Here is a 60,948-nt window from a genome sequence, read left to right as displayed (position 1 = left end):
ATGTATTAGCAGAAAGTATTAGCAGAACGTATTAGGGTTTGAGGTTTAATACCCTTCAGTAGTTAATAAACAAGAAGCAGCAAATAATTAAAAAGAAAACAGAAACTTTACCAGTGCCTTAAGCTGTCAAGTATTAGATCCATGACAACAGGGTGGTTACAGTTCATCGTGTTACCTACTCATTGTTATAAAAATAAATAGGGATAAGATAAAAGTTTGAAACTAACACAGTAGATATATTTTGTTAAACACTCAAGAATAATGTGGATGATGAAATTACCACAACCTGAGAAGTTCAACAATTGGCCATTGCCATCAACCATGTAATATGTCTATACATAAAAAGATGCACAAATAAGGACGTATTAGCAGAAATAAGAACGTATTGCAGGTAAATAAGAACGTATTAGCAGAACGTTAATAGATTTGCAGGTAAATAAGAACGTATTAGGGTTTGAGGTTTTATTTGCATGTAATGAACATTTTTAGGGTTATATAACTCAATTAGTTTGATATCGACCTGCAAATTAGTTTAATACCGATCGACGGTTGAATTATATTGATATGGATGGACGCTCGATGAATCAATTGATGAATTTTAAAGAACAGGGATTTGGGGGAATTGAAGAATAGATTTGGGGAGTATAGTTGGACGTTTTGGACGTAAATACCATTTTGATAACTGGCGTATCGGGGCGTATAATTGTACATTCTTGATACTCGCGTACGTAATGTACGATAGTGTATTAGCGTACGTTAACCGCCCTATATATATATATATATATATATATATATATATAATGTTATAATTTGATATCCGGTCCAACCCCGACCCAATTTGCATGTTCAATCGGTTTGGCCGTGTAGCCCTTACGGGGCGTATCTAAAACTGATCAAAGACTTTTTTATGATAGTTGAGGAATCATCGCAAAGTTAAGTTGAAACAATACGACACTTCATTAAAGAGCTTGTTACTTGCAGTTAAAACGGTTGACACTCATCAGTTATTAGTGGTAGTAACTTTGTTAGCAAGAAATCTATCAACATAAACACGTTCAACAATATCCGAGTTACTTGTGGTTGGTATGCCAGAAGTGACTCAAATATTGTTGATTCACTAAGTTGTTGCTCATGCCTAGTTACTTCTAACAACAATTTATGTGACAACTTAAGTTGGTGCTTACTTCATGCAGTTACTACTGACGATACACTTATTGTTAAGCATGGTTTCTGTTAATGATCAAGCACTAATTATGGTAAGATTAAACAACTTTTATAGGCTTCGACTATGCAAATCGTATATTTTATTGCGGACCTAGTTAGCAAGATCCCCACTAGGTACATAACCCTTTGGTCCTCACAAGGGCCGGCCCTTGGACCATTACATGTACGGGTTTAGTCCTTTAAATTCTACCAGGGACACCGTCTTTTGGGACCCCTATCTCAGGGGCTTCGCCCGTTGAGCCATAACCTTATTCGGTGCTAGAAATTAGAAATATTTTAACCTTCGCGCACTTCAACACCAAATAACTTGTATTCATGTTTATTCATAATCTCCTCTAGTCTTAAGTAAATACAACTAACCAAAATGCCTTGAAGATACTATAATCTCCAAAAATAAGATCACATATAAAAAATCCTAAATTCCATTGATACGGTATTGTTGGATTTTATGTTCCATGTTTTTGAAACATTAATATCACAAACGATCATTAGTATTGGTAAATTGGATTTTAATAATCCCAATTTAATGCAGTTGGTCAATAATAATCTCAACTTAGAAAGTAGTTGTCGCATGTCCTAACTTTCACACCATTTGTTTTCATTGGACTTCCATTAAAAAAACTTAACGGCATTAAGTTTTTTTTCAAATTTCAAATTGATATTTTAAGGATTTTGATCGGAATGAGAATACGAATCGATTGATGTAAAACTTAACTCGAATCGGTGCTCCAAACAGCTTGATTTTTGTGAATTAAAAGTTTAAACATCGGAATTGAAGTACCCTTTAGTCGTTTGAACCACCATTTTGAGGTAAGTTTTACATCAATCGACTCGTATCCTCATTCCGATCAAAAGCCCAAAAATTATCAATTTGAAATTTGGAAAAAACTTAGTGTCGTTAAGTTTTTTTTACGGAGGTCCAATGAAAACAAATGGTGTGGAAGTTGGGACTGGTGACAACTGCTTTATAGGTTGGGATTATTATCGGCCAACTTGTGACACTCTATAAAATAGGTCATCTTCTGTACATTCCTTAAACATGATTCGTTACGTTAATTCCCGAATGATTAAAATTTGTTAAGTTTAATCGCAACGAGTCTAACATAGGCATGCATATGCACGCTACATTACAAATGAGTAATTTATTTTTAGTCAAATTACTCAAACTTTCAGATTTATTTAACGGATACAGACGTTGGTGATAATTTTAAACAACTCGAACATATAGTTAAATGAACCAGGAAGTTTGAGTTATAAGTTATACGATTATATTTTATAAGTATTCTTATAAAATATCAATGTTGAATACAAAATGAATTGCAGACGCCTATTAATTATTTATAAATTCTATGTCGTGTTATACGACGGGTACATAAGCATACACAGATTTAAATGCATAATTAACACCTAGCTACATAAAACAAATACCTGAACAATACGTGTACATGTATGCATATTAAAGGGCTCATCATACATACACGTATACATATACTTATATATGTAAATACGTATATGAAGGCTATATGAAATAAGTTCCTATATAAATTATTATATGTATTACGTAGTTAAGTGGTGATGAAGATAAAAATAATCGTTTCGTCTTTGGTTTAGGTGTTTTCGAAACTAGTTGAAATGTGAATGTGCAACTCACGATTTCCTTTCACAAGAAAATATATCATGGCATATGTTGTCCATACAAATCAAACTAATAAAGCATTAAATCTTTATTCCATACTTCATTCATTAAAAAAAAACAATTTTTCTAGTCCTCTTATCCAAAATCCACGGTATAACCCACTCCCATAGGCCATCACCATGAATATTACTTTGATGTGAACTTGCACCAACCTCCATCTTTCTCTTGAGTATTTTAAAAGAGAAACTATGCTTGTTTCTAGTTATATATACATCATTTATGATTTTGGATCAAGCTCTTAAGTGTTAACCAAAACCATTACAATTTACAAAACAAGCATCAATCTCCAACATCCCTTATCTGCTTCTTCTGTGTCGGCATCACCAAACTCCACTCCTATTTACTACAAAATATCATGATCACCACTAGATCTCGTTCTCCCTTTCTCTTGTGCTCTTCTTTGCAACGAGCTCCACCACCAGCAGGCCACTTTCTCTTCGGCCACCATACTACCACCACAACGCCGCCAGTACACCACCCCGTTGTAGTATCAAACCCGACCCTGGACACCCCTACGGTTCACTACTCGACCCGAAACACCTTTCGGTTCCATCCCGTATATCGAACGCGCTGAGCCCGTTACCGGTGTTCAATCTAAGGAAACGACTAGGCACGTTATGTTGGCGGACCGAGCATTACTAAGTGGGGACTAGCTTGAGTTTTCTTGTTTCATCATCCTAAACAAACCATGATCTTAAAACATTGTGAGCCAACCTCTACTAAAACTATCTTTACTTTACAAGTTTATAAATTGTGTTTATGCTAAGATTTTCATCCATGAACAATCTACACACAAACATGTTTAAATAAAGTTTAAAAACTATAAATCTAAACATAATGTGCAAGAATGATAAATATGGTTTTACAAGTGAGTTTTATGACTAGAAATGGAATTTAAAAATGCTTATTATATAGGTCTAGTCATGTGGTTTCATTAAAGGTGGATTTTATATATATATATATATATGCACATTAGTTTACTTGGGAGATGGAAAGTATTTTTAAACAAGTACGCCCACTTGGAATGGAGAAAACGACCTTTTGTCTCAAAACGACGGATTCTACTTAAATATATATTTTGAAAAGCATATATATGAAATGGCCGAAATAGGATATAAAGTCGGTTTGGAGGTTATGAACGAAAATATAGTTACATTATATTTTACTAGAATATCTGTCGTGACTTGAAGAAACAATACTTAGAAATAAATATATGACTTTAATATATATATTTATTTAGCACTCGACCAAACGAATAGTTTATATTTTAATGAAACCGATACTAATAAGGAATATATTCTTAATATTCATATAAGTATATAAATATTTACTTTCAAAAAGAATACAAAACCTTATCATCAGCGGGTCATCCAGAAATCAAACGAAACGTTCGGTTGGTGAAAGCAACCTACACAGTATAATAAACGAAACGTCTGGTTGGTGAAATCAACCGACACAAATGTAATAAACGAAACGTCTGGTTGGTGAAAGCAACCGACACAAATGTAATAAACGAAACGTCTGGTTGGTGAAAGCAACCGACACAAATGTAATAAACGAAACGTCTGGTTGGTGAAAGCAACCGACACAAATGTAATAAACAAAACGTCCGGTTGGTGAAAGCAACTGACACAAATGTAATAAACAAAACGGCTAGTTGGGTGAAAGCGACTAGCATAAACCGAATTGCGAGTCGATAACTGTAACTAACTGACCTTATGCGTTTAGGACGTGTGAAGGCAGCGGACCCAGGTCCAAACTGGAATTGCTAACGAATTGAACACTGAACGTACGAGATGAGTTTCACTACCCCCTTTTACTATTGTACTGTTTTATTGTTTTATAAATCCCAGGGGGGGAAACATACACAATTGCTTTTAAATACGATACTTAGAAACAAAACACCAATCCTTATGCGAACATGAGTTGAATTATGTAGTGCTATAAGTCCCTTGCTTACATACTATAACCATTAGCTAACGGAGTTAGCCACAGGAATATACGGATAGTACTATTGACGTTGACATTTCCCCCTATTTTAGGTTAGTCGCTCTAACCTCCGATATTGCATCGAAACAGGGTGCGTATATTCCATCTGTGAGATTTGAACAGGGCAAAAGGATATAAGTCGTGGTTTGGTTATAGGCTCAGGGTTCGTCATATTAATTCATAGATTAGCTAGTCTACGGAGGATCATCGTATTTGTTTCAATATATTATCGTATACTTGTTTGCGAACTAATTAAATGATTTATGAATAATGTGATTTCGTATCGAATCTCAAAACCTGTGAACTCACCAACCATTGTGTTGGCATTTTAAAACGTATGTTTTTCATGGAATTAACAACGCACGTAAAGAATCATGAAGACGGGACCTCATTGTACAATTAGGATACCATTTTGATGTTTAACTACTTTTGCTTAAAAACAAATTATGATTTGTAAACATTTTTTAAAACCATTGGTATCCTAATACATTTATGTTGGCGATAATCATATGCTTACGGTATGCATGACGTTACGCACCCGCGTTTCCGTTTTAACGGGGTGTGACACAACTGCATTAAGTAAGTTAGGATTATTAAAATTCAATTTACCTTATTTATGAAATAGATATTGTTTAGCGTAATTGAGTAATTTCTACTCACACCATTGTTTCGAAAGCCATGATTGTTATATGTCGTGAACATCGTGCATTACTAAGCCTGTCACACATGATATTATGGTAAATTACGTGGTATAAATCAAGTTAATACGATGTTGTTATTAGTTTATATTGTGGAACATCGTTACTTTGTTGTTTTCTTTAATGACTTCATGTTAGGTGCGGAAAAGTGAAGGAACGAACAGTTATTACAGATTTACAAATTACATTAGGCGTGCAAAGAACCCAAGCCATCCTCAATCTACTCGACATCAAAGATACAAAACCATAAAACAAGCCAAGTCTAATCGAGTATGAGCCAAGCCTACGCCTTAAATAAAGCTCGTTAAGTTGTTTAGCCCGAACTTGAGCATTGTATGGAAAAATTGTTTATGCTCATTTAGCTTTAACAAGCATAGTGCATTTTCAAAATTATAACTTTGTTTGACCTTTATACATCAATTGCACACTGAACACCCGAGCTCGAGCCGGACTTTGACTCTTTCAAGTATTGCACACAAGCTCAAGCCGAACCTTGGCTCGTTTAAGGTTTTGATTGATTGATTGACTTACTTCTATTTGTTAATTTTACATTGCACGGTCAAGCTCAAGCCGGAAAAGCTCATTTAAGGTACTACACTAGCTCGAGCCTAGCTTAGGCTCGTTTAAGGTTTTACACAAAATACATAAAAATTACTAAAAACATATATAAATTAATTAATTAATAAATAATAAACGAGCTGAGCCTGAGCTTTAAAAAACAAATCACAAGCCTAGCTCAGCTCTCGTAACTTGTCAGTCAAAACAGCCGAGCTCAGGCTTGGCTCGCTTACACTCCTTCTAGGCACTAGATGGGCGGTGGGGTACTGACCGACAATTAATAGGTATTAATTGGATTGGATTGGAATCTTATATGTAAAAACATATACGCACACACACAAACTTTTATATATAAATTTTCACAATAAGTATAAATTTTAAAATTTTTCAAAAATTTTGGACCCATTATAGACTTATAGTTTGAGCAGCCTTAGATATACATGCTATAAACCATGTTGAATAGAATTATATAAGCTCAAGGATACATGGAATTATGATGAATAAGTTTTGATAATGCCACAGTTATGTGATGTATACGGTACAAATATATAGATGTATATCGCAATGCATCTTAGACTTTGATAAGTTTAATCCCATCGACTTTAAATGTTATATAAATGCAGACATTGAAATACCACTAGCCCGATAATTCAAAAAGAGCTTCCGTGTTTATAAATCGATATTACAATCGAATCAAAAACCCGATAACTACATGTTTACGTTCTTGATCAAGTCTTGTGCACAATGCACACCGTGTCATGAAACCAAAATATTTCAAACATCAACAATTAAAAATTACATATACAATATTGATATAGCGCCGTTATAGCACCGAAACTGATAGCATAGCTTGTAAGTCAAAACAAGCCAATTAAGCTCAAGCCTAGTTGAGCTTGGGCTCAGCTTCTTTACACTCTTACTAAGCGCTAGGCAGGCAATGGGGTGCCGACTGGCTATCATGTTAATCAGATTGTAATTTTATATGTAATTTCTCAAAATTACGTGCACACAAAACTTTATATATATATTTTTCAAAATAAGTATAATTTTTCAAATACCTTAAAAATTTTGACCAATTTTGACCGTTTCTGAACAAAAGTTAACAATTATGACCGATTTTTATTTAGGTGCCTATTAGGTGAAATCGACACCTAATCATGATTTTTGCAACACTGCTTAAATGGTTAATGTTTCCTTCAGCTAATTTGGCCTCAAATTTAATTACAGTTGCATATTCTGTTTATTTTATTATTAAATGTCGATTACTATTTTAGTAGGTGATTACAGTTGGATTCTTAATCATCAATTCTCTTTGTTATAGTTGAAAGAGTATGGGATAGAGCCACAACTTGAGCACTATCACACTATGGGTGTGTGGTTCAATGGTTGATTTGTACGGATTATCTGGACACTTAGACGAGGCCTTAGACTTCATCTATAGCAAGCCAGTTCGACCGCATGATGGTGCTTGGGTGCTATGCTTAAAGCTTGCAAGCTTTATAACATTGTTGAAATAGCTGAACTTGCTTCTAGTAAGATGGTTGAATTAGAGGGTAAAAAAGATGGTGTGCATGTTCAGTTGTCGAATATTTATGCTGATTTCGATAAATGGGATAGTGTGCGTCGTGTGAGGCACAAGATGCAGTCGAAAAGGGTTTCTAAGATCCCTGGTGTAAGCGTAATACAAACGTGTCAAATGATAATATACGGGTGGGTCAAGTTGGTTGGGTAACGGGTCAAACGTGTTCAGGTTGAAACAAGTTATTTTTATGACAACTTGGTCACATTTGGTACGGGTGAAGACGTGGAGAAGCGTTTATGTATTATTAAAACTTTTTTAGAAATAGTCAATCGATCGTTATACACTACTTATACGGCTTAGCTGATCTATTACAGTTCCAAAACGGTTGCCCACTGAAAATCATAAGAAACACAACTTAAGATATCAATTAATGTAAGAAATTAGTTAAATGCCAATTTTACCCTTTAATTCGTTAAGATGACATTTGACTAGTAAATGACTAATCAAAACTGTTCTGTTGTGATATTTAATAACTCCATGAAGAATTGAAGTCCCAAGTCATGGCAGGTAGACAAGAACATAGAGAAAATAACAAACATTGGGGCTATATGTGCAAAAATCAAATATTTTGTGGTCAATTGTTAATAATAATCTCTGGACCAACAAGTTGATGCCTGGCTAGGTCTTAGAACATGGCGCTATCCGCATTACTTTAGTTTCACATGCAATGTACTTGTGTGAATATGTGATGTGTTTCAAGTTGCATGCATTCTTAAGTTGTTCTTATGATTTAATGTTTACCTGGTCATTGCTTTATTTAAAACCATATAAACGCTTTTGAGTGTTTCGATGAAGAAACGGCTTATGCTTTATGATATTATTATCAATTTGGCTTTCTCCACTTTCTTTGAGGGCTTTATAATATGTTTTTCGTGAATGTTACAAAAAGTATTCAGTCATATCGTCTCTGTAAAGACTGGGTTTATTAACTCGATAGTAACGTTTGCTAATTGGATATGTAACTTTATCTTGATTGTTCATTGCTTTAACTTTTAATGCATAAATTGATGTTCCATACTAGTTTGGATTTTACTTGATGTTCAGCAGTTTGGTTACATCAAACATGGACCTAGTATAAGTGCATTATTTTATTTTGTCAACAACTAAAATCAAATGAACATGACAATTTAATGTACTTTAATACAATGCTGAAGAGGTAGGTCCCAGCAGAGCCCAGTTGGACCCGCAGGACTCACCTTGAAGAGAGACGTCTGCGCAGAAACCAACTGGATCCGCAGGACCCACCATGCTCAGAGACGTGACGTCCTTACGCGCAGTACGCAAGCTGTTCCCGCAGGAAATGCCTCCCAATGGTGAAGTACTCCGCCTGTTCCCGCAGCTGCGGATACAAGCCATCAGGGAAGGCCACCCGCGCAGCAAGGCTACACGCACAAGGCACTTAGCTCTCAATAATTCAGTTGTCACCTGAAGGAATGAGCAAAGCCGGGAACAATCCCGCACAAAGGCGGGAGGGGGAATACTCCCGCCCAAATAAGCCAGTCCGTACGATACGGGAAGATCTTTTGTACTGTACCTGACGAGGTATGGGCAAAAGATCTGACCAGAGATACGACAGCTCATTGACAACAGTATGGCGAGCAGCATGCTCTTGTACTGTGTCACTATTAGCCGCTGCCTACTCACCAACTCCTGTCATACCACGTGCATAGCCGGCAGTTGGTGGAAAAGGAATAGTACACAACAGGCCTGGTCACTGTCAGCCGCTGCCTACCCACCAACTACCAGCATGGCACGTGCGTAGGCCACAGTTGGTAGAACAGGAATACTATTCAGCCGGCAATACCTTCTTGGAAACCTACCTTCGGCTATAAATACCCCAAATGGTATGATCATCTCATCTTATCATCTTATCATATACTATCTTGTATCTTACATATTATACCTGATATCTGCTCTAGCAATCTCTTAATATACACTTATATTCAAGAGCAATCTAGTCTGATTCTCACGCCGGAGGGTGGTCACAAGGAGGAACCCCCCCTCCCTTCTCAGTGACGAGCTCACGGTGTCTGTTTTGCAGGTTATCAGAAGAACCATCTTTGCCGGGTCTAACCCCTCGTGGGAAACATCTATTTAACCCCCAGATTACCCGTAATCTGCCCGGGGTAGATTAGTGTTTCTTCATTGGCGCCATCCGTGCATAAAAGCTAGAACTTCATTTCTTTTCAGTTTTTTCAAACTTCTGGAAAGATGGTTAAAGAAACTCCGGTAACCACAACCCCAGCTACTGGGAGGAATACCGGCGACTACACAGTTTTTACGAACACTACCCCGGTTACCCAAGCCGGGGCAAGTGCAGTAAATTTTACGAACACTACCCCAGTTACCCAAGCTGGGGCAAGTGCAGTAAACAACCATCCCCTGGGATTCAATAATACCCAGGCGGAAAGACAACAGACGAGACTCCCCTGCCAAACACTTGAACAAGTTAAAGCGTGGGCGGAGGCACGTCAGAAGGAATTCCAAGCTGAGTTGGACGAACGCTTGTGTTCCGTCCAACAGGCTGACGAATTTGGAAGCACTCAACAGCTCAACGTGAGCAGTGAGTGCGAGTCCTCGGACGATGATCGGGAGGAATCCGACACCGACGCAAACCCTCGCCATAGGGCGAAAGGGAAGCGTAAAGAAACGGACTTCCAAACGAGAAGGAATTTCGGAGAAACCTTCAAACCAAAAAACGCGGGTGGAAACCCACGTGACTTCTCCAAAACATTCAGACCAACTGTGGCAAATGCGGGAACGTCCAAATTTGCAAGGGACATTGCGGAAGCAATCGCCCCGAGAAGTGCCAAACAGATGTCCAACATCGGCACTTACGATGGTATATCTGATCCAGACGATCATTTAAACAGATTCATAGCGGGGGCAACCGTCAGTAATTGGACGGAACCTACGTGGTGTTACATGTTCCAAATGACGCTTGTTGGGCCAGCTAGAGCGTGGTTCGATCGTCTACCGGTCAACCACATCTACGACTGGGCAGACTTCCAACAGAAGTTTAGCCAACACTTCAGCCAACAAAGAAAGTATACCGAAGAGCAATGGACAATCCTCAAATGCATTCGAGAGGAAGATGAATCTTTGCCAGACTTCATCACTCGCTTCAACTCAAAGAAGCTAAGTCTGGGTAATATCAGCGAAGATCTTGTTCGCGCTGCTTTCATCCAGGGCGCGAACGACCCAGAGCTCATCCGCACCTTAACGGGTAAAGATGGCATGCCATCCACATGGGATGCCATCATGACAGCAGCAAAACGCTTTGCGGAAACGGAGAAGCAACTGGGTAGAGATCTCCCCCAGAGCACAAACCTCTACACCCAGAAAACAAGGGAAAACAACGTCCTTACCGCCCGACTAAACAAAAAGCGGAAGCTAGGCATTTGGCAGTCAAGGGTAAACTTTGACACCTCATCCGGCTTGCAACATCGGTTAGGCGGAAGGGATAACGTACAGTAGAACCAGAACTCCAGATGGACGCCACTCACCAAGAGCGTCACCGAGATATTCGCCACTGAGGAGCTCCCATGGCCAAAGGCTCCAATAATCCGACATCGTCATAATGCTGATCGGAGCAAATACTGTGACTTTCACAGGACAAAAGGCCACAACACTGAGGAATGCATAGACGTAAAGGACATGGTCGAAGCATTTGTCAGAGATGGGACGCTCGCGCACCTCGTGGCGCAATGAACGCTGAGCAGGCTGATGCGTGTAGAACCCCAGCTGGGGAAAACACGAATAAAATTGCAGCTTCAATGTTGGAGACTACATACTGCGTAAACAACGAGATCCCGAACCAGGTGCATATCGGCTCGATGGCACTCCCATCCCAACATGGAAGGGAGCTCAATTACACAGTTTGCATGTAGATCAATTCCAAATTTGTAAAGAAAAGGCCCAGAGCCACTTCTAATGGAAATGATTCTCCTTAAAACATCGACGCTGATGATTTTACATTTATACTTATGAACTTTCCACACGGATATGCCGGTCTTCACCGCATACATAAGTGTGAAAGTCGTTACGTGGGGAAGGCGGCAAAACCCGCATAAACCCAAAAAACGGAAACCTTCACGCAGGTCAGTTAAGGGTAAAGTTCAGTCATCCCACTAGATGAAAGTGCCGGTCTATCCGCACGAATCATGGTAGAGGAAACTGAACACCAACCTATTAACAACCGCGTGTCGAACGGTTAATTTATTCAACACTGATGCCGGTTTTAACCGCATAATTACGTGGAAAGTCGTTGCGTGGGGAAGGCGGCAAAACCCGCATAAACCCAAAAAACGGCAAACCTTCACGCAGGTCAGTCATAGGTAAACTTTGGTCATCCAACTAAATGAAAGTGCCGGTCCTAACCGCACAAATCATGAGAGGAAACCGAACCTATTGACAACCGCGCGTCGAACGGTTAACTTATTCAAAATACTTTAGAAAATTTCTAACAGAAGGATGAGGAAAACCTCCACACAGGTCAGATATAGGTAAAGTTTAGCCATCCTACTAAGTGCAAGTGACGGTCCTACCCGCACAATCACGAAAGAGGAAGCAAAACTTCAACCTATTATCTACCACGTTCAAAGGTTAACTTATCCTAAACACTTAGAAATTTCTAAAAAGATGAGGAAAACCTCCACGCAGGTCAGATGTAGGTAAAGTTTAGCCATCCTAAGTGCAAGTGACGGTCCTACCCGCACAATCACGAAAGAGGAAGCAAAACTTCAACCTATTATTTTACACGTTCAAAGGTTAACTTATTCTAAACACTTGGAAAATTGCTAATTTAAACTAAAGTATGCATGAGCAAGTCATAACGTTTATAAAGCAAGCAATCCAGTGAAAGTAGCGGTCTTACCCGCACAAAGATTTATATTTCATAATATTCATTACAAGAATGGCCGGGTAACTACCCGCCTACAAGAATATAAATCTATACAAGCTAAACCTATCCTAACAGTGGGAAGGGATCTTCAGGATCAAGCTTCAGGGCCACTTCCACTTGGACCAGCACCATCAGTAGAGCGTGGCGGTTCAAGGAAAGCTTTAAGGATAGCTAGCCCATCATCAGCAGCGGCAACTTCGTTTACCTTCTCCACCACCGGATGCGGGAAGGCGGCATACTGATTCACTGCTTGGTCGTATACAGCTTCAGTATCCACATCAAATAAAGGGAAGTTGGAAGGCGGGATGCCTTTCTCAACGAACCCTAGACCAAGCAGGAAGCCGGCCTTTTCCCCATCCTCATGAGAAGCGTTGAGGGCTGCACTCATAGCATCGTCATAAGACGTATCCGTGAAGACCCGATGCACAACCTACAAAAAGAAAAAATACGAGTATCAAAACCTTTTCTATTTACAAAGAAAAGCGTAAAGACATTATGAAGGTAAGCTTACCTGCGACAACGCTTCTCGAAGAAGCCATTCCTTGGCAACCAGAGCCTCTTGGAGGGCAGCTTGAGCTTGGTTACGGGCGCGTTCGGCTTCACTTTTATTGAGGTTGGCAAGCAACACTTCTTTAGCCGCAGCCTATTCAACGCCCTTTAGCTTCCGCTCAGTATGGTCAAGCACCCCCCTCTGGTCCAAGATCTCTTGGAGCTTCTTGGCGTCTTCCATCGCCAAGGCAATCTGAGCCTGTTGGAGCGCCTCTAGTTTGGCTTTAAGTTCCTCATTCTCGAGGCGTAGAGGCTCAGCAACAGCTTCAGCCTTGGTGGCCCTCTCGGTTGCGTTCCGTGCAGTTTCCTTAGCCAGCCGAAGCTGTTCGTTAACAGCTTGGGCAGCCTTGGAACGGGCCTCGAGCCGGGCCTGAACTTCAACCTCGAGGGCCTTGAAGGCCTTCTCCTTTTCCGCAGCCACTGCGGTAAGTCTCTTGTTCTCCTCCCGGACAGCCCGCGCCTGAGCTACTTCTTGAATGCGAGCTGCTTTTAACTTGTCGTTTTCACGACAAAGCAGCTCGACGCGCGGCTGCATCCGGGCCAGGAGAACCCAAAGCTCATTGGTTAGCCTACCCTCCTGGTAGCTAGCCATGGCTTCCCCCAACGCACCACTGGGAGCTGCGTGACGAGCCCACTCCACGCACTCCACAGGTGTGCGAAGGGTTGTTCCTCGGCGGATGTTCCATCGTGGAACATACACTTCATTGGAATCCGACACTGCAAAAAACAAAAAGCAGTTAGGAAAAGATGATATAAAAAAAAGGCCAAAAGAACCCTACGCACCTGTAGGGTCAACAACAGGCCGATAGCCGCCAAACCCATCACCTGAACCCTAGGGAAATCCATCCAAGAGGTCAGGCAGATGGGAAGGAGACAGAGGTTGGCGATAAGCCCCAAGCATACCTGAAGGATCGGCTGTAGCTGCCGACGTCGGAGGCATGGAGGCCGCCGCAGTAGAAACCAACGGAGGTAAACTCACCGGAGGTGAACTCACAACCGTGGTCGCCGCTGCGGAATGCGCAGAAAAAGTAACCGCCGGCTCAGTGAAAGATGCGGTAAATATGGCACTGACAGCCGGCGGTGATGTCATCACAGTTGGAACAGTTGGCTCAACTGGGTGAGCAACTGAACCAACTGAGACAGGCGCAGCCGCCTGAGTCGTCGCCTCAGGTATGCTGACCAAGCCTACCGTCATGGGTCCGGAGGTACTCCTCCCCGCTCCACCCTGGAATGCGGTAGCATCCACACCTACGCAAAGAAGATAAGTATTAATGATGGAAAGCTATGAAGTCAAAAATAAAGGAAGTTTGTACTTACGGGTTTTCTTGAGCCTAAAGGTACGGAGAGGCGGGGACGAACCCGATGGAGCCGGCCTCTTTACGCCGCTCACCGTCGTCATCCTGGGCTCTCCGGATGACGAAATTTTGACCGTTTCTGAACAAAAGTTGACAATTATGACCGATTTTTATTTAGGTGCCTATTAGGTGAAATCGACACCTAATCATGACTTTTGCAACACTGCTTAAATGGTTAATGTTTCCTTCAGCTAATTTGGCCTCAAATTTAATTACAGTTGCATATTCTGTTTATTTTATTATTAAATGTCGATTACTATTTTAGTAGGTGATTACAGTTGGATTCTTAATCATCAATTCTCTTTGTTATAGTTGAAAGAGTATGGGATAGAGCCACAACTTGAGCACTATCACACTATGGGTGTGTGGTTCAATGGTTGATTTGTACGGATTATCTGGACACTTAGACGAGGCCTTAGACTTCATCTATAGCAAGCCAGTTCGACCGCATGATGGTGCTTGGGTGCTACGCTTAAAGCTTGCAAGCTTTATAACATTGTTGAAATAGCTGAACTTGCTTCTAGTAAGATGGTTGAACTAGAGGGTAAAAAAGATGGTGTGCATGTTCAGTTGTCGAATATTTATGCTGATTTCGATAAATGGGATAGTGTGCGTCGTGTGAGGCACAAGATGCAGTCGAAAAGGGTTTCTAAGATCCCTGGTGTAAGCGTAATACAAACGTGTCAAATGATAATATACGGGTGGGTCAAGTTGGTTGGGTAACGGGTCAAACGTGTTCAGGTTGAAACAAGTTATTTATATGACAACTTGGTCACATTTGGTACGGGTGAAGACGTGGAGAAGCGTTTATGTATTATTAAAACTTTTTTAGAAATAGTCAATCGATCGTTATACACTACTTATACGGCTTAGCTGATCTATTACAGTTCCAAAACGGTTGCCCACTGAAAATCATAAGAAACACAACTTAAGATATCAATTAATGTAAGAAATTAGTTAAATGCCAATTTTACCCTTTAATTCGTTAAGATGACATTTGACTAGTAAATGACTAATCAAAACTGTTCTGTTGTGATATTTAATAACTCCATGAAGAATTGAAGTCCCAAGTCATGGCAGGTAGACAAGAACATAGAGAAAATAACAAACATTGGGGCTATATGTGCAAAAATCAAATATGTTGTGGTCAATTGTTAATAATAATCTCTGGACCAACAAGTTGATGCCTGGCTAGGTCTTAGAACATGGCGCTATCCGCATTACTTTAGTTTCACATGCAATGTACTTGTGTGAATATGTGATGTGTTTCAAGTTGCATGCATTCTTAAGTTGTTCTTATGATTTAATGTTTACCTGGTCATTGCTTTATTTAAAACCATATAAACGCTTTTGAGTGTTTCGATGAAGAAACGGCTTATGCTTTATGATATTATTATCAATTTGGCTTTCTCCACTTTCTTTGAGGGCTTTATAATATGTTTTTCGTGAATGTTACAAAAAGTATTCAGTCATATCGTCTCTGTAAAGACTGGGTTTATTAACTCGATAGTAACGTTTGCTAATTGGATATGTAACTTTATCTTGATTGTTCATTGCTTTAACTTTTAATGCATAAATTGATGTTCCATACTAGTTTGGATTTTACTTGATGTTCAGCAGTTTGGTTACATCAAACATGGACCTAGTATAAGTGCATTATTTTATTTTGTCAACAACTAAAATCAAATGAACATGACAATTTAATGTACTTTAATACAATGCTGAAGAGGTAGGTCCCAGCAGAGCCCAGTTGGACCCGCAGGACTCACCTTGAAGAGAGACGTCTGCGCAGAAACCAACTGGATCCGCAGGACCCACCATGCTCAGAGACGTGACGTCCTTACGCGCAGTACGCAAGCTGTTCCCGCAGGAAATGCCTCCCAATGGTGAAGTACTCCGCCTGTTCCCGCAGCTGCGGATACAAGCCATCAGGGAAGGCCACCCGCGCAGCAAGGCTACACGCACAAGGCACTTAGCTCTCAATAATTCAGTTGTCACCTGAAGGAATGAGCAAAGCCGGGAACAATCCCGCACAAAGGCGGGAGGGGGAATACTCCCGCCCAAATAAGCCAGTCCGTACGATACGGGAAGATCTTTTGTACTGTACCTGACGAGGTATGGGCAAAAGATCTGACCAGAGATACGACAGCTCATTGACAACAGTATGGCGAGCAGCATGCTCTTGTACTGTGTCACTATTAGCCGCTGCCTACTCACCAACTCCTGTCATACCACGTGCATAGCCGGAAGTTGGTGGAAAAGGAATAGTACACAGCAGGCCTGGTCACTGTCAGCCGCTGCCTACCCACCAACTACCAGCATGGCACGTGCGTAGGCCACAGTTGGTAGAACAGGAATACTATTCAGCCGGCAATACCTTCTTGGAAACCTACCTTCGGCTATAAATACCCCAAATGGTATGATCATCTCATCTTATCATCTTATCATATACTATCTTGTATCTTACATATTATACCTGATATCTGCTCTAGCAATCTCTTAATATACACTTATATTCAAGAGCAATCTAGTCTGATTCTCACGCCGGAGGGTGGTCACAAGGAGGAACCCCCCCTTCTCAGTGACGAGCTCACGGTGTCTGTTTTGCAGGTTATCAGAAGAACCATCTTTGCCGGGTCTAACCCCTCGTGGGAAACATCTATTTAACCCCCAGATTACCCGTAATCTGCCCGGGGTAGATTTGTGTTTCTTCAAATACCAATAGTGCTATGAATATGACTCATATGAGAATATATAGACCGGTATACTTTAATGCATCATTCTTATCCTTGCTAGATGCTATTATACTCCTTATTCCTTAAGGAATTGAACAGAAAACTACGATATTGAGGTGGCAAACAGTCGGGTTGGATAGCGAGTAACTTTTTTAGGCTGAAACGAAACACTTTTCACAAAATATATAGTTTTCAATGGTTAGCGTGTCTTGAAAGTTTTTATCAGTTAAAAATACAGCCGTTCTCTTATATCTCATTTGTTTGTTGATATGCTAAACAAACAAGCATATACAACTCTTACTTTACTAATATAAATGAACGAACGTGACGTGTGTTCTTGTTTGTGTTAGCTCATTTAATTGAATGTAAAACAAAGTGGTCGTTTATGTTTGTTCGTTTATTAAATAAACAAACTTCCTGTCAAATGCTTCTAAGAATGCTCAGTTCATCTTGACCCATAACTATTTCTAACCTATTTCATTCTTTAATGTCATGTATTTTCCAGAAAGTAGACCTTTGTTTTTTTCTCCATGAAACTTATATACCATAGTACCATACTATGAAGTATGAAGTGTCAAGGCCCATGTGGCCCATCAAACCATGAGAGGTGTATACATAGAATTACAAGTTACAATTGAGTACCATCTTACTATATCTAATGACTAATATATACACTAAGCATTTATTTTATAATTATCATGTACTTCCAAGTGATAGATTGCATAGCTATAATGCAAGTGATTGGTATAGTAGCAAGTAACTATGACTCCGAGAGCATTGCGGAACTAGTAGGGATTTGGGGCCTGGGTCTGTTCTAGTCGTTTATTTATATATTTTATTTAAAGGGTATTATCGTCTTCTTTTAAAAGATGCGACTGACTTGGGACCTTGAGGTTATGTAGGCCTGATTCTATCCTTTCATCAGATAAGCGAGCTTCATGGACAAGTAGGACAAAATCGGCCAAATGTAGGGCTGGATGAGGCTCATATAAAAATTGGACCAACCTTTTGAAAAGATTATAAGTCGTTTACTTGATTAAAAAGATTTACGCGTAAAAGAGATGAGAGATTATAAATTCTTTACTTTAGTTGTCTATAAAGCTTATTAACTGTACATAGAGTAACTTTTCGCATTAAAGCTATCTTCTCCTCCCTCAGTTTTTCGAACCTAAAAATCTTAGCGCCTAGCGCTTTTTGAGTTTTTTTTTCTTTAACCTTTTTTATTTCTCTCTTTTGATTTCGTTTGGAACATTAGCTTGGTGCATTTACTCTTTTTTAGATTGGTTATTATTGGTCCCCCAGTCCCCAAATTGACATTTATTTAGCAGGCTCTTTATATAAGAGGTGGTGAGTGGACCCAAAGACCATTCACATGCTATGTGAGCTCACATATAAATTAATACAATATCATCCGACTTTGAGAGTTATTTTAAACTGGATTTTGTGAACAAAGTTGAAACCGGATTAAACCTAAACTGGTTTGGTTTAAAACAGACGTAAGATAGGAACCGGATCATATTTGCACGCTATGGGAATTGAACACTTGATCACCAAATTCACACCCAAATTATCTTGTCATCCCATCAAAATGGAAATGGCATATGACACATGTTCTAGTTGCATGAAGAGGTGAAAAGAAATAATTGAATAAATTTGGGTACGTGAAAATATAGAAAGTATTTATATATTTGATCCATGCATGATTACTTTGTTATGAATTTTTTTTTTCAGATTACATATATATTAAATAGTAAGCTTTAGAAATGATTTTTATTTATAATTTAGCTTAGGTGTTGTTACACACAACTTTCTTCCTGCACATACAAAAATACTCCCACATGAAAAATGCCTTCTATCATGCCTTTTGCTATGAATTATTTGCCACCAAAATATTTCATACATCATAAATCAAAAATTACACTCACAATATATAATACAAATATATATTATAGAACTTTCTCATTCCATCCATCATCTCCATCTCTATAATTTAACAAAAAAACACACTTTTCTCTAATATTTGATTATCTTATAAAAACCTTCCACATCCTATACTCTATATAATTTTTTTATTAATTCTTTCTCTTTCTTTCACATACAATCACAACTACTAACTATTTTGTCTTATTATATTAACAATAAACAACCCATATTGAAATATCTATTGGCGTAACACAAGATAACATAATTATAAATGTGCACCTATAAGTACTAAAATTAGCCATAAACAAGGTTCTATACCCGCGCCTTGCATCGCACGGGCATGCTTGACTCTCTAACATCGATTAGAATGGATAACAATATTACATACAACAAAGCAAGTCAATCATTTTCCGACACTGCTTTAATTTCTTTGACTCCTTTACCTTATTCATGTACCCGTTTTCTACATGCTCCTTTTTCAACCAATGCAGCCTCGAACACTTGCTTCACTTTGTGCAATTGGCTTCTTAAATATAGCTTCTAAGTCAAAGTCAAACTCTGCTTATGTAACCTGCAAAACAAACAACAAATGAAAAAATGTTAAAATGCAACAAACAGGTTGGTGCTACTTACTCATAATACATTTAAAGGTGGCATATTTGGTTAGAATGTCACATGTTCATGAGTAATGACCTGCAATCTCTTTTGTGTTCTTGCCAAATAACACAGGTCATAGTATTAAACATGTTATGTGTTCGTCTGATCCCATCCAAAGTCAATTAAAAAATGGTGCGGTAGAGGGCAAACAACAACCAAAAAAACCACATGAACACAACTTTAACTACACCATTAAAAAAACCAGTAACTACATAATTTATGCATCTGATCTCAATTTTAAAGAAACTAACATATTAAAATAACAATGCAAACACAATAACAAAACATAATCATTTTAGCTTCTAAGCAAGTACGCAACACGAACTCGCATACAATATCTACCTGTCCATCCTTGTAATATCCATTTCGTGTCTTCATCAAACACGAAATCTTTATGTTGCCCAGCCCGCTTAGAAAGCGGAGAACAAAAAATAAGAATGTTTACTCATTAGATGCAACTGAACGGATTCGTTTTTGGTTTTAGATTGAACCAAAAAGTGACACTGTATTAAAACTGTTATTGGATATTAGTAAAGAAGAAACTAGAAAAATCACATTTGTTATTAGCTTTCAACCAGATTCACATATTATGAACCGCAACCAAACTATAAATCACATAATGAATTCAGTTTTCGGTTCAGTCTTAGAACAAACTCGGTTCGATCTTTAACAAAATTCAGTTTCGGTTAAAGACTGAACCGAAACCTAGTTTATAATTACATCTATAATAGTATTATCCACAACATACACAAACATGAGCAAAACAAAGTCTGATTATGACGAAGCATAAACCAAATTAGGGCAAAACAGGGTCGAATTATGAAGCCTTGCAGGTCTAAGCAGATTACATAATTTAAAGCAACACATATACATTGTAGAAACATATAAGGCTAGAGACGGCTTCGAATAAAGCAACATTTTAACAACACTTAATTAAAACCAAAATAATACCATCAACATATATGATATCAACATGACTCAAATTAACAATAAATTTCAATACCCTATCAAAGAATTTTTAAACCCAGCATCAAAGCCTTTCAAATAAACATGCCATGTAAAGTGTTAAACAAGACGCAACTACAACACACAAGTTAAGTTAAAATGTGTTAATTTTTCATGTTTAGTTAGCCAATATTATTTGAGTGTTTTAACCCTCTGAGTTAAAGGTTTTGCATCTCCCTTTTATCTTAATTCTGCAATATAATTTGTAAAACTACTAAAGCCTAAGCCCTAAATTAGGTTCCAAAAACATGGCAATAGAACATCTACAAACCCTAATTAACTTCTATTTATCCTGCCAACATATTTGTAAGAACACCTCCAAATCATACCAAGTTTTTATCATACTGAAACAGAGAGATATATACGAGAAGTACTTGTTGCAACTTTTGTCTTTGATTTGCTTAAGAGGTAATGGAGAAGACCGATAAACCCTACTTGAGAGTTTTATAAAAGAGGCAGGAAGATGAGCGGGAGAAGAGATGAGATGGGCGGGTGAATGGCGATGTTAAGATAGGGGCGCTACATTGGCTTTTTAAATATAAAAAGTTACTGTACCATGTCTTCAATATATAGAGTTAGAGCATTCTAATCCTGTTCCCTATCCCTACTTTCATATATATCATATAATTACACTAAAAAACACTAAATTTCTCTTTCCTGTTCAATTAAATAATATTTTTATACCTTTTTTATTACAGTTTTCTCTCTCCACCCTATAATTTACACTCACAATCCCACCCTATAATTTACAAACTCTCCTCACATAATTTTAGAGGATGGGTTGGGAATGCTATTAGGGTATAGAAACAGGGGATTGGATGGAGTCTATTTTTACAAGATTTTTTTAAATTTTAAAGTTAATGAGTGTTTTGATGGAAGGAATGGGAATGCTCTAAGGTGATTCTAATAGACACAAAAATCATGGTAGAGAGGCTACATAACCGGTCGGATTGAGTCATTTCAACCATGTCTCTGTAAATGGTTAGCTACATTGACCGACAAACCAAATTAGATGATTAGGATTATTCAAAAAGCTCATGGTCTTTGAAAGAAAAGATTGATTTGTAAACGAGCCACGCTCGAGCCAGGGCTCATGCTTGTTTATTAACATTTAGCGTTGCAAATCTATTCCATGGCATGAAAAAATTCATATAACTTATAATTATTTATATATAATTATATATACACATTAATTTATGCTTCAATCCTTATATTAAAAATGGCTCCGGTTATCAACACACCCTCTAACTTATCCACACACATTTTCAAATGGGTTTCCATACAATCATATGTAAGATGTGTGAGTTTTGAAAGGGTACATAAATAACATATCCCTTTTAAAAATCTGAGTAAACAGTCCATTCGATACACAATCTTAGTTATAAAAAGAAAACATGTACTACATTAATGTCTATGTCACACGACCATCAAAAGTTTGCGCCTTGCGTAGGTTATGAAGTTAAGCGAGAGGCTTACATTCAATTGGGTCTAAAGTTGACATGTCACATTTATTGTCCCCATTCCCCAAATATCATCACCTACTCAACTTACCATATTTAACTTTTAAATTTATACTAATAAATAGTTAAATAGTACACAAACTAAAACAGAAAGCTTTCACTAGGTTTGAACTTTGAACAATTGAATCGTCAAACTAAAAACTAGACGATTAAACCTAAGATCATGCATAATGGGCGTCTTCAGCCTAAAAAACGCCCAAAGAGCTCCGGCACACCAACCCCCGAGGCGTCTTAGGCTGGTTTTGGGTTGGGAGTGTTTCATGCGTAGTGGGCATCTTCAGCCTAAAAACACCCAAAGTCCCCAGACACACTGGCCCCCCGAGGCGTCTTAGGCTTGTTTTGGGTTGAAGGCGTTTCATACAACACACATTTCCCGCTATTTATTCAACCAATTATGTTTTTTCCTCACAAACTTCAACCAATCAAATCTTTTTCTTAAAAATATAAAAAAAATACTGATTGGGTAATAACTAAGTGTGCTATATCTACATTCTACGATCTACTACTTCCTTAAAAACTCTTATGATGACGTGACGTTACATGACACAAAACGCTTCCTTATAGGCTCCATAGGACACTTGATTGAACTTTTCCTATATTATTTAACAAAATTTATATGCACCTAAACTTGGGAACAAAAGGAACAAACACCAATGCCTTCATAATACACAGAGACAAACAGTAGTAGGCATAGAGATACAATTACCCACATCGAGATGTTAATTAAAAATTAATATTCAAAAACCAAAAAAATAAACCATTAAAAATAAACATTTTCCCGGTAAAACTTTATAAAATTAATAATATCACTTTATAAAAAAGTAAACCGGATTAATGTTTATCTTTATGATTATTTCCTATTTCCCAATATTAATATCACGGACTCCAAATTCCCCATAAACGCCAATTAAACAACCCTTTCACGTCCGGCATCACCTTTCTCGCCGGAGAACCTCTAACCACCGACGTCGCATCCGTTTCCGGCGACGGCGGCGACTCCTCTGCCACGTCATCTAGCTCCCCCGCATATTCTTCAGCTAATGCGACGTCGTACGTCGGCGAAACCGAAACCTCCGGCAGCGGTGGCGGCGGAAGAGTTAAGGTTTTTCCGGCGAGCTTCCGGTGACTCGGTTTCTTAGGTTTCCGGCCGCGGCAGTTAACCTGTTCAGTACTGGTAAGGTTTTCTTCAAACGCTTCGATTACTTGATGAATTAGCTCACGGTTCGCTGACGTGTCCCACCGGAACCAGTAGTTGGTGTAGCAGTCGAAGCAATCGCAGTCGAATACCGGAGATTTGTGTACGGCCGATGACTTGTTATTATTATTCTTCTTATTGTTGTTGTTGTTATCGGATGACCTAGGGTTTGTGGATTTGATTGAACGAGTTATCATGTAGGCTAACACTTGACGGTCTTCGAGTGAGAGAGTAACGGCTAAGGTGACAATCGCCGCCGGAAGGAGGTTTAAGACGGCGAGAGAGTCGCCGGCCGGAAATGACGCCGGAGAAGGTGAGACTTTGCCTTTGTTGTTTCTCATCTTCATGTTTAGTGAGGGTTTGTGAGTGAGTGAGTGAGTTGGACATAAAAGAGATGATTTATTATTGAAGAAACACTAACCGGACCCCGGACAGGTTACTGGTAACCTGGGGGTTGGAGAGATGTTTCCCACGAGGGGTTAGACCCTTGGAAGATGGTTCTTCTGATAACCTGCAAAACAGACACCGTGAGCTCGTCACTGAGAAGGGGGGGGGTTCCTCCTTGTGACCACCCTCCGGCGTGAGAATCAGACTAGATTGCTCTTTAAATATAAAAGTATATTAAGAGATTGCTAGAGCAGATATCAGGTATATTATGATGATAATGTAGTAAGGTATGATAAGATGAGATGGTCATACCATTTGTGGTATTTATAGCCGAAGGTAGGTTTCCAAAGAGGTATGGCCGGCTGCAACAGTGTTCCTGTTCCACCAACAGTAGCCTACGCACGTGCCCTGCTGGTAGTTGGTGGGTAGGTAGCGGCTGATAGTGACCAGGCCTGCTGTATACTATTCCTGTTCCACCAACTGACGGCTATGCACGTGGTATGGCAGTAGTTGGTGAGTAGGCAGCGGCTAATAGTGATACAGCACAGGAGCATGCTGCTTGCCATACTGTATCAGTGAGCTGTCGTATCTCTGATCAGATCTTTCGCCCATACCTCGTCAGGTACAGTAAAAGATCCTTCAGTATACGGACTGGCTTATTTGGGCGGGAGTATTCCCCCTCCCGTCTCTGTGCGGGATTGCTCCCGGCTTTGCTCATTCCTTCAGGTGACACTGAATGATCGAGAGCTAAGTACCTTGTGCGTGTAGCCATGCTGCGCGGGTGGCCTTCCCTCATGGCTTGTATCCGAGGCTGCGGGAACAGGCGGAGTCCTTCACCATGGGAGGCATTTCCTGCGGGAACAGCTTGCGTACTGCGCGTAAGGACGTCACGTCTCTGAGCATGGTTGGTCCTGCGGATCCAGTTGGTCTCTGCGCAGACGTCCCTGTTTAAGGTGAGTCTTGCGGGTCCAACTGGGCTCTGCTGGGACCTACCTCTTCAAGTCCCCCCAGTCCAATGTTCTTCTCATGAGTGTTTAATAAAGTGAGGTGAACTTTTGGACTTGAGCAAAGGGTTTTGAAAAGGGTTTTGTAAGGTTTTCCATGGGGATTCTTTCCGCGGAAGTCCTTGTCACTTGCAGAAATTCCCGAGTTTCCTGCTTGGTCTTTGGGTATGATGCGGGTAGGTCTGTAACCTCCTCGCAAGTCAGGAGCATTGAGTCCCAGTTGTATGTATTTTCCATGAGGTTTTGGTAGTTTTGAACATAGTGATCAATTATGTTAAGACCACCAATTCCATCCTGGAGCTTCAAACAACGTAGTTCTCGATGTTCCCGCTATGCGGGGATGTTATTTCCGTTTCCGCAAGCATTGCCCAGAAGATCCTTCTTGGTTTCAATTCCCAGCGGAGCGTTAGGTATGTGAAGGGTTTTGCCTTAACACTGTACCTGCGCTCGTCTTACGGTTACTTTACTTCCAAGGTATTCCTGGCGTCAATTCCCTGCGGGTGCTAGGTATGTGAAGGGTTTTGCCTTTACACTGTACCCGCACCCGTCTTATAGTTACTTGGTTGCCGAGGTACTTGGCTTCAATTCCCTGCGGGTGCTAGGTATGTGAAGGGTTTTGCCTTAACACTGTACCCGCATCCGTCTTACGGTTACTTGTTCACCAAGGTTTTCTTGGCTTCAATTCCCTGCGGGTGCTAGGTATGTGAAGGGTTTTGCCTTAACACTGTACCCGCAGCCGTCTTACGGTTACTTGTTTGCCAAGGTTTATTTGGCTTCAATTCCCTGCGGGTGCTAGGTATGTGAAGGGTTTTGCCTTAACACTGTACCCGCATCCGTCTTACGGTTACTTGCTTGCCAAGGGGTAAGGGGTATTTTCCCGCTTACTTTTTAATATTTTCGAATTTTGAATTTTGAAATTCGAAGAGTTGGTGAAAAGATAAGTCCAAACCTCTGAAACGTCGTGCGACGGTTTCTTCTGACTGTGTCAGGACGTGCAGGAAGTTATGTTGACGTGACAGAACATGGTCATTCCAGACGCCTTTTCAGGCGCGTGGGCGTGATTTTTCGGGCGCGTGGCCGCGAAATTACTGGCACACGTCCTTTCTACAGCTGTTGCCAGCTTGCTTTTTGCCACGTGTCATAGTTTCATTGCACCGTCGATTTCTCTCTCCTCCGCATTAAATTCACCGCATTAATTGCGATTAGTATATAAAGGGGGAGAGGCCTCTTTGTAATCCACACTTTCACCTCTCTTCTTCTTCTTCTTCTTCTTAGTGATTTCCGGCAAATACTCCCCTTTTTCAGGCAAGCATTTTCCCGAAATCACTCTTCTTTCTGCAAAAATGTCTTCTCATGATGCTGAAGCTGTAGCCGACGATAGGAGTACTGCTGGCGAATGCCAGTGTGCTCTACCTGTCGATCAGTACCAGTACGTCGTCAGGAAGTTCATGCTCGAGTCTCTCGAGCCTGAGTTTCCTGAACCCCATCAGACTGTGTACGATGCCCCCAGAGGCAAGATCGGGGTATATGCTGCATTCTTTGTTTATGGGAATCTTAGGTTCCCATTGACAAAGTTTGTGTACCGTGTCCTGGAGAGGCACGGGGTGCACCTGACCGAGGTGCATCCGATGGCGATTGCCAAGGTCCGGCACTTCGAGTGGGTGTGTCGGATTCTGGGTATTGAGCCCTACGTGGACCGCCTGATGACCTTCTATACTTGGAGGTGCGTCCAGGGGTGGTACACCCTGACAACCCGTATCAAGGGTTTGAAGATCTGCGTGACCGAGCGCAGTCTTCGATCGTGGAAGCGAGAGTTCTTCTACATCTCTGCCCGCGCCATCCCCATTGCTATGAAGTTCAAGAAGGGTCAAGCGCTTCCGAGCCTTCACGCTTCCAGCTACCAGGAGGCGGAATGGTTCGCGAAGATATCCCGGGTCCAATCTCCGGTTTACCGGTTTGCGGAGTCCGGGATGGTGCTGCTGGGGATGAGCCGGGTATGGAAGGATGCGTCCCGGTTTCCCATCCTTCTTGAATACGGTTTGAACTCTATTCCTTATGGTATGTCTTGTCTTTCTTGCTGATATTAGTTAATTTTCTAACTGTTTCTTTTTCTTTCAGAGGGGAATAATTTGGAGTCGCTCCTGTTCCCGCGGGAAGCTGACAGTCCCGTGCGGGTGGGCACTCGTGCTCTGGACGACAATGAGTTGCCCATCTTGGAGCAAACGGCGGATAGGTTTGTGGAGGTCTATCCGCCAGGCCAAGAGATCCTGAGCCACCGGCGGCTAGGTAAGGAGATATTCTATCCTGAACCCCTCAATGCTGTACCCGTTGCTGGAAATCCTTACATCCTGTCTTCTTCTGAGGAATCCGCAGATGGTCCTCCCCTTGTGCGGAAGAAGAAGGCTGCTGCCGGCGTGAAGGGGAAGGAGAAGGCCTCCACAGCTGATCCAGTGGTTCTCTCTGACTCGGAGTCAGATAGTGAAGAGGTGGCGGGGATGCCCGGTGGTGAGGAGACCACTGCTCCGGAGGCTACGACCGTTACCTCCGGAGATCCAACGAAGACGACGGTGACCGGTACCAAGAGGCCGGCTCCATCGGGTTCCTCCCCGTCCGTACGTTTAGGGTCAAGAAAACCCGTAAGTACAATCATAATGTCTTTGCAGATTTATCACTATAAATTCATCTAACACTTTCTTCTTTGTGCAGGGGTGGGTGTTGACGCATTCCGGGGTGAAGCGCAGGGGAGTATCCCCCCGCCAATGACGGTAGGCTCGGTCAGCCTTCCTGAGGCGTCGACCCAGGCGGCTGCGCCTGCATCCGCTGGTCCAGTTGCTCATTCCTTTGAGCCAACTGTTCCGGCAGAGATGACGTCACCGCCGGCTGTGAGTGCGATTTTTACAGCATCCTTCACAGAGCCGGCGGTTACTGCTGCTGCCTACGAGGCGGCGACCGCGGCGGCGACCACAACGGCGGCCTCGGCGGCTGCCACCATGCCCGCGCCACCGGCACCGATGGCCGGACCATCAGGTACGCGCAGGGCTTCCCGCCGATCTTTGCCACCTTCCCGTCTGCCTGACCTGTTGGATGGATTTCCTTTAGGTTCAGGTGATGGGTTTGGCGGCTATCGGCCTGTCATTGACCCTACAGGTGCGTAGGGTTCCTTTCTTTTCTCTTGTTTTTTATCATCTTTTCCTTACTGCCTTTGTTTCTTTTGCAGTGTCAGATTCCAATGAAGTGTATGTTCCGCGATGGAACATACGCCGAGGAACAACCCTTCGCACACCTGTGGAGTGCGTGGACTGGGCTCGCCACGCTGCTCCTCCGGGTGCGTTGGGGGAAGCCATGGTTAGCTACCAGGAGGGTAGGCTAACTAATGAGCTTCGGGTTCTCCAGGCCCGGATGCAGCCGCGCGTCGAGCTGCTTTGTCGTGAAAACGACAAGTTGAAAGCAGCTCGCGCCAAGGACATATCTGAGGCGCGTGCTCTTCGGGAGGAGAACCAACAGCTGGCGGCAGCTGCCGCCGACAAGGAGAAGGCCTTCAAGGCCCTCGAGGTTGAAGTTCAGGCGCGACTCGAGGCCCGCTCCAAGGCTGCCCAAGCTGTGAATGAACAGCTTCGGCTGGCCAGGGACACTGCGCGAAACGCAACCGAGAGGGCTGCCAAGGCTGAAGCCGTTGCTGAGCCTTTGCGTGTGGAGAATGAGGAGCTCAAGGCCAAATTAGAGGCTCTCCAACGCGCTCATGATGCCTTGGCAATGGAAGATGCCAAGAAACTCCAGGAAATCCTGGACCAGAGGGGGGTGCTTGACCACACCGAGCGGAAACTTAAGGGCGTCGAAGAGGCTGCCTCAAAGGAAGTTTTACTTGCCAACCTTAACAAGAGCGAAGCCGAACGCGCCCATAACGAAGCTCAAGCTGCCCTCCAATGGCTTCTTCGAGAAGCGTTGCCTCAGGTATGTTTAGTTTTATCTTCACGCTTTTCTTTTGTAAGAAAAGGTTCTAATACTTGTATTTTTTCTTTGTAGGTTGTGCGTCGGGTCTTTTCAGAGACCTCTTACGATGATGCTATGACCGCAGCCCTCAACGCTTCTCATGAGGATGGGGAAAAGGCCGGCTTCTTGCTTGGTCTAGGGTTTGTTGAGAAAGGCGTCCCGCCTTCCAACTTCCCTTTGTTCAATGTGGATACCGAAGCCATTTATGACCAAGCATTGAACCAATACGCCGCCTTCCCGCATCCAGTGGTGGAGAAGGTGGACGAAGTGGCTGCTGCTGATGATGGGTTAACTGTCCTCAAAGCGTTCCTCGAACCACCCCGTTCTTCTGACGGAGCGGGTCCAAGTGGAAGCGGCCCTGAAGCTTGATCCTGAAGATCCCTTCCCATTGCTAAGATAGACTTGTATAGTTTTTTTTCTTTTAGGCGGGTAGTTACCCGGCCATTCTTGTAATATATTCTTGAAATATTAATCTTTTTGCGTATAAGATTGTAATTTCCTTCTTTGGGTTCCTTGCTTTATAAACTTATGTCTTGCATACTTAGTTTAAATTAGCAATTTTCCAAGTGTTTAGAATAAGAACCTTTGAACGTGGTTGATAGTGGGTTAAAGTTTCGCTTCCTCCTTCGTGATTGTGCGGGTAGAACCGTCACTTGCACTTGGTAGGATGGCTAAACTTTAACTTATATCTGACCTGCGTGTAGGTTTTCCTTTTCGAAATTTCTAAGGCATTAAGAATAGTTGACCTTTGAACGTGGTTGATAACAGGAAGTCTTGCTTCCTCTTTCGTGATTGTGCGGGTAGAACCGTCACTTGCACTTAGTAGGATGGCAAAACTTTACCCTTATCTGACCTGCGTGTAGGTTTTTCTTACCTTTTGAGGATAAGTTAACCTTTGAACGTGGTTGATAATAGGTGTGAAGTTTTGCTTCCTCTTTCGTGATTGTGCGGGTAGAACCGTCACTTGCACTTAGTAGGATGGCAAAACTTTACCCTTATCTGACCTGCGTGTAGGTTTTTCTTACCTTTTGAGGATAAGTTAACCTTTGAACGTGGTTAATAATAGGTGTGAAGTTTTGCTTCCTCTTTCGTGATTGTGCGGGTAGAACCGTCACTTGCACTTAGTAGGATGGCAAAACTTTACCCTTATCTGACCTGCGTGTAGGTTTTTCTTACCTTTTGAGGATAAGTTAACCTTTGAACGTGGTTGATAATAGGTGTGAAGTTTTGCTTCCTCTTTCGTGATTGTGCGGGTAGAACCGTCACTTGCACTTAGTAGGATGGCAAAACTTTACCCTTATCTGACCTGCGTGAAGGTTTGTCACGTTGCTGGGTTCGTGCGGGTAGGACCGCCTTCCCATGCAATGACGACGTAATTATGCGGTGAAAACCGGCATATTAGTTCAGAAAAGTATAAATGTAAAATCATCAGCTTCGGTGTTCTTAAAGAGAATCATTTCCATTAGAAGTGGCTCTTGGCCTTTTTCTTTACAAATTGGAATTGATTTACATGCAGACTGTGTAAATGAGCTCCCTTCCATGTTGGGATGGGAGTGCCATCGAGCCGATACGCACCTGGTTCGGGATCTCGTTCTTTACGCAGCATGTAGTCTCGATTTTGAAGCTGGAATTGATTCGTGTTTTCCCCAGCTGGGGTTCTATACGCACTCGCCTGCTCAGCCTTTATTACGCCACGAGGTGCGCGAGCGTCCCATCTCTGACAAATGCTTCGACCATATCTTTTACATCTATGCATTCTTCAGTGTTGTGGCCCTTTGTCTTGTGAAAGTCACAGTATTTACTCCGATCAGCATCGTGACGATGTCGGATTATTGGAGGCTTTGGCCATGGGAGCTCTTCAGTGGCGAATATCTCAGTGACGCTTTTGGTGAGTGGCGTCCATCTGGAGTTCCGGTGCGATTGTACATTATCCCTTCCGCCCAACCGATGTTGCAAGCCGGATGAGGTGTCAAAGTTTACCCTTGACTGCCAAATGCCTAGCTTTCGTTTTTTATTTAGTCGGGTGGTGAGGACGTTGTCTTCTCTCGTCCTCTGGGTGTAGAGGTTTGTGCTCTGTGGGAGATCTCTACCCAGTTGCTTCTCTGTTTCCGCATAGCGTTTTGCTGCTGTCATGATGCCATCCCATGTGGATGGCATGCCATCTTTACCCGTTAGGGTGCGGATGAGCTCTGGGTCATGCGCGCCCTGGATGAAGGCAGCGCGAACAAGATCTTCGCTGATATTGCCCAAACTTAGCTTCTTTGAGTTGAAGCGAGTGATGAAGTTTGGCAGAGATTCATCTTCCTCTCGTATGCATTTGAGGATTGTCCATTGCTCCTCGGTATACTTTCGTTGCTGGCTGAAGTGTTGGCTAAACTTCTGTTGGAAGTCTGCCCAGTCGTAGATGTGGTTGACCGGTAGACGATCGAACCATGCTCTAGCAGCCCCAACCAGCGTCATTTGGAACATGTAACACCACGTGGGTTCCGTCCAATTGCTGACGGTTGCCCTTGCTATGAACCTGTTCAAATGATCGTCTGGATCAGATATACCGTCATATGTGCCTATGTTGGGCATTTGTTTGGCACTCTTTGGGGCGATTGCCTCAGCAATGTCCCTTGCAAATTTGGACGTTCCTTCATTTGCAACGTTTGGTCTGAACGTTTTAGAGAAGTCTTGTGGACTTCCACCTGTGCTTTTTGGTTTGAAGGCTTGTCCAAAATGCCTTTTCGGTTGGGATTCCGTTTCTTTACGCTTCCCTTTTGCCCTATGGCGAGGGTTCGCGTCGGAGTCGGATTCCTCCGAGTCATCCTCCCAGTATTCGAATTCGTCGGCCTGTTGCACGGAACGCAAGCGTTCGTCCAACTCAGCCTGGAATTCCTTTTGTCGTGCCTCCGCCCATGCCTTAACTTCATCGAGAGTCTGGCGGGGGAGTCTTCGTTTCTCAAACTGGGTATCGGTGGATCCCAGTAGGCGATCATTTACTGCACTTGCCCCAGCTTTGGTAAGTGGGGTAGTGTTTGTAAAATTTACTTCACTTGCCCCGGCTTCGGTCGCCGGGGTAGTGTTTGTAAAAACTGTGTTGCCGGTGTTCATCCCAGTAGCTGGGGTTGTGGTTACCGGAATTTCTCTAACCATCTTTGTAGAAGTTTGAAAAAACTGGAGAAAAATAAAGTTCTAGCTTTATGCACGGATGGCGCCAATGAAGAAACACTAACCGGACCCCGGACAGGTTACTGGTAACCTGGGGGTTGGAGAGATGTTTCCCACGAGGGGTTAGACCCTTGGAAGATGGTTCTTCTGATAACCTGCAAAACAGACACCGTGAGCTCGTCACTGAGAAGGGGGGGTTCCTCCTTGTGACCACCCTCCGGCGTGAGAATCAGACTAGATTGCTCTTTAAATATAAAAGTATATTAAGAGATTGCTAGAGCAGATATCAGGTATATTATGATGATAATGTAGTAAGGTATGATAAGATGAGATGGTCATACCATTTGTGGTATTTATAGCCGAAGGTAGGTTTCCAAAGAGGTATGGCCGGCTGCAACAGTGTTCCTGTTCCACCAACAGTAGCCTACGCATGTGCCCTGCTGGTAGTTGGTGGGTAGGTAGCGGCTGATAGTGACCAGGCCTGCTGTATACTATTCATGTTCCACCAACTGACGGCTATGCACGTGGTATGGCAGTAGTTGGTGAGTAGGCAGCGGCTAATAGTGATACAGCACAGGAGCATGCTGCTCGCCATACTGTATCAGTGAGCTGTCGTATCTCTGATCAGATCTTTCGCCCATACCTCGTCAGGTACAGTAAAAGATCCTTCAGTATACGGACTGGCTTATTTGGGCGGGAGTATTCCCCCTCCCGCCTCTGTGCGGGATTGCTCCCGGCTTTGCTCATTCCTTCAGGTGACACTGAATGATCGAGAGCTAAGTACCTTGTGCGTGTAGCCATGCTGCGCGGGTGGCCTTCCCTCATGGCTTGTATCCGAGGCTGCGGGAACAGGCGGAGTCCTTCACCATGGGAGGCATTTCCTGCGGGAACAGCTTGCGTACTGCGCGTAAGGACGTCACGTCTCTGAGCATGGTTGGTCCTGCGGATCCAGTTGGTCTCTGCGCAGACGTCCCTGTTTAAGAATATTATTATTATATTAATAATATTAATATAATAATAATAATATTATTATTATTAATTTAATAAATAATAATATAATCTTAAGGTTAGGGTAACTAGGACAATTGTCGGTTTGAATCTCGAATCTAGTTGGGTTTTCGTCTCATCATGTGATGCATTAGAGAATTCTGCTATTGTAGTGGCACACAGTGACGGATCCAGAAAATTTAGCCAGTGGGTGCCAAAAAAAAGTTAAACCCAGAACTCGTCAATTTGGGTCGGGTAAACTAAAACGGGTCGAGTAAAAAAATTTACATTAAACAACTACGTATAGATATGTAAACAAGAAATTTCATTAAAGATAAACAAAATACATATTACAATTGTCCTCTACGTGATTTCATCTTTTGAAAACGGTCAATTACAGCTTAATTCGTAACACTTAAACGGTCAATTACGGCTACATTCGTAACACTTAAAGGTCCATTAAGGCAATACTTTCTTCGTATCCCGTATCTCGTCTCTTTGATTAGGGTGATAATCTAAAAGTTTTTTCTATCGATAAGACCCCACGGAAGATTATCTAGATCAACTAAACTTGGTCCAGTAGATGGTGTTTTTCGTTTCAGAGACATAAATCTTTTCATAGTTGTCATAGCTAAAAGCTCTTATTGTACAAATAAAATGGATTACAAAGTTAAATAGTGTAGAACTCTAAAAACCAATAATAATAAACGGTACACTCATAGAATGAATAAATTAGAAAGCTAGAAACCAAATAATCATTCACCACATGACAACAAAGATCACATGTCTGTTGAATTTGAAGAAAAGGGCGTTATTTTTTTAAACAGAAGATCGAAGCGGGTTACTGGACATGCGGGATTCAAATACAAAAGAAATAAATTAACCATGAACCATGAATGTTTGTTTTATGTTAGAATAAAAACAAGAATTCAAAATCACAATTTACAAATAAACCAGACGTGAGACGTCAGACGTGAACCCGCCGGCACCCTAATATGTTCGTCTCTCACTCATTCCAAATTTCCAATTAAAGTGGTTAGAACAATTAAGTAATATGGGCTTAATTGTTATTATTTATAACAAAATTAAATTTGGGCTTAAAAAGTTTGGGGCACTAAAAAATTATGAGTGGGTCATTAAAATTTTTTTGGATGGGGCACTTAGGTCTTTAGACCTAAACACTGGATCCGCCCCTGGTGGCACAACAACTATCAAGTGGCAATCGACGATATGGTTTCTCGGGAACGCCTAAGTAAAACTCTGAAGCCAGTGTGGACCCCGTTAAGACAACATAGTCCGGCCAGAGTTGGGCGACGGAGCTCTCCAATTTGGGGAGTGTGCTGACCTGAAAAACACAAGAAAGTTGCTTGTGTTTAGGATACTACACTCCTCAAATTTGGAGAGTCATGTTGCCCCGTTCTGGCTAGACTATGTTATATTAACCTGGCTTATGCTGGCTTCAGAGTTTGGCTTGGGCGTTTCCATGAGAAACTATATTGTCGGCTGCCAATTAATAGTCTTCGTGCCGCCACAAGAGCAAAACACTTTGACGTAACACATGGTGGGACGAAAACTTGGGTGAGCTCGGGATTCGAACTGACAACCTTGCAAAAGACCTAGCTCAAATTCTTCGTTGTCATAATCCACCAAAACTAACACAAGTGTGGATCGAAATTGGCTATTCATTAAAGAACCATAGTCTCCTACCAATAAGTCACAAATGGAGATCGTGTTATTTATTGTTATTTTTATTATTAGTACTATATTTTATTAATAAATAATATTATTTTCTTCAGGTTAGGGTAATTACCATCAGCGGGTCTTCGGGCGGGTGAGTTTTCTTCAGAACTGGAGATAACTTGAAGGCGCTTAAAGGCTTCGTACGGCTGGATTGGGTCAGCAGACGGTGATCTTTTATCATTTGGTCACCCCGTATAAAATACCTAGGCATTTTATGTTTGTTGAAAGTTAAAAAAAAGTAAGTAGGACCAATTGCCCTTATATCAACATCATAATGTACACAATTGTACTACACCTTCAGTCACTATAAGTCTATAATAATAGTCAAGCAATATGTCAAACATGAACAATTGTACTTAAAAGTTAATAATAATAGGGTCATAGTCATGGACTATGAATCTTCATTTTGACCTCCTATGTATATATCAAATAGTGTAAATCATATTTATGACACGTCCCGTCTCATATCAACCTTTTATGTTTCAGGCAATGCAACACTTGACATGATCGAGCTGTTCAAAGAACTTTGTTTCACATAGATGTCTATTGTGCTCATGTATGGTTTATATGTTATGTGTTGTACTTTTTATAATATAAACCGTTAAATGCAACATAACACAACAGGTAGTTAGAATTAAGCTATACCTGTTATGATACAAACCAATAAATGCAACATAAAAAGTAATAAGGTTTGTTAAGTCTAATACAATATTTGTCATTTGTGAATTAACTAATCTACAAATATAACCTCCACATGACACACGTGACATTGAGTACTTTTACGTATTACTTAAAACTCTTCTTTTTTCCCCTCTCTCTTAAGCATTTATACTTACCTACACATCGAAATCGACCCACAACACGAGCCCTATAAAAAGACTTAACAATATTCTTTGATATCGTCGCACCTTTCTCACACTATAGTCGGTCCATTCTTTTATATGGAATGAGAAACAACGCATCACGTGGTCTAAAATTCGAATACCATTTAGACTAGTAATGCTAACAATACTCATGAGCACCACATGTGCTATAGTTGTGTAAGTACTTCCCAAAATTGTGAGACACAAACTTTCTCCATTTGTTGTATTCAATGAGCGACTTTGTCTAGATGCAAAATAGTCAATGAAAGACCTAAGCTTGACAATTGACAACACACTACTCGATAAGCAAGTTAAATAGGCCAACACAAACACAGCCCATTTAAAGCATGACAACCCAAACAAAACTTGTTTAATAAATGAGTTGAGATATAACACAAAATAGTTGCTTTGGCGTTGTGCTATAAATTACCCTCCTTATGCTAAGGAACCTTGGATCTTAGCAATAACCAACATAACACTAAAGGCAGCCGGAGGCATGTTATCCTGCAAACCATTGGCGACGCCCATGTTCACAAGTTGAATATTCACTTTAAATCACCTACAAATTTCAAGACTCCCTTACATATTTAAATTTAGGATGGCTAGACCAACCTCTTCTTTTAGAGTGATTTAGGCTCAACAAAATATCATGGCAATGCCAATTTGTTTCTTGTGTTCTTTCAAATATTAACTCAAATGTCTAAGCTGTGGTTCGACAACATCTGCGGTAAGAGCATCAAGGATATGTATCTGGACATGTGTATGTGGCATGTCATACTTTAAAATGAATACATTGAGGTATATGATTTTTCTCATTTGACTTTGTATATACTGGATTTAGTTATGAATTTAAAGTAACAATCAACAGCCGTTGTGCCGCCACATAAGCTCGAAAAGCAAGCAACTCACAGTTTGAGGCCAAAATCATGAGAATGTCACAACCAATGTTGTATCGTGGGTGTTCGTCCAAGCATAACATGCTTGTTGTAAAAGCGAACGATTCATTAAGTTGTTTAAGTAAGATTTTCTTTTAGTTGGTGCTTTTACGGGGTTATTGTAATTTAACATGTTCACAAACTCAATCAGAACAAATCAACGGTCAGAACACAAGGGGCGTCACCCGTTAATGGGCGCTAGATAGAAGAGATGTGAGAGTGTGAGGCCCGCGTAACCTCAACCAATAACCAACTTTTTTTTCCTTTTATTTAACTTTTTAGTTAAACCACAATGTGATTAATAAATGGTGGGTTAGTTAAAGCTGATTGTTTGTGTGGCAGGACGTTTTTACACTTTTTAGTCAGGCCACAACATGAAGCCGCAGAAAAGATAAATAACATTACGAGTGAAACTTCGATTGTGTGTTACAAAAGTTTTCTAAGAAACAAAACTTGTCGTAGGCCAATTGTTAAGCAACATTTTGCTTTTGTAATGGCTATTATTGACGAAATTGCTGGTAGAGTAGTTATTAAATAGTTTCAACTGTCACACTTACGCTCTGTCACACTTATTAAAGCACAACCTTTTTGATTGTATGTACTCGAATTCTTGACTCTTGTTTATAGAATTTAAGGAAGGCTTAGGCTATTCATGCATCAAGGAGGTTATTCACACACCAGGAGGGCCTATACGGTCGTATAGGGCCTATACAACTCGTATAGGTGTAGTGCCAAGTCATTTTCGGTCAAGAGTGTCAGTTTTCATTTATTTGCATCGTATAGAGTCTGTTTGACTCGTATAGTATTTTTTTTTAGATTTTTTTAAATTTACAAAATATTAAAAATAACATCCGAGTTGTTTACAAAATAGAAACACGTAATTTAAAAGTAAATATTTTGCTATATACATAAAAACATACGAACAACATAAGCATTTTTGGGTAACGACCTTTTATATGTGGTCATGCAATACATTTTGGTTGACGCCCATGTGAGTTATCTAAGCTTTTGAAATATAACTGCCATAAAAATAATTACGTTTGGAGCAATAAAAACTGATATCTGGCCTGTACGAATTGTATAGACCATAAAATAATTATAAATATCTGGCCAAAGTACAGCTGACATGCTGTCTATATGAGTCGTATAGACACTAAACGGCTCGTATAGGTATATACGGCTCGTATAGGGTCTATACGTACAAGAATATCTATACGGCTCGTATAGACTGCAAAAAGCTGTCACACATGTTAATAAGTTAGGCCTATACGAGTCGTATAGCCTTATTCACACAGCATGAGGATGGTGTTTGTATATAACACCCCTTTAAGGAATGGTATATATAGAAGTGCCGTAACAGAATTTAACAAAGGCAATTGGTGGTACATGCTGATGAAAAAGACAGATCCCGCATATTATATGGATATATATTTATTGATGATATAAAATCTAAAGAGGAACAGGTTAAAACTCTTCTTAAACTTCTTTGGATGGAAGTAGAGTTACACTTATTGATAGTTCCAAACTTTCAATAATATAATCTTATCTTTACGAAGCAAACTTGTATCATATTAATGATTTGTAGAGTTCATTGTTACACATCTATTTATTTTCTTCTAGGCTTAAAAGAAATCAATAATTGGGTCTAATTGGTTTAAATAGCACACGTTAGAGCTTCAAGAACTGACCCGGACCCGTTTAGTGGTATTTGTCACTACCCGGGACCAGTCCCGATTGAAATAATAGGGTCTAACTAGTTTGAGTCTTACGGGTCTCACAGGTCTTACCCAGTTTATGTAAAGAGAAAATGGTCAATGGTCACCCGAACCCGTTAGAGTGCTCTTTTCCCTCAACTGTTACCTAGGTGGAGCCCCGTTGGAGGAGAGAAAGAGAGAGGGAGTCAGAAGTCCATCCTTGGCCTAAGTCGTCCAGCTGGTGTGAGGGAATACTAGAGGTGTACAAACCGGTTTTTTTTCCCAAATTGAATCGGTTTGGTCAAACCATGGTCTAAACCGGTTTGACTCAAACCGGTTCAGTTTAGAAACCGGTTTAGGAGCAAGAAACATCGAACAGGTCCAACTGGATTCGGTTCGGTTTAGAATTGGTTTTTCCTCAAACTGGTCCGGTTTAAAAACCAGTTTGGTAGTTCAGAAGGGGAACCGGTCCCAAAACCGACGGGCTGGGTCGGTTTGGGTGAAACCGATTTTTTTTTACATCTCTAGGGAATACTATCACAAACTAGACTACTTTATTGAATCAAACAGTCACCCAAATCATCAGCTACAAGCCCAAATCTACTGCAGCTACACAGCTTCAAGCCCAGCCCATAAACTCTTCATTCACCTTATTTCACCCACAGTGTGCACAAACCCAATTTGCATAAACACAAACAAAATATTTTCGAACTAGTGTAACTAGGGTGTTATACGTTTATATAGTTATATATTAAAAAGTGTTTTTATAAAAGTTTTAACAAAGCATATTATATGACAATATGTAAGTAGACTAATAAGATTTGTATAAACACTTTTTAATATATGCTTCCTTAAAATTCTTAGAACGTGTATTTTATGTTGACAATATAAAACAATGTATTGTCTAATAAAATTTATCTAAAAATTTTAACATAAGACTAATAAGATTTGTCTAAAACAACAATGAATTTCATCATTGTACACACATTATAAGTTCAACTTAGGGCTCTTCACGAGCCGAGCAGAGCCGAGCGAAGGCTTGCTCGTTGCTTGTATACTTATATTTTATGTGTTTTGTCTATATATTTATATATTTATTCATATATAATTATATATAAAATAAATTAAAAATATTCGAGCCGAACCGAACCGAGCAGACCTTTGCTCGTTGCTTGGCTCGTTTACAAACCGAACCAAGCAGAGCGGCTCATTTTCAATCGAGTGAAAAAACGAGCGAACATTTTCCGAGCAAATTGCGAGCGAGTTCGAGCGTCGAGCAGTTTAGATGGCCCTAATTCAACTATCTAGAATAAGATCTCACCAAGTTTGGCCCATGTATTTTAGGTTACAAGAAGTAAACTGGTTATCGGCTGAGTATACTATGTTAAGAAAGAAGTGAGCCCATGTATGTCGCAGCCCATGTTTTACACTTCATGGGATGGAGCCTGGAGGCATGGAGCGGTGCCCATTGGATCACTTATTATTTTCCTGATTCTTGTAATTGCTAGTTAAAAGGAACAATCTAATTAATATTCATTCTAACTAGTAAATGATCCCATGCGTTGCGACGGGAGCGTTGATACACATTAATCCGTGCGTCGCAATGACGGCATTGATAAAATATAAAGATGATAAAGTTTGTTCGCGCGTTACAATGACTCGTTTTTAATAATTTTTTTACACCGAAACATATGTAGAAATAATGTTGTTTAAAAAAAAACTAAGTTGTCTTGAAGAACACAAATATATATTATATTTGACACACATATTTTGGTCCTGCATTGCATGTGCTCTGTATTGAATCAAATTTATATAAAAGCATATGTAGAAGCATATATTATCGTTTGTATTCAAATTTAGAGTGACATCAACTTGCGAAGAAAAGTTAAAAATATATAATATTTCACATACGTCGGTTTTCAACGAAACTTATGTTGAGATATAAATAAAAGTAAGTGTTCGCAATGCTATATTTGGAATCGAAACTTGTTTATTTTTTTATTTTTTAATTAACCATATAATATATACATAGTATATTAAAATATACATGAGAAAAATAAAATATGTCTAATTCAAAAGTTAGTTATAGTAGTAAAAATAGAAAGTGACATGTAAAAAAATAAGTGGTTAATATATTTACTATTTTATAAAAAATAATCTAATACCGTATGCCTTTTAATATATATAATAATAGGTTTATCACATAAAAATTAGTTTTTGTTTTTGAGATACATGTTTATATTATTATATATTATATGATATGAAGTACGAACTTATCATTTTTTAGGATTTATATACATCAATAAAGTTAGATATTATATATATTGTACACATTTATGTTGGTAATGATATTATTTGTTCAATGATCTCAATCTCGTACTTGATTGTAATATTTATGTTCTTTTACCATCTTATAATTTTTATTTAAAATGATTTAATTCATTCAAAAAGGTTTGTTATTAAAGTATTAATTGATACAGTAGGCTTACCTCTTTTAGTTATCTAATTTCGGTTAGAACCAAAATTTTGGTAGTTGAAATTGGTTGTTTTGGGTTCATACTTGATAGAGCTTTGAAGAAAAATTACACCATTTATAAGAGGGGCGTTTACTATTTTGTTTCAAACAGATTAAATCAAAAACCGAAAATTAAAACCAACCGAATTGAAACTGCTTAAACCGAACCTAATTACATACTTGATACTTGGTTCCCAATTTCATATACTTAAATTCATTTGAACCTTGAATCTTAAATGTATATAAATGAAACTTTTAAAAACTCTCTGCTTGCTCCCTATATTCTCTTAAGTTACCAGATTGTTATATTTGTAAATGAAGGTTTCTCATGCATTTAATCCAAATTCACAGGTATGGGTCACACAAAACCAGATAGCAGTTAAACAGGTTATAACATCTTATTAAATTAAAAATTAGTCTTGTCAAATATTTGATATGAAAATCCTATAAATATGGATATACTAAAAATTAATACATGATTTCTTAAAAAAAATTATTTATAATTAAGAAACAATTTTATAATAAAAATAATAATAAACGGGTCATAGGTCTTACCAAACCCAGATAACTTTTAAACCAAGTTATAACATATTATTTATTTGTGAAAACCTTTCATCATCAAATCATAAGTATATTATTAACTTTTTTTATAATAAATAAAATTAAAATCCAAAAACATATATAAATATTAGAAACGAATAATGTAAAACAACTCTCATAATATGAGTGGATAAAAACAAGTAAACCATATAAATGAAGCTATTATGCTATATATGGGTTCTAATATGTATAGTCTTATTAAAAACTAATTACGATATTGATATATAGTTAAATTTAACCGAAACGATACCATACATCGATTTTCGCTATCTTTTGTCTCTTTTCTTCATTTCTTTTAGCTTTTCATCCATGTCCTCTTTTCTTTTGCATTTCCTTTTGGCTTGAGGATCCACTTTTAACGGTTTAACTTGCTCAAACAAGCAAACCTTATGATAACTTTCTATGTTTCTCTTTCTTTTAGATTTTCAATTCAGTCTTTTTAGATGTATAAACTCATCAATTAAGATAACTTTCTCGGTTTTATTTATTTATTTATTATTGTTATTTTTTTATTTTTATTTTAAGGCACATGAGATTGTTATTGTTATTGTCATTACTATTATAATAATGATGATTATTATTTTTAAACACATTAGATTATGTTTTGTAAGCTTATGTTTATGTTTATTGTCTATATATTTATATATTTGTTCATATATAAATATATAAAATAAATTAAAAATATTCGAGCTGAACCGAATCGAACAGACCTTTGGTCGTTGCTTGGCTCATTTACAAACCGAACCGAGCAGAGTGGCTCATTTACAATCGAGTGAAAAAACAAGCTAGCACTTTTCGAGTAATTTCTTAGCGAGCGGCGAGCAAGTACGAGCGAGGAGCGGTTTGGACGGCCCTGGTTAAAATGTTAACAGACTTTAAAATCCTATACACACACACAATAATTTATGAATAAATTTTTTACACTAATTAAAGAGGTGAAAAGGGGTTAAACAATTTTTTTAATTAAGCGCCCTAAAGTTGTCTCCAATTTCAGGAAAAACCACTCGCCCCAAAGCCCATCAGTGGCAAAAACCTGGACGCCCTCATGATTAAACCGGAGATCACAAATATCTCTATCTTTTTTCATTGAATCACCCGTATCCCCAAAGCGTTTTCTACGGGGTCTCTATTGACAAGCTAATGCTTTTTTACCATTACATCACATTCAAAAGGATGTAGCTGGTTTGTTTTGTAATTTACCCAAAAAATAATATTATTTATTAATAATAATAGGTGGTTAGTGGGGCAAGAGGGGATCTGGTCCCATAACGCATCTTGAGACAAACGGAGTTTTACAGCTACTCTCAAAGATACGATTTGATTCATGAAAACAACACCGGCATCATGTGAATGTGATATATGTCTTCATTTAACTCAAACCGCGTGGGATCCTTCTTCTCATACCTTCTTTTTTTAATAGCTAACGAATACAGAATTATCTAGATACTTCGTACGTAATGACTCAATGGCAAAAGACTATCGTTAGTTGGTCCAACTCAATCGTATGAAGCCCTTAAGCATCTCTAAGTTATCGCCAGTTACAGGAAAAACCCACCTGCCCGAAGACCCACCGGTGGTAAAATCCGGACGCCCTCAGGATTGAACCGGAGATCAGGGCTGGGTGGTTGACAGCCCCCGGCCCGACACCGCGCTAGGCCTGAATTTTTTTTTTAAATTATATGTATTTTTATGAAAAATGATATGTATGTTTAATGTTTAAACTTAATTACATAAGAAATAGCTCAGTTTAGTGGCAAAGGGGCATGACTCTCAACCAAAAGGTTGTATGTTCTAGTCTCATATTTGAGACATGTTTAACTATATTTTTATATAAAAGTTTTTTACACAACTCAACTCATAACCAAGAAAGCCAATTTAAAAATTAAATTGTTTAAACCCAACAAAACACTCGCCCAAAATATTTTTCGCCTTCGGCCCAATTTTTTTTTCCAATTCTCGGAGCCGGCATTGCCAAAGATCACAAAAATCTCGATATTTCTTCATTGAGCCACTCATATCCTTCCCAAAATGTTATATGTAAGAATCAAATCTGGATCTCTATTGAGAAACCCATACTTAAAAATGACAACTCATTCTCATACCTAAATAAAACAACTTTCATTAAAATCATGTATAAATTGTCACCAACTTTTAGTTAAATTTTCAAGAATCTTAGTAATTCCTTAAAAATATCTATGTTCAAAAATTTTGTTGGGTTAGTATCTAGCCTCTGAATCTTTCCTAAGTTCAATTTAGACCTGAGTTCTAATATACATATTAACATAGACGGCATATAATATATTATGCTATTAAAAAAAATAATATTGTTTGTTTATAGTATCTATTTAAGAAACAATAAATGAAACTTACACAGTTTAAGAATCTAAAATTTACTAAAAAAGATACTTATGTCTGATAATGAACAATTCTATGTTAGTTACGTATTCTTAACTTTCATCTCATGTTCATATTTAAGTATTCTTACGGTTCACGCTATATAAAGTTTATTCATATTATGTGTCTTTTTTTCCTTTCTAAGAAAAAATTTAATTGGATCTACGTAGTTAAGCATGTGTGTATAGATGGAGTATAAGGTTGTGTGTTAGTGTGTTATGCGAGATGTGAGTTCACTATGTATGCGTCTGAAGAAAAACACTTGGTTACAAAACTACATTTGTACATGGAAAGTATATTAGAAACGTAAGAATGCTTAACATTGAATCTAACCCACATAAAACAAAACATATTGAAAATATAGTATTAGTAAATCACCAATAACAAAAAAAAAATGGGGAAAAGAAGGTGAAAAAAAAGAGCATAATATCACACGTAAGAGCATGCCAAACGTAATTTCGTGAGAAATTCGTGTTCATTGTAAAGCTAATGTGGAGGAGAGAGCGAAAGAAATTCTTGTGGATGAATGCCCACAGATGGAAATCGTGAGAGGAAGAAGCAGGACACGATGTGTGTCCGTCTTCATCCTTGAGGGTCGTTGACGTGGAGGCACCCATGCTCTAACCAATTGGTGATGCTCTACGCATGCTGCCTTTGAAATTAAAGCTGTATCGTGTGATTTTAGCATAAAGTTTGTGAGCAACAAACTTATGTGACATGTGAATATGATAAGAATTTAAAAAAAATACCATACTCGTAGAAAACAATGACGTAATAGTGATGCTTCATACTACACTAAGAAACCTTAAATGATAAACACGTTATGGGTTTTATCTGTCGACAGCTGTATGTACAAACAGATGAATTCTGGAAAGTTCAATGATAAACACGTAACACGTTTTATTTGTTGACAGCTGTATGTAGTATGTACAGAGTAATGAATACTGTAAACTTCAATGACAAACATGATAAGCATGTACCTGCCGACAACTTTATGTTCATCTTAGTGAAGTACTGAAATAAGTCTTGATATTAGTTCGAAGTGACAACAATGAATATCCTCTTCAAACATACATTGAATCTTCATGTGAAACATTGCCTACGACCTTTAATGGACCAACATTGTGATAAATCAAGAATTTTCTTTTCCCTAAATGATATTCTTTAAAAAATGTTTCATGTTATGTTAAAAAGATGAAAAAAAAGGTCACATGAGTTTTCAATGAAAAATATATAATATATAAAGATAGTTTCTATTTAAATTAATGGCCACGCTATTCTATTAGGATAAACTTAAAAACCTTCAAACCTTGATGATGTTATAACTAATTTATAATTATTTTAATTTAAAACTAATTTATCTTTTCGGTAAATCTGTAACGTTAACAAGATACAAAGCATGGAATAAACAAATTTTTCAAGCTAAATTAAGAAAGGAGAATTATCAATCATCAGTTCAGCTGAAACAAATGTACTTCAGGAATTCCCAACCAAATCAATGGTTTTTCTTGTGTAGGCAGTTTACGATCCACCAAATTAGTTCAATTCTTTTATGATAACACCAATGAAAAACAAACAAACGTTTTATACTGTTCTTGAAACACAACTACAACTGAACAATTATATGATGTTTTTCCTTATCAGAGTACACATGTACCTTTGAAGTACCAAACATTGTGCAAGTGGTAAGACACAAAGAGATTCGAACAATATATGATATGATAGGGTTACCCATACCACTATGTGTTTTGGTGTTTGTGTGTGTATGTCTCACCCCTCTAAAAAACAAAAACAAAAGGTATAAAATAATAAAGGACCTTTTTATTATTATCTCTCTAACAACTAATATTCTACTCGTAAATTCTTCTAACCGTCTGACACCTATCGTAGAATTTGAATCCTCGACCTCCAAAAAAAATTGAACACCTATGACGCCACCAAATGCTATTGGGTCAAATGCCCTTAGCTACAGGTGTGTTCTTCAAGGTCTTTTTGTGTGTGTGTGTGTGTGGGTGGGGGGGGGGGGGGGGTTGGATGGTTAAAATTGACCTGATAACCGGCTCATTGAAGGTTTGTACTTAATCAAGCTCAGGTTATTCAGGTTCGGATGACTTCGTATTCAGACCGGGTTTTGATTAAAAATGATATCTCTATCTTGGTGATAACAATAACTTTTTTTTTAAAACCCTTCAAATGAGCTACTGGCTAAATTCATTACATAGAGTTACACTCCGGGAAAAACTCTCTCCTAAGACCAACGGTCTTGAACACTTGCCCGAAGGCACGATAGCTCAGTGAGATAAAATCCGTTCAATTTAAGGATACAACTATTGAACGTCAGCACGCCACTTACTCGCCCAATCCTCATCATCACTTTCATGCCATTAAAACTAAATACATACCGGTAGAAGGAATCAAACCTATCATCAGCCGCTCAATGACAAAATAATAATAATAATAATAAAGAAAAACTCTTCACCTATTTCAGGAGCCAACACATCACCTTCATCCCACCTCTTTCTCTTTCTAAGATCCCATACAAATTCACAGGCACACACACAGCCACATCACACACCCATAATAATAATATTCATCATCATCATAAAAGGTTCAAGATTCACCCAATTCAACCCCAAATCTCCACACCCACCAACCCAATTCACCAATATGCATTACTGGTCTCCTTCATTAGACGTCGATCATGAATTTGAAAAACTTGTTCACCGTATGCATCCACCCAGGTATTAAAATTAAAAAATATATAATATATAAATTATAATATGAATTGCTATAATTGACAGCCAATTGTGTATTTGGATGTTGAAATTTGATTAAATTAACCGGATTTTGGATAACTTTATTCTTGGATATGTGTTATCCAGGGTAACGGTTGATCATATCACGGATAAGAGATTCACGCTGGTTAAGGTGGATAGTGCGAATAAGCGTGGGAGTTTATTGGAAGTGGTGCAAGTTTTGACGGATATGAATTTGTTGATTAAACGGGCCTATATTTCTTCTGATGGTGGATGGTTCATGGATGGTAATTATCAGCTTTGTAGAAATCGCTAGGCGCTGGTTGGGTGGTTGGCTGTGGGATAGAGACTAACGATAACGATTAATCAGGAATTCGGGATTAATTGGTTTGGAATTTATATGTAAATTTTCGAATATACATATATACTCCATTCCAAATTTTGTATATAATTTTTTTAATTTTTACCGAATTTGACAAATGGGGATTTATCGGCAGGGCGATTTTTACAACTAGTATTAATATTAATACTATTATTATTAAATTTGTTTGATGGATTTATGTTTTTTTTAATCTGATAATTAATCATATTGGAGTTTTTATATGTGAATTTTCGAATATACATTTTGTATATAAAATTTTAATTTTGACACATTTTTGACAAATGGGGATTAATCGGCACAGTGCCTAGTCAGGATTTTTATAGCTATTATTATTATTAAATATGTGTGGTGGATTTATGTTTTTTTTCTTTTAATTATATTGATTATTTTTTGTTTTGTTTGAATTGGATTTGTTTTGTTGGAATTTGTTGTAGTGTTTCATGTTACGGATCAATATGGAAATAAGTTGTCTGGAGATGATGTTGCGGATCGAATCCAGCAGGTATTGAATTTATGCGTGTTTATAGCTTATAAATCGTTAGATCGATTGAATAAATTCGACAAGTTTAATTGGTTTGAGATTTGAATGATTTGGTTCACGGTACAAATTTTTGGGTTCTATGGTATGACGGTTCGATTGGGGATTTAAATATTTATTTTTCTTTTACTTTTGGAATTTGTATTTTAAGGATATATTATAATCATAAATTATTTTTATTATTTTAATTTTTTTAGTAGAAATAGTTGATTTATAAAATAATAATAAAAAATAGTTCAAACCATCAAATCAAACCGTTATACCGCGAACCGGGAAAACGGTACCCGATTGGTTTGTTGTTTCATAAAACCATAATTAAGAGTTTGACTTAAAATTTTCGTCAAAACCAGTTGAATTGGACATTGATGTTGAAACTAATAATCTCATTTTAAATTTAATATTTTTAAAAAAATCTACTTTTTTGACCGTGCTATGTTATGTTGTGTTGTGTTGCAGTCACTTGGACCAAGGGGTTGTAGCTTCCGGTCCCTAAGAGGCTCAGTCGGGGTCCAGTACGCATCCGAAAACACAACAATCGAGCTGACCGGTCGTGACCGACCCGGCTTACTTTCAGAGATCTTTGCAGTCCTTACCGACCTCAAATGCAACGTGGTCGCTTCCGAAATATGGACCCACAATTCACGAATGGCATCAATCGTCTACATCACCGAAGAAGCAACCAATCTTCCAATCAATGATCCAGACCGACTAGCCAAAATCAAACAACTTTTACTATACGTTCTCAAAGGTGATCTAGACCGACGTGGTGCACAAACCGCGGTCTCTGTGGGGTCCACTCACACACAACGACGGTTGCACCAGTTGATGTATGCGGATCGGGATTATGATACAGATGAATATGACATTGTACCCGACGGGTCCAGTAGCCACAAACCGGTAGTGACGGTTGAAAACTGTGTCGAAAAAGGGTACACCGTCGTTAATTTACGGTGTCCGGATCGGCCTAAGTTACTGTTTGACACGGTTTGCACATTAACGGATATGCAATATGTGGTGTTTCATGCTACCATAATTGCTGAAGGCTCTGAGGCTTTACAGGTAATGTTTTGTAACACAATGCATTAATATTGTTTTAATAATTTGATAAGAGTCCCTTGTGACTTTAAACGTGTGATATTTTTTATATTTTGTGTGCTAATCGTGTTTATTTGTTTTAATTACAGGAGTTTTACATTCGGCATACTGATGGATGCCCCATCAGTTCAGAAGCCGAGAGGCAACGAGTAATTCATTGCCTTGAGGCAGCCGTCAAGAGACGAGTCTCGAAGGTATCAAACCAAAAATTCTATGATTTGATGTTGTTTACTGATTATTGCGAGCTAAAATCGCAATAATCAGATTTTGATGTTTCGATAAACAGATTTTTACTTTTTATAATTTAAATATTTATGAGTTAAATATTTTATCAACAAAATTAATTATCAAATGTTTAAATATTATCTTTTTGCCACGTTACTATTTTTAATTCTCACCAGAATGTCTTTTTGTTAGTGTTTTCTATTGGTTTCTTAAAACAATAAATATATTAAAAAAACCATGTTCAAACTTCAAACTCAAATTCTTTTATTATTACAACTTTAACATAAAAGTTTGTTACATGTGATTTATAGGGCTTAAGACTAGAACTATGTGGTGAAGACAGGGTCGGGTTATTATCCGATGTGACTCGGATCTTTAGAGAGAACGGGCTTTCAGTAACTCGGGCCGAGGTGAAAACCAGAGGATCCAAAGCTGTAAACGCTTTCTATGTGATTGATTCATCTGGTGATGAAGTTAAAAGTGAAACAATTGAAGCAGTTAGAAACGCAATTGGGGAGATCGTACTTAAAGTGAACGAAGATGAAATGTTAACATGCTCGAAATCTCCAGGGCAACGAACGGGTGGGTTTTCGTTGGGTAATCTTTTTAGGAACCAGTCTGAAAGGTTCCTTTACAATTTGGGACTCATTAGATCTTGTTCAGAAGTGGCTTGAATTTAGGATTTAGAAAAGAATGTAGGATATATTGTATGTTTCTTTTCTTCAATTGTAGATTCTTGATTCTCTAGGCTCATTGTAAATATACACATGAATGGCTTTTAAGTTTCGAATTTAAACGTTAAGGGTGATATTGTAATAGCAATGCTTGTAGCATAACTAATTTTAAGTAAAGAATTATAAGAAACACATAATACACATGTATTGTGTAAGTAGTGCACGGAAAATAATTTGAAGCCGCGGGAGAGGGAATATTAAATGTCTCATTATAGCTAAAATATAATATTCAAAGCATCATGTAATTTTTTTTTATTTTTTATTTTTAAGAGTTTTGTATTTAAAATTAGTTTTGTATTAAAAACCGGTGACATATGTCAACAAAAGGTGTTACGAGAAAAAAATTTTATATATAATTACTTAGTTATTTTAGCTTGAGACCTTAACTCTAGGTAGTTCTAACCTCTTAGTTGTTTTTACCTAATGATTTTTTTTTTAATTAGTTAGTCAAGATTTCAAGTATGTAAACATGTCATCTTCATTCAGTTTTCAGTACGGTCTCACGAACTACGTATCAAACGCTTCTATTGTTTCACTTTTAACTTCATTGCCCGAGCACATAGGATGTATTTACACCTTCAGATTCTTTGATTTTGGGTCGCCAATAAAGAGGATAATAGTCTGTCGAAGGGTTTATTTAAGGGGGGTTTTTAAACAGATTTGCCTCTCAAATATTTACAATATATTTATTATTGTTTTTATTAATAATTATATAAACCACATGGTTAAGTTTAAACTAGTGCTATTCAACTTGCTTGTTATGGCAACAGAAATTTAGGGGTTGTTTGGTTCATTCAGATCTGAATGAGCCTCTGTCCCATTCAGCAACAACATGAGTCTGAATGATTCAGACCCAATATTTAACTATTCAGATGCTTTTCTGTCTGGAACCAACCAGTCTGAAGTCTGAATGAATCAGATGTTTCCATCTGAATGGTTCCATTCAGACGTAAACAAACAGTCGGTCGCAATTCAGCTTGTTACGGTATCAGTTTGGTTCATCACAATATCAGTAGGATACCGGCAGTCGTTATAGTAACTGAAAAGAAAAGGCCGGAAAAATATCGAACATGTTAATTATAATTTTTCTTTAAAGAACTAATTGCAAACATTATGTATCTTATTTTAAGTAGTCAATATATTATCACTTTCAAGATATATTCTTACAAACTTTTAAGATTCAAGGGGAATTCAATTTTCGTCGTTTATTGACTAGTTGTGCAAGATAATATATTCAAAATATATATATATATATATATATATATATATATATATATTTTTGTAATATATTCACACTGCAACGCTTATCTAAAGAAGTAATAACTAACATATCTATAGGTTATAAATACGTAGAAGATTTGTATACTTCCTTTATATTACACATCGTTAGAAACTAATATCCTGAAAAGTACAAGCCTCACCTTTACTAAAAATAGTTGAAAGAGTATATAAAAGAGTATAAAGTTTATAAGATGTTATAGTTTCGATGCTACATGTAATCTATTTACGTATTCTATTAACGGTGTTAGGAGCACATGAAGAAGTATTCGAAAACCCAGTTCACATCATTCAATCAATTGACATCTCATTTTATTATTATTTTTATTATTATTATTATTATTATTATTATTATTATTATTATTATTATTATTATTATTATTATTATTATTATCTAAAAGTTTGCTAAATTTATAAGGGTGCTTTTGAAACCGATGAAACCAATGTGTTACAAGTTACAACCAATCAGATACATAATCATTTCACTCATCTAAACCAATTCGGGGGTTCGTAAAACTGAATTCCTTAATGGACTGAGTTTGTCGATTTCCTTTTCCTTTTAACAGCAAAAGCCTAAATACGCAGGATTACCATGACAAATAAATCACCCTTTTGCTGGAAAAACAGAACATTATGACTGACCGATTTACTATAGGCAATTTGGGAGGTTTAACTGATGGATCTGACGATGAATTGAAGGATGCCCCTGTCACCCTAATACATATGTAAAAACTTGTATAACATAAAAACTGTTGCGTAAATAACATGTTATGTTTTTTATTTCCTTCACTATTTTTTAATTTTTAAGATAAGGATGTCAATCGTTTATACTGATTCTGATGCTCTACTCTTGACTCACCCCTATCAAGAAGAAAACACACCACTGTATGAAAACCTTCGAGTCTGGTTTTTAACTTGAGACCTTTGAGATCTCAAGCCTTAACCATCACCCACATGTCATTGAACCACAAGGCCAATTGTTGTATTTAGTGACAACTAATCCTAGTTTGATCAATGATCCCCAACCCACGTGGTTGATGTGACTTATGAGACAATCAAAGACTTCATTTAAAAAAAAAGAAAAAAAAGGAGGTATCGGCTCAAGTCCCACTGGTGACAAAATATAAGGGTCATTCCAAGTAGCGTTTGCAATTCGTGTCTTAATAGGTTTAATATGTTTTAAGCGACGCGCTTAACAAAAGCATCAAACATGAATACGACTTGTTTAACTACTTTATATGGCATTATTGTAAGACAATTTTAAGTTTTATATACCAATAAAGGAAAATGATTTAGTCTAGCCTACTAATTTCAATTATTTAAGAAAATAAAAAAAATTACATACCTTTTTTTTTTTATTAACAGGCCTTATTGTATGTTAAACATGTACCCAATTGTCAGTCCTAGTTTCAAGTTTGACAATGGGTTTTCTCTTGAAAACGGAATAAAAATATCAGACGTGTCAATTATCCGTAAGTTATTATAAAAAGTATATTGAAAAAAAAAAAAAACCTATGATCCAAAGACGTGGGAAACTGACAAGGACAAAGAAAAGCCACGTGATTAAAAAGTAAATTATTAAGTGATATGAGTCATCATCTATGTAGCAGCCACCTTTTTTTAATGTTGTTTATTTTCAGAATCGGCTCCTAACTTATATTATTATATGCATCCTTTGAGTTTTTCTTTTAATATTATTTTACCTACCCAATCCTCCAATAGCATTTCGGAAGCCCAAGGGTTTTAAATAATTTTCTTCTAAATAAATAATTTAATGTGATCAGTTTGTATTATTGCTTTGGTTTCTTGATTGAATTATATATATGGGCATGTAAGCAGAGTTTTTTTTACTTTTTTTTACATGACTTAATGTCATGTTTTTCATAGTCTAGGTATGACATACCTTATAAACTTAGAAGTGATTTCAATCATCTATCATTAGTATACAAGCATATTTATTGGTCAAAGTAGTTATTTAACTTATTCATATTAATAAAAGTTGCTTTTTATTAGTGACAATTCTAGTATGCCCCTCGTGGTCGCCCTGCCTGTGTCAATAGCCACGAATTAAATTTCCTTGTGCAGGCGGCATACGCAACCGCAAGACATGAGCTAGGGGAGCTGAAAGCAAAATCTCACTATCTTTCATCAAATCAGTGGTTATTTCTGGCGTTCATTTTCAATTTATATTGAATATCAACCTCTGTTAATTCTTTAATCAAGCTTTAATTTATCATTCAAAAATATTGTCTTAACTGAAGAAACGTGGATCGGCTCACTGGTAGACGATCAACTTTCCTCGGGTATGAGTATGCTATTTCACCGATGGTTCTCCGGAGTATGAGTTCTTCCACCTACAAAACGAGCAGCACCGTGAACTTACCCCTCAGAAAGGGACAGAGGGGTCCTCTTTGGGGTAACCCTCCGGTGTGAGAATAAGAGATTGTAGGAGAAGATAATAATAATCTGAGAGTGAGTAAGGAATTGGAATGTATTTTCTTGCTTACCTCCCCTTGTGGAGGTGGTGTGGTATTTATAGTGTTAGGGTTTCCAATGATTGGGCTCAGATCCCATTACGGCCTTTTTGGCCTCCTCCTATTGCTTTGCGCCACGTGTCCTTAGGACACCTGGTGCTTTTTCATTGATTATTCTCTGACCCAGGCATTTTACCTGACCCATGTGCAATCACGTGGTAGCACATGGGTTTTGCTGAGTTGTCCACCTTTCATTGGCAGCTGTCAACATCAGCATATTCGTATTCCTTAAAGGATACCTTCTGGAAGGTTGTATGACGAGCACAATCAAGGTTGTCCTTATCCTGATTTGGATAAGGACGAGGTTGATTATGTGCACGTGTGATATGCGCCTATCCTGAGGATGCGCGAAGTCTTCTCTTTATTCTCACGCGCAGATGTTTCATGCGCAGATGTGATATGCGCAAGCATATGTAATATGCGCCACGCGCAGATGTGATATGCGTGAGCATATATGATGCGTGAGCATGCGATATGCGCCACGCGCAGATGTGATACGCGTGAGCATATATGGTGCGCGAGCATGTGATACGCGTGAGCATATGTGATGCGTGAGCATATATGATATGCGTGAGCATATGTGATGCGTGAGCATATGTGATATGCGCCGTGCATAGGTTTTGGCTTTGTGCCTTCATGATATCTTGATTTCAAGCCTCTTGTCTATATCTTGTGGGTTGACCCGCCCCGCTCGATGTTAAGGCGGGTACATACCTCTTCTAGCCCCCCAGTCTAATGTGTGTCTTGTCTCGCGCGAGCGAGGTAAGATAGATATTAGACTTAATAGTTCTCTTTTAATAGGGTTTTGTCTTTTCCTTTTTTATTTCTCATCGTTGCGCGAAATTCTATCCTTGTGGTTGAAATGAATCGTCCATGTACGCGGTTGGTTGGTGCTGACATGCGTCAGAGATGGAGACGTGTCAGACTTTTCGTGTGCTCGAGGTGCTACAGTTGCCTTTCATGTCCCCTCACACAGTGTCAGGAACACGTGTCGCGCTCGTGTTGGCCTGCACCTGCAAGTGGGGGCGCGTGAACTCTGATCAGTACCTGTTTCGTTCCCTTTCATGTCCCCTCACACAGTCAGGAACACGTGTCGAGCTCGCGTTCGGCCTGCACCTGCGAGTGGGGGCGCGTGAACTCTGATCAGTACCTGTTTCTCTCTCTCCTGGGCCTATAAAAGCAAGCCTTTTGAGTTATTATTCTTCATCTTCATTGTTATTTCAGAGCTTTCCTTTCCTTCCATTTTTATTCCGATTTCCGTTCTTGAAGTAACCTCTGTTTGATTTCACAGTTGTATGTCTGATAACCCAGACACCACAATCTCCCCAGGCAAACGCCGTGTAAAATCATTAGTCATATCCACTGTGAAGAAGACCGGCAAGGGAAAACGGGCTGCTGAGGCCTCGTCGGAGGAGGTGGGGAAGGGCAAGACAGTAAAGAGGTGGGATGAGATTCCCTGTAAATTGAGACAGTCTGATTTTGACAGTCTCATCGCCTCTCAGGGTTTTCTCCCTGAGTATGGCTGTATGCTTCCGACGGCCGGGCAAACGGCGGCAGATCCGCCCACCGGCTATATCTCCTTATATTGCCATTTTTTCACTCACTGCAACATTCGTCTCCCGATGACAAGGTTTATGGGTGCGATGCTTCAATTTCATGGGATTCACATATCCCAAGTCCATCCTTTTGGACTTGTGCGCATGACTCATTTTGAGTTCATGTGCAAAGCTCAGCGCGAGGAGCCAACCCCTCGGCGCTTTCAATTTTTTTATAAGCCAAAAATCCAAGATTCTTGGTTCTCATTCGTTCCTCGCAGTCAGAAGGTCAAGTGCTGCACTGTTTCCTTCAAGAGCCTTCATGACTGGTCTGAGAAATTTTTCTATATTAAGGCTGGTGTGATTCCCATCCGCATGACCATGCGCGCGATCACTTCTGCGCCCGCGGATGTGAATGTTCTTAAGAACCCAACTGGCGCATGGGTTAATAAGTTGACTGCTGAACCATCCCCTGCCAAGAATATTTGCGAGGAAGCGCTGGTGGGGGTTGGCATGAGCAGGAGGTGGGCCGACAGCGCGACTGAGCCTGTTATCCAAGTTGATGGATTATGTGAGTTATTAGCTCATTGCATTATTTCTGCGTGAATATAATTCGTTTTGCTGATATCATTTGTCTTGTTTTATGCAGTAAGCAAGGAGTACGTCCACGCCGCCTATGATGAGCATATGGAGGGTGGCTCTGTCGCGCTGGGCGCTGGGGAAGTTGGCTTCCCCGATCGCTTCGCTGATATGTTCATCCCTGTTGATTTGGGATTTTGCTTTGACAGCGATGCGCCTGGTAGGCCTTTGTACTTATGCTTATGCCTTTAGAATACCAAATTTGGTTAACATTTCTGTTGCACGTATTGTAGATGCGCTTGAGAACTATGAGCTGGAGCTCGCGGAAGAAGAGGTGGAGGAGGAAGCTGAGGTGCCACAACTCAAGCGTAAGGCTAAAGGGAAAACTGGCGCAGGGGCCAATAAAAAACAGAAGAAAAATGATGCCCCTGTTGCTCAGGATCCTCCTGCTCAAGCGAAGGGACTTGAGAAAACCAAGGGGTTTACCTCCAAGTTTTCCTTGTCTTCTTTGCCTCTAGGTGTGGGCAGTCCTCCTGTCCACACGAGGTATGGTGCCGCTACCTCCTCTCTTCGCGCGGCGGAAAAGGGAAGCTGCGCTGCGCCTGCTGTTTCCTCTTCAACAGGTATACTTTGTTTATACTTTATGGTTTTATGAGCGTGATTCCGATAGAGTTATTAATGAATCTTTGCTCACTCAAATGTTTGTAGAGCCGGCGACCTTGGTGGATCAACCTCAGGCGCAACAAGGTACCGAGGCTGCGCCGAAGGTTGCTTTGAAGTCCCCTGTTTTGCCCTCAAAAAGGGAGAAAATGGACTTCATGGCGATGTTTAACTCGCGAACGGCGGTGCGCCAAGGTATATATTGCGCTTTTATTTTCTGACTTTTTCCTTTTTAGATCAAGTCCTGAATCATTTCTCTTTGTTGGTTTTTTCATAGGCATTATAGCTGGCACACAAGCTGCTGGCGGCACTGCTGGCGCCGGCGCCAGCGCCGTTGGTTCTGCTCCTGCTCCTGCAAGCACTGAATCTCCCCTCATTGGGATTGCTAAGGAGCAGGAGGCTATTTTACGCGCTGATCTCGCGGCGTCGAGACCTCCCTCACCTCCTCCTGCGCGCAGCCCTCCTCGCGAGACTGGTTTTGATTTTTCCAGGTCGCAGGAGAAAAGGCCTGTTACAGAGGAAGATGAGGAGGTCCATTTTGAAGACTCCGATGGCGGCCGCGCAAGCCCTGTAGCGCCACGAGATTTCGTGGCGCAGTCTTCTCATGGGGCTGGCGCTGACTTTTCTGCTTGCTCCCCGCAGGTATAAGTTCGTTTTGCTCCGCTGCGCGGACTTCCATATTAGTGTTTAGATGACTAGAACGTTGCTTTGTGTTTGCAGGAAGCCGATCACATATACCGCCCGAGATGGAATATTACTGAGGATAGCTCATTTCAGTCCATGGGGGTGTGTGAAGACTTCTGGGCTCACTCCGTGCCTCCAGCTGAAAGGAGGTTTCAGGAGGAGCGCGCCCGCGTGGACTTGCTCAACGACCATCTTTTCGCTGGGTCAGCGTTCTTTGCTGCCTCCCAAGAGCTTCGCTATGATTATGTAAAGGTGCGTGATGCTCTTGCGGAGGCCAAGCAAGAGGCTAAGGTATCTGCTTGGAATCTTTCTGACGCTCTAGAGAGAGCTGAGAAACTCCAAGCAGAACTCAGCGAGAACCGAGCAAGTGCCAACGCTGCCTTCGTGAAGCGCGGGCATGAGCTGCAGGCTGCGCGGGAGAAGCTGCAGGCAGCAGAGGCGGACGCGGCCAAGTATGCGCAGCGAGTGCGCGACTTGGAGCCGGATGCAGAGGCGCGTGACCAAGCGCTTGTGCAGTCTATCACTGACAAATCTTCATTAGAGAGTGAGGTTGCGCGCCTGAAGAAGGAGCTTGAGGCCGCGCGGGCAGAGAAGGATGAAGCCCTGGCGACGGCAGCGTCTAGCCAAGAAGCGCTCGATGCTGCGCGAGCGGAAAGGAAAGAGGCCTTGGCGGCAGCAGCGTCCGACAGAGAGGAGCTGAAACAGACCAAGGAAACTGTTGAGTTGTTAAACTCTCAGATTCCTGCTCTTGAGACGTCTGTTTCTTCCCTCGCGCAGGATCGCCAATGGCTAGTCTCACAGGGTATGACTCGTTGCGCTTATGCGATGAAATACTCAGACGAGTTTCAGACCCTTGTGATGGATTGCAACGCTGCCTCGCGCTTGGTGGGTCGAGCTGAAGGGTTTAAGGATGGCTGTGAATATAGCATGCTGAAGAAGAATCCATCCAACTACCCTTATCAGCTCGACATTGTCTGCGCGGACATAGCCGAGGTGGGGGAGAAGTATTTGAATACTCCCATTCCCATCCTTGAGCAGGTATTTTAACCTTAATGAGTTTACCTTGACTTATTTTCCTAGTCTTTTTGTACTCACACTTTTCCTTATGCTTTGCAGATAGCCTTGCTTGCTGATCAGCCCGATCTCGGCGCTCTAAAGAAATTACTTGACGAGTGTGAAGGGGCTGGTGGCGGCGATGATGGCGCGGGCAATGCTGCCTCTGCTAGCGGCTCTGGCGTGGCCAAAGGACCCGCTCCTGACACTATTGTAATAGAAGACGACTCCATTCAAGACGAACAGCTTGACTATGGCAAGTTTGGAGATGACGAGGAGCGGGCTGCGTCAGATGCTGAGGGAGGTAATGATGAGGGCGATGAAGAGGCTGACGTCGACATAGAGACTTGAGAAGCCCTTCATGTTTTTTTTTTATTTGCAGTTTGTATCTCATCATTTTGTAAATTTGTAACCTTCTATGTTTTGGAATAAAATTTTGTTTTTCCCTTATTCGCATCTTGCGCATTCCCCATTCATCTCTTTATATTGCATGTTTGCTTGTTGAATATAAGATATGCTTGCACGTTGAAATAAGAACAAGGTTGTAAGGAAATTATTTTACTTAATCCTTGTCATATTTTAAGTGATTTTGCAATATCCTGACTATGTTGACACGTGCCTTGGCGTTTCATTATTCCTCTTTTGCGCGACGTTATCGCGCATTTATTATAGGGAATTATGAGTTTTTTAGCCTTTACGTGTCAGTATGTGTTACTCTGATATCCATTACAATTCCATGCGCGACCTCGACCTGAGACCTTAACAACTATGTTTTGGCATGTGCTTTGCCTTAGTTGTGCTTAGGTATTTTTATGGTCTAGCTGCGCAGCATGTAGGATGGATCTTGTGAGTGATTTGAGCTAAGGCTCGTATTATTGGGCTAAGGCCCTGAGCTAAGGCTCATATTATTGGGCTAAGGCCCTGACGTTTTAGAGTTAAAACTCGTTAACGCGTTTGAGCTTGAAGCTCGCGCATGTATGTTTTACTTCGTTTTATTTTTGTTTTGATATCAATACAATGTTGTCATATTGCTCAAAATTAATAAAGGGAAGTGTGAAACATGTATGCAAAAGGTAATAGAACACACATTAAGAGAAGATAGCGCGTATCATTATTCATAATGGCTTAAAAAGCCTTGATTACAAACTTGACAATTTTTACATGAAACATTTTCTAAGCTGTGCTGCGTTCCATGCGCGCGGGATCTTCTTTCCATTCAAATCTTTTAAAGCGTATGCGCCTTTTCCCAATTCTTCCGAGACTTGATAAGGTCCCTCCCAATTGGGGGACATCTTTCCCGGGGGTATCGCGCGGCTAGCTTCATTGTTTCGAAGGACAAAATCATTCTTCTTGAAGTAGCATTCTTTCACGCGCTGATTGTAATACTTTTCTAGTTTTTTCTTGTATTTGGCTTCACTGATGATAGCCGCTTCTCTGCGCCCTTCAAGTAAGTTGAGATCCAACCTTCTTTCGCGCTCGTTATCAATCTTACTCATCATGAGCACTCTATGGGATGGGCATCCAATTTCTGCTGGAATCATAGCCTCTGTTCCATAGGTTAGGCTGAACGGGGATTCGCCATTGCTGGTTTTGCTTAATGTCCTGTGCGCCCACAGGACATTAGGTAGCTCCTCGACCCATGAATGGGATTCTCCCTCCAACCTTTTCTTCAGCCCATTTAGCAAGCTTTGGTTCGCGCGCTCCACTTGGCCATTCCCCTGAGGGTGGTATACTGAAGTGAAGATTTGGTTGATGCGCAATTCCTTGAGCCAGCTGGATATCTTCCTGTCGGTGAATTGTTTGCCATTGTCGCTCACAATTTCCATGGGCAGGCCAAAACGGCATATGATGTGGCTCCAGATAAATTGCTTCATCGCCTCGGTTGTGATTTTTGCTAGTGGCTTGGCTTCAACCCATTTTGTGAAATAGTCTACTGCCACTACCAAAAATTTTACTCGCCCTTGCGCTTGCGGTAGGAGACCCACAATATCGATTGCCCATTTTTGGAAAGGCCATGCGGAGGTCACCGGAATCAAGTTGTTCTTTGGCCGCATGGTGTTTGGCGCATAGCTCTGACACGCTTTGCATTTTTGGATCTCTTTTAACGCGTCCAAGTACATGCCTGGCCAATAGTAACCTGCGCTCATTGCCTTGGCAACCACCATGCGCGGGCCAGCATGTATTCCACACATTCCTTCGTGTATCTCTCTGATCACATAGCTTGCTTCCTCAGTATCTAGGCATTTCATGAGCGGTCCAAGATAAGAGCGTCGATATAATGTACCATCAAGCAGTTCATAGTTCTGCGACTTGTGTCTTATCTTCCTCGCCTGTGCGCGATCGTCCGGTACCTTTCCCTCCTTCAAGAATTCCATTATTGGAGTTATCCATGATGAAGGGGTTGTATGAATTACAAGGACAGACTTCGCTCCCACCGACGGGTTGCTCATTACTTCTACCCTGACATCTTTGCCAAAGTGATCGAAGCTGGTTGATGCCATCTTACTCAGCGCGTCAGCAGACTTGTTTTCACTGCGCGGAATATGTATGATTCTGAAGAAGTCAAATTGCTCGATGAGCTTTTTCGCCTGCTCTAGATACAGAGGCATGGTGTTCTCCTTGGCATCATAAAGGCCATTGACCTGTGCTGCTACCAAGTATGAATCAACATGGGCCTCTAGCTTTTTAACTCCGAACTTGTGCGCGATGCGCAGACCAGCCAGCAGGGCTTCATACTCAGCTTCATTGTTGGTGCTCTTGAAATCCAACCTGATTGCGTAAGTATACTCATGACTTTCTGGATCCACCAGCTTGAGGCCTGCGCCGGACCCTTCATTGTTTGAAGCTCCATCAGTGAATAATCTCCAAACATTTTCTTCATTATTGGCTCGCGGAGGGTCTACCTCGCGCTGAGCCTCTTCAATTTTTCCTTCAGGGATTTCTGCGATGAAATCAGCTAAGACTTGTCCCTTTATTGCTGGACGGGGCTTATAGGCGATCGTGTGCTCTCCTAATTCCAGCGCCCATTTTGTCAGCCTTCCTGA

At 39.8% G+C, this 60,948-nt stretch overlaps 2 protein-coding genes across 2 annotated transcripts; one reads left to right on the top strand and one right to left on the bottom strand.

Annotated features, from left to right (window-relative positions):
- Positions 1-23,270: 23,270 nt before the first annotated feature.
- On the bottom strand, positions 23,271-23,936 carry LOC143535216 (uncharacterized). The gene has a single exon (XM_077029533.1). It carries the CDS (start codon positions 23,934-23,936, stop codon positions 23,271-23,273), a length of 666 nt encoding a protein of 221 aa, XP_076885648.1.
- Positions 23,937-46,471: 22,535 nt separating this feature from the next.
- Positions 46,472-49,665, top strand: LOC143535194 (ACT domain-containing protein ACR4-like). Its single transcript, XM_077029515.1, has 6 exons — positions 46,472-46,592; positions 46,734-46,894; positions 47,424-47,491; positions 47,984-48,586; positions 48,712-48,816; positions 49,159-49,665. The coding sequence occupies exons 1-6, from the start codon at positions 46,519-46,521 to the stop codon at positions 49,519-49,521; spliced, it is 1,374 nt and encodes a 457-aa protein (XP_076885630.1). The 5' UTR covers positions 46,472-46,518; the 3' UTR covers positions 49,522-49,665.
- Positions 49,666-60,948: the final 11,283 nt, after the last annotated feature.

This window comes from Bidens hawaiensis, unplaced genomic scaffold (genome assembly GCF_021521415.1).
Source record: "Bidens hawaiensis isolate Kalapana, Puna unplaced genomic scaffold, B.hawaiensis_p1.1 tig00010432_1, whole genome shotgun sequence".
Taxonomy (NCBI): domain Eukaryota; kingdom Viridiplantae; phylum Streptophyta; class Magnoliopsida; order Asterales; family Asteraceae; genus Bidens; species Bidens hawaiensis.
The sequence above is the reverse complement of the archived record's forward strand: the minus strand, read 5'-3'. Positions and strand labels throughout refer to the sequence as shown.

Coding starts and splice junctions, on each gene's coding strand:
- LOC143535216 (XM_077029533.1), bottom strand. CDS start 23,936: ATGAAGATGAGAAACAACAAAGGCAAAGTCTCACCTTCTCCGGCGTCA.
- LOC143535194 (XM_077029515.1), top strand. CDS start 46,519: ATGCATTACTGGTCTCCTTCATTAGACGTCGATCATGAATTTGAAAAA. Junction 47,492..47,983: donor TTGCGGATCGAATCCAGCAG/GTATTGAATTTA, acceptor GTTGTGTTGCAG/TCACTTGGACCAAGGGGTTG. Junction 48,817..49,158: donor TCAAGAGACGAGTCTCGAAG/GTATCAAACCAA, acceptor TGTGATTTATAG/GGCTTAAGACTAGAACTATG.